The 62,520-nt window shown below is 41.4% G+C and overlaps 1 protein-coding gene and 1 long non-coding RNA gene across 2 annotated transcripts; both read right to left on the bottom strand.

Moving 5' to 3' along the window:
• Positions 1-2,915: 2,915 nt before the first annotated feature.
• Positions 2,916-51,181, bottom strand: LOC122778388 (GDNF family receptor alpha-4-like). Its single transcript, XM_044040240.1, has 8 exons — positions 50,720-51,181; positions 26,169-26,465; positions 22,845-22,916; positions 21,570-21,918; positions 19,975-20,084; positions 17,699-17,833; positions 13,765-13,901; positions 2,916-3,184 (listed from the first exon to the last, which is right to left on the bottom strand). The coding sequence occupies exons 1-8, from the start codon at positions 50,757-50,759 to the stop codon at positions 2,975-2,977; spliced, it is 1,350 nt and encodes a 449-aa protein (XP_043896175.1). The 5' UTR covers positions 50,760-51,181; the 3' UTR covers positions 2,916-2,974.
• On the bottom strand, positions 29,374-30,854 carry LOC122778389. The gene is made up of 2 exons (XR_006361430.1): positions 29,645-30,854; positions 29,374-29,491 (listed from the first exon to the last, which is right to left on the bottom strand). It is a non-coding gene; the product is annotated as an uncharacterized LOC122778389 (long non-coding RNA).
• Positions 51,182-62,520: the final 11,339 nt, after the last annotated feature.

Below are 62,520 nucleotides of genomic sequence, written 5' to 3'. Positions count from 1 at the left end.
AGTAAACAGCAAACCTGTCACCTCTCTCTCTCTCTCTCTCTCTCTCTCCGTCCTCTTCCATTCTTTTCTTTTGTACTTTATATTCCACACGTCTTCTTTCTCTTTGTGTCTTTCTCTGCTCTAACATTTCAATGCTTTCTCCTTTCTTTCCACCCCTGTCGTTTTTTCAGTGTCTGCTTCTTATTCACAACTTTCTCCCTCTTTTTTATTTTTCTCTTTATTTAACGTTTTCTTTCTTCGTTTTTGTTCTTTTTTCCTTCCCTCTCTGTGTTCTTCTATTTCCTGCATCCTGCCCATTCTCTTTTCTCAAATCCTTCATTTCCTTTTCTTCTTTCATACCTCTCTTCACTTATTTTTCCTATTATTTTCTATTTTTTCTTGTCCCCCCCTCACCCCTCTCCCCTCTTCCACCCCTGTTATTTCTTGTTGCCCTGCACCTGCAGATGGAAGTTAATTGTACACATTCCCCCAGAAATGGGAAAGAATGAGGGGAAAAAAAATTAGTGTCAGCAAAAGATTTATAAGACACAAAAAATCAAGAGGCGGCGATTCTGTGTTTGTGCTGCAGGGTTCCTTGTGTTCGCACTGTGCTGCACTATTTCTATCACACACACACACACACACACACACACACACACACACTACATGCCACACACACACGCACACACGCACACACACACCTCCCCTGAAGGAGACTGTCAGATGATAAAGAGATGTTGTGAGGGACTGATTATGAGCCCCCATCTACAAACAAGTAACACATCAAACACACAAAGACCACACAGGGACGTGGCCTTGTTCTTTTTTCATAAATCTTCCCTCCTCCTTTTCTAACTCTCTTCATTTTGTCAGACGTATCATGTGTTTTTCCGCCTGCTGGGGAGTTATTTGATTTGTTCTGCCATTTTAGAGCTCATATAGTTTCTGGTGTGTTGTTTTTATTATGACGGCTTTATTCATATCGCTGCCTGTGGCGGCTCTGGCCCTGGTGTCTGAGAGAGGGACAGGGATGGAGCAATAAAGCAAGAAAGAGCTGCATCGGCAGTGTGAATGCAAATGTACTGTATGTGTGTGTGTGTGTGTGTGTGTGTGTGTGTGTCTACATGTGTGTGTGTGTGCTGATGCGTGGGAACGATGAATGCATGACTTGAATTATTACAAAAAGCTTTACCCAATTTTCTTTTGCAATCTCTCTGGCACCACACACGCACACACGCACACACACACATACAGGCGCGCACACACACGCACACACACACACACAGTACTTGATGTTCATTAACCAATAAGAGACAAGTGTATAATTTGTCAGTCATGTGTCTGCAGAACAGCGACAGTGACAGGGAGAAGTGAATCATCCATTCATCACGGCGATGCGTCGTAAATCAGCTGTTGTTTCTATAACCCGTGCACAGGTAAGTCAACAGCAGCGGCGACGCATCATCATCCATCATTGGGTTTAAATCAATAAATACATAAATGAATAAATATATAAAAACAAGGTCTGACTGCAGGATCCACAGCCAAGCACAGGAACACACATCCTCCAACACGTGACCACAACAGCTACGTTTGACGGACATGTGTTGTTTTTATTGTGCGTTTGCCTGAAAAGTAGCATTTGCAGCATGTGCCTATGAACCAGGGCGGACAGGAAGTGGTTTAGAATAACAAGCGGGTGGGAAATATGAGGAATATGAGCTGAAAATGATGACACAATATTCAATAATTAAGATATTCATGATGATATTTCACAGCATTTCTAAGTAAAGGTGCTTGTTTAGATTTGCAATGATGCAGACTTCAAAATCAAATCAAATCAATTAATATTAATCAAGTCCATAATAATGTAGACAACTAAATCAAATACCTGTGTGTGTGTGTGTGTGATTTAATGTTATTAATGTGATAATTACACTTAACGATGAGCTCAAATGCTAGAAGAGAGAGAGCAGCTGTGCTCACATCATGACTTTGTTCCGGACTCTGACAACATGGCTGCAGCAGAGACACGAGGTCTCTACACTGCGTCTGTCCTGACCTCGACCCCAGTGACCTTTGTGTGTGTGTGTGTGTGTGTGTGTGTGATCTTAGAAATGCTCGACAACATGAAGCAAGTCCAACAAGAAGCTGTTCTCGCTGTAAAAGTGGAAGCAACTCCATGTTAAAGTAAATACGTTATTACATCAGTGTCAGTGCCTCATACCTGGATGATCATTATGATAAGAATGAACTGAGCAGATCATTATTTCTGACGCTGGATTGTATTTTTTTAGTTGTTTAATTCCAGACAACTTTATAACTGATGGTTTTCACGACATGAAGAAAATGTTCAAAGAATAAGACGAAAAAAAGTCTTTCAGAAAAAAGAAAACCGCAGACTCAAGCTTTAAATTGTATTCTACATTAAATGTTGATCAATGAAACACCAATAATCAAACGTCTTTATACATAACAAGCGTTTCCCACGATCACAGCGAGGTGATCACAGTTGACTCTTTTATTCTCGTTCATCACGTTAACGTGAGATATATTTATTCCAGTTTCCTGATGCAACAGTTGTGCAAACACTGAATCATTTCCATGAATGATCACCTGTCATCGTTGTTGTTAACTAGTATTTACTTGGTAACGACTGAACGAGTCACACAAAGAAAAACAATATTTCCATAACGCTGGACGGCAGCATGCAAACGTCCCGCTGCAGCTACAGTCACACCATGGTGGTCAAAGTGCCATTTCCAAAGGAGGGAAGGAAGCGAGGAGTGAACTGAAGCATGGGGGGGGGCAGGGGTGTTAGGATGCTACTGACAAAAGGCAAAGTCCATTTCTTCACTGTTTCTTACACTTTTACAGCAATCAGTTCAGGACTGTTTCAGGGTCCATTAAATGTGAGTGTATGTGTGTATGTGTGTGTGTGTGTGCTGCGGTGTGTGCGTGTGTGTGTGTGTGTGTGTTCTCTTGGTTTCACACTCTACCCCCAGCTGGCAGAGGCAGAGAGGACGAGCAGCAGCAGCAGCATGGGTTTAGCAGGACCAGTGTTCAGAGACGCTGCCTCGCCGGAGGAGCCCAGGTTAGAGACGGTCGCTCTCTCAGAGTAGAGCGGGATTACGTCGAACTGGCCTCCTTCATCACTCTCCTCCTCAATCTGTGTCATCTGCTCTTCTTCCTCACTCTCCACCACCTGAGAGGGAGAAGAACCAGTGAGTGAGGAAAACAGCGTGCTATAATAAAGATGATTTTCCTCAAATGTGTGGGTGGATACATGAAGATACATGAAGATACATGAAGATACATGAAGACACATGAAGATCCATGAAGATACATGAAGATACATGAAGACACATGAAGACACATGAAGATACATGAAGACACATGAAGATCCATGAAGATACATGAAGATACATGAAGATATGAAGATCCATGAAGATACATGAAGATCATGAAGATCCATGAAGATCCATGAAGATACATGAAGATACATGAAGATAGAAGATACATGAAGACACATGAAGATCCATGAAGATACATGAAGATACATGAAGACACATGAAGACACATGAAGATACATGAAGATACATGAAGACACATGAAGATCATGAAGATACATGAAGATACATGAAGACACATGAAGACACATGAAGATACATGAAGATACATGAAGACACATGAAGATCCATGAAGATACATGAAGATACATGAATGAAGATCATGAAGATACATGAAGATCCATGAAGATCATGAAGATCATGAAGATACATGAAGATACATGAAGATACATGAAGACATGAAGATCCATGAAGATACATGAAGATACATGAAGACACATGAAGAAACATGAAGATACATGAAGATACATGAAGACACCATGAAGATCCATGAAGATATGAAGATACATGAAGATCCATGAAGATCATGAAGATACATGAAGATCCATGAAGATCCATGAAGATACATGAAGATACATGAAGATCCATGAAGATCCATGAAGACACATGAAGATACATGAAGATCCATGAAGATCCATGAAGACACATGAAGACACATGAAGATACATGAAGACACATGAAGACACATGAAGACACATGAAGATACTGAAAAACAGTCTATAATTCCATTATTTCTGCCATGTTGTCTGATGGCTGTAGTTCCAACAGTATTTATATTCCAGATAGCTGCGACCTCCTCCTTCTACAGAACATTCCCGAGCAGACTGATGAATGTGTCCTTCTGTCTCACATCCAGGATCTCAGTGTTCACACACGGAGACCGCGCTCACTTATGTTTGAAATTTAAAAAAAGGCCTGATTTATAGTCTGATGCACTAAACAGTTCATGATGAAGTCAACTCTCACCTGCAGGTTTGAAACTGTCAGCTTGTTTTTTTATATCCATTTTTTACTTTTTCCTTGTTTTGATAATGTTTGGATTTGATTAAGATTGAGAAACACAACTGAGGAGGAAAAGAGGAGGCGAGTGTTTGGAAGTGGTGGCTTCATCACAGCATCTCTTCCTCCTCTTTCTGGGGCAAACGAGCACAAGGATGAGGGTGAACGTCAGACTCTGCTCCATCAGTGCTTCTCCACCTGCCTACAGGTCTGACTAATGGCGGAGCGCTATCTCTGGTCACATGACTTTTGTGCACAGTTGACTTAGTGACAGCTGCAAATGTTAAACATTGTAGCGACCCTGCGTCAGGTGTGGACCATGTGTCCATGGAGACAGTGAATACACACACACACACACACACACACGACAGGAAAGGTTTGAGCAGCACATTTCAGTGTGTCACATGACTTTACTATTCTGACAGCCAGACATTGTAACGGCTGCTGCACAGCAGGACTTCAAGTGGAGTTTTCTCACACCTGGAGTCAAACCTCCAAAAATGTATTATGCTGCTTGATGGCTCTGCGTCTTCAGGAGCTTCATAGAACTTGCATTTTATATCATTTACCCTCTAAATTATAGAATACGCTCAACAGCGGCTGCTGCTTCCCAGCGCAGCTGCCAGTCTCTGTCCTCAGTCTCTGTCCTCATGTCTCATGTCAGTCAGTTCCATGTGAATGGAGTGAATGTCTGTGATGTTGTGTATTAATATAAAATGTGACTGTGCTGTCACACATGGCCTCCACCTGTGGAGTCAGTCAGCTGAGAAGTGAGACAGGAGGAAACAGCGCTCCTGGAGTCTCGACTGTCGCTGCACACCGTGACCGTCCATTTAACTAATGCTGTTCATGATTAGGGCTGTCGCGCTTAAAGGACTTTTCATGTTACAGCACGGTGAGGGTGAGGGCTGTTATGAAGCTGTTATGAATTAGCAAATAAAACTGTATATCAAGTGTTCTGAGAGTTTAAACAGTTACTGTCAACTCAGACAGATTATTATTATTATGAGTCATGTAATCTCACAGATTCTCACACTATCTACATATCCTTGTTGTCAGGAAACACCTGGTTATTATTATTATTATTACTATTATTATATATATAATTATTATTATATTATTATTATAATTAATACTAACAATAATAATAACATATACATATTATTATGTATATATTAATTATACCTAAATAATCCTTGGTTCCTACTGCTGTGTTTCATTTCTGCTGTTACCACATCAGCCACTGCATTAATGCATTCATCTAAAATCTAAAATCACGTACATGTGATGTGCATCACTCAGAAAACCAAAATAAATGATAAAGATGTAAAAGTACAAGAATGAATATTTTGAATGTAAAAACTTGAAACACTGGAGAACTGTCAAACGTGTCACATCCTGTGGAACAAACACTTTGATCAACAGACGACTTTATTTAAAACTTTATAGCTGTTGATGAATATAATTCAGTGCTGAGTTTTAAGGACGCCCAGCTGTTCATCTTCAGTTTAGGCTGCAACATCTGGAGGAGCCCAAGGCTCACGCTGGCCTACTGTGTACAAATTGTTCTTTTACTGATGATAATAACAATAATAATAATAATAATAATAATAATAATAATAATAATACGTCATAGAAATATTGCCTGTGATGGTTTTATGAGCTTTATATTTTGGACTGGGACGAGTTTGAATCCTTCATGCTGGAGTGTGACAGCTGCTGTAAACAAGGCCGTTAGCCTGATTTCCTTCAGGGTGCAGAGATGCATCATGGTTAACTCCTCACTTTTGCACTGATGTGAAAATAATTGACTTTTATTATTCGTAAGATAGTAACTGCAGAGAGTATGTTTTAAATATGAAGAGCTCCACTTGTTCTTAGTATCTCTGCTTTATTAAGAGTCATGTGACTTTTTCTTTGATCGACTTATTTGAGAGACTGAAAAATCCTAATGAACAATGATAATATTTTATTGACGATAACTGGTGTGAAAATGAAGAGACTGTAAACTCATGTCAAAGAAAATTTACAGTATATTGAATAAAATCCTCATCTTTCAATCTGACAGGAAAATGTAATAAATAATCCCAGTGATAATTATAATTATGTGTAATTATGATGATCATAAGAAACCAGAGAATATAATGAGGTCTTGTTCTTTTATGATAAATGATAATGATGATGATGACTGCAGGTTAAAAGTGATTAACGTAATGACCATGAAGTGTCATTTAGGACTGACGACACGTGTTCGCTGACACGTCACTTTATTAAAAACAAATGTTTTAGTTGCTGTTGAACGTAACTGTGGATCACATTAATGCTAAATATCAGAAAATAAGCTATAATAAGGTCCAGTTTACAGTCGTACACTTAGTACAACAGTGTGTCAGTGGAGTCGGAACCTTGAGGGTAAGAAAGAACATCCTCTGGATTCTCTTTTGGTTCTGTTGTACACATTAAAACTATGTTATAAATAGATTTATAATAGGTTTATTATGATAATCATCAACTTAATGGACATTTTTGTTTCTGTTTACGGACAAAGGAAAACAAATATTTGAAGGTGCAGCGTGTAAGGATCCAGAAAGGATGTCTTTCTTTTTCGATTGGTTAGTAAGATTCCAAACGCACACTGGAAACTTCTTATGGAAATCTCATCGTGTAGAGATTTGTCTTCAGAGTCTGAGGAGGAAAACCTTTTCAGACAATAGTTCAGGTTTTAGGAGCTCGTTGACACACTATGGATTTTTTATAAGGCAACTTAGACCTGAGTTTTATTTGTGAAGTCAGGGAGAAATATACGACTCTTCTCACAAACATCAGGTGATTGGCAGAGTTCACTGTTACCATGGAAATATTCACCATAACTGTGAAACTGATGTGGGCCACGGTTACATCCCATTTACACAAGAGCACTGGAGTTTTGAGGAGGTCATCAAGAATAGAAAAGAGCTTCAGTGTGGAAATACACACCATTTACACAGTCACACAGTGGATCAGTGGTAGAGTGAGTTGTCTTTGTACTGTACACAAATGTAAGGTTAGGGGTTCCATTGCTGTGTGTCCTTGGGCAAGACACTTAACCCTGATGAGTGTGAATGTGTGAGTGGTGTTAACAGCTCTGAGAGAAAAGTGTGATATAAATACAGATCATTACAATATTACAATGTCAATATTTACAATATTACAATGTCAACACAAACATGAAAACATTTTCCGTGATGACAAATGTGTAAAAATGGAACATTTAAAACAAAGAGCATGAAACTCTGACAAACAAGACAGATGAAGACATGTGGAGCAGGTGAGTGAAAGAGGAAGAGGGAGGAGGGAGGAATCGAGGAAAGGATGAGGGGAACAGTGTAAGGAGGAAAAAGTGGGAGACATATGGGCATGAATAAATTCATACTAATGTTGCCTGACTGATGCACTGCGTCCAACCAGCACCTTGTCTAATCCATTCAGTGGGAGAGAGACACAGATGGACACAGAGGGAGAGAGAGTGAGAGAGTTGGATTCTCCTCTTGTCTGGAGGCCCAGATTATCTCTGGCAGTGAGGCATGCTGGGAACCGGGGAGTGTGGCCAGGGTTACAGGAGCCAGGACCGCAGTTTGAATGGGAGCATATTTACCGGTCAGTGCTGGACGGGGGCAGTCGGCATATGTGGTGACATCTCTGTGGGTTTGTTAATGTCTGCACATTAGTGAGCTGGCAGACGCACACGCGCTCCAACACGAGTCAGAACCCTCACCAGATCCTTCTGTGACCCCACGGACACTGCCTTCCAGGTGACACACACACAGGTCCTGAAGGCTCTGAAGAAGGTGAACCCCCACAAAGCGGTGGGACCCGACGGAGTGCCTCCCAGAGTACTGAAGGCCTGTGGAGAACAACTGGCCGGTGTGTATACTGATATCTTCAACACATCACTATCTCAGGCTGTAGTCCCCCGTATATTCAAAACCTCCACCATCATACCAGTCCCTAAAAGACCAGACACACCCACCCTAAATGACTTCAGGCCAGTGGCACTCACACCAGTCGCCATGAAGTGCCTGGAAAAATTAGTCCTCACCCACATCAACAACATGGTTCCAGACACTGTGGACCCCCTCAAGTTCGCCTACCGCCCCAACCGATCAGTGGACGACGCGGTAGCATTAGCTCTTCACCACATCCTGCAACACCTGGAGAGCAGCAGAGCGTATGCCAGGATGCTCTTCCTGGACTACAGCTCTGCATTTAACACCATCCACCCAGGCAGACTGATCGTAAAGCTGGCAGACCTTGGAGTCCCTACTCCCACCTGCAACTGGATCCTGGACTTCCTGACCGAAAGGCCCCAGGCGGTGAAGATGGGAGGACGAGTGTCTGCTGAAATCAGAGTCAGCACTGGATCACCACAGGGCTGCTGCCTCAGCCCCAAACTCTTCACCCTGTACACACATGACTGTGTCTCCACCCAGGACAGCTCCATCATCATTAAATACGCTGATGACACCACCATCCTGGGGCTCATCAAGGGGGGAGACGAGTCAGGATACAGGGCCCTGGTAAATAACATCACGGTCTACGGAGAGGAGAACGACCTCCTCCTCAACACAGACAAGACCAGGGAATTAATCCTGGACTTCAGGAAGAAACCCCCCCCTCTACAGCCTCTATTCATTAGCGGGACTGAGGTGGAGAGGACAGACAGCTACAGGTTCCTGGGACTGCAGGTAACATCTGACCTGAGCTGGGCTTGTAACACCACAGCCACAGTGAAAAAAGCCCAGCAAAGAATGTACTTCATCAGGCTGCTCAGGAAAGCTGGACTGAACCACCGCCCTCTCACCCTGGCCTACAGAGGACTGATAGAGAGCATCCTCACCGCAGGCATCACTGTCTGGTACGGGAACACCACACAGGCAGAGAGGAAGGCCCTGCAGAGAGTCATAAAGACTGGGGAAAGGATTATTGGGACAAAACTTCCTACCATGGACTCCATGTATACGCAGCGTTGTAGGAAAAGAGCAGAGGGAATCATTAGAGACTCACTCCACCCCGCTCACACTCTGCTCAAACACAAACGCTGCAAGTACAACCTGAGGCACAGCAGAGCGGACAGCATCAAAACACACAGAACTCGCTTTTTTAACAGTTTTTTCCCGGCCACAGTCAGACTGATGGCAAATCAAAACCACTGAACTCTCTGTAAATTACCAGACACTACCTCACCTAACCATGTGTAACATTATGTGCAATATTCCCTCCCTGATAAATGTGCAATGTCAGAAATGTGCAATACACCCCATAATCTGCTGTATAACTGTATATTTCTTTATTTTTATTTCCCCACATCTTCAACATTTTTTTTTATTTTATTTTATTATTACTTTTATACTTATATTTATATTTATCCTTAAGTGTGTTTATGTTTCGTACTACTGACTCGTAGAACCCGCACAAGATTTCCAATGTGCCTGGACTTTCTGTTTAAGCACAAATGGCAAATAAAAACCTTGAACCTTGAACCTTGAACCTTCTGTGGATCAGGACTGGGACCGAGCAGCATGTGCTCTCTTCACACTAACTTCAGTAACTTCATCATTCGTCAATTATCTCTGCACAGAATTCTGATTTCTTTTCAACAACAAGTCAAATAAACCTGGTTAGGGTTGTTCTTGCACATTTTTAATTGCAGCCTTGACTATGGGGACACAAGTGTTTTGTATCTTTATAAAAACTAGCACAAAAGTCTCTCACCTGCAGCTCACCTGCAGCTCACCTGCAGCTCACCTGCAGCTCACCTGCAGCTCACCTGCAGCTCACCTGCAGCTCACCTGCAGCTCACCTGCAGCTCACCTGCAGCTCACCTGCAGCTCATTAGGTTTTCTGCATATATACCGGCTCACATTCACCTCTGAAGGTTCAAGCTCTGCAGCATTTCCTTCCTTTATTAGTCTGATCTGATCTGATGTGATCTTTTTGATTTTTTTACAAAGTTGGGTTCGAACAGGTTCATCTCTACATAATCAGAAAACATATTATTTAAGAATTATTCAAATGATCAAATGTGCTCAGTAAGGGCTGATTCCAAATAAACCGGACCTTCCTTAAATCTGCAAACCATCTGACAGATCCTCCTAAAGTCTGTCCTGAAGCTGTGAAGTTTAAGCTCCTGAACCAAGCAAGAATCTTTCTTCTTCAGTGTTTGATGTGGCCATGGTCTTCTTTTACTTATTGTTAAAGGTGTAAAAACTGTTTTATATGAAGACACAAACTGACCATGATGAGCTATCAAAGATTCAAGAAACACGTTTAATTGATGATAATAGGCTGCAAACTGTGACAATGCCTTGCTTTGGTGTTTTTCTCTGTTGCATCACCCACCAACCATCCCATAATACAGTTAGTAATACACCAACACACTGGAAGCAGAGGAGCGAGCAGAGAGCAGCTATGATGCTTTTCCTTTATACACTTCTACTCGACTCCACTCACTTTGGGTATCAGGCTCGTCGCAGTTCAAACTGCCTTGGCGTTGTTTTATATGCAACACACACACACACACACACACACACACACACAGCACACACACACACACAACACACACACACAGTAATACACACACACACACACACACACACACACACACACAGCAACACACACACACAGCAACACACACACACACACACACACACACACACACACACACACACACACACACACACACACACACACACACACACAACACACAGCAACACACACACACACACACACACACACACACACACACACACACACACACACACACACACACACACACACACAACACAACACACACACAACACACACACATACACAACACACATACAGTAACACACACACACAGCAACACACACACACACACACACACAACACACACACACACACACACACACACACACACACACATACAGTAACACACACACACACACACAACACACACACATAGCAACACAGACACACAGCAACACAACACACACACACACAACACACACACACACACACACAAACACACACACACACACACACACCACACACACACACACACACACACACACAACACACACACACACACACACACACACACACACACACACACACACACACACACACACACACACACACACACACACACACACACACACACACACACACACACACAGCACACACAAACACACACACACACACACAACACACACACACACACACACATACACACACACACACACACACACACACACACACACAGCAACACACACATACAGTAACACACACACACAACACACACACACACAACACACACATACAGTAACACACACACACACACACAACAAACACACACATAGCAACACAGACAGCACACACACACAGCAACACACACAACACACACATACAGTGTGCACAAACAGCAACACATACAGTAAAACACACACAGCAACACACACACAGTGTGAGTGGTCTTTTAACTCGAGGGTTGTGGGTTTGGTTCCCGCTCTGCTGGTCTCCATGACGATGTGTAAAAGTAAAATGATTGAATACGTGCTAAGCATCGCTGGATAATAACTGCACCTTTGTGGTCCTAACAGATGATTCCCGTGTTTGTCAAATTAAGAGATTAAATCTTCACTGTGCTTTCCTTTGGAATAATTATTGAATTAATAAAAGTCAAATTGGTATGATTTCTAATTGTTTCACAGTGAGAGAATCTTCCACACAGAATCTGATTAATACCCATGTTTGTCCAAACTCCTCAGAGTAAAAGCACAAACACACAAAAATAAACAAGAAGAAACAGCATTAAGTTTCTATGACACACGTATCTTTTTTTAGCCCAGCCTGTTGTGTTTGCACTTTTATTGCTTATTTCTCCCTCCTCTCTTTCTAAATGCCTCTTTGTGTCACATGTTGTTTTTGCAGTTTTTATATTTTCAACAAAAGCACATTAAATCACTTTAGAAATGTGCTATAAAAATAAATGTGCCTTGCATCTCCCCATCGCAGCATTCCAATCATGTTTGGCTGTGAAGAACTGAACCTGAACTCATGAGGTCTCGTCCAGCATCTGGACCTCAGCAGCTCCTGCAACACTGAACGTTTGCCAAACTGATCATTATCTGAAAATCAAATGCTGATGCTCTGTTTGTCCTTGTCCTGACGATGGAAGTGACGATCATGATGAATGTAAATCATATGAAGACAAGATGATGAGTCTTGTGTAAAATTGCAGGCATTAGTACATAATTACAATAGGTGCTGCTAATAATGCTATTGTATTATTATAATAACAAGTACTTTTACAGAACAACAACTAACTACTCCTGCTGTGTCTCTCATTGTCTTCTACCTCTTAGTAAGTATAGTATATGTACATATATATATATATATATATATATATATAATTATATATATATACATATGTATGTCTGTATTTTTATCCTCGTGTATGTGAATAAACTGAACCCAAAGAACAGTCATTTAAATCTGTCGTCCCTGGGCAGGTGAACAGTACAAGTACACAAATATACATAGGTAAAATACACGTAGATAAATAATAAAATAATACATCAAAAGCCAAAAGAGACTCGCTGCTTTTTATGTGACAGAAATATTTCACTTGAGTAAAAGTCACATCTATGAAAGCAGACTGTCAATATGCAGTGATTTAATATTCAGATTTCAGAGTTTCTACTTTTATTGTCACAGTGACATAAGAAATGAAACTCTGTGTTTTTAACTTTTGAAAATGGTGAAGTTGGTTTATCTGTTGTTTCACCAGTGAACAAACTCACCTAATCTATGAAATAGATTAGATGAGATTAGATTAGATCAGATGAGATTAGATTAGAACAGAATGGGCTTTCGTGTCATTATATTATACAAAGAAAATGTGTTACTTTCAAGAGAAGCAAGATAAAAGCAAATCATTCTAATGATAATACTAATACAAATATTAAATAAGATGGAAGAAGAAAAGATATGTACACAAAGTTAAAAAGTTGTTCAGACATTCCATAATAATAATCCCCGAAGGCAATTTGTGATCAAATAATGTGAAGCTTCTCACTTTCCCATCAGCCTCAGCTGTACTTTGTGTTTGATATAAATGATAATAAATAATGACAAACACAGAGTCTGAGTCTAACACGGTCTGAAAGTGTTGTTTCTCATGAAACTGAAAACAATGAAAATATTAAAAATGTTAGATTTATGGTATTTTCCTGGGTATCGATACTGAGTTTGAAATTATAAAATTGTGACAAACGACAAATGTGTTTTTGACATTTTACTAATTAAAATGATTCCATTATAGTTCCAACAGCAGATGTTTGTGACGTGTACTCACGACGTTGTTGTGCTCGGGCAGGTGGTTGTTGCTCAGGAGAACGTCCTGCTGCACCAACGCTGACGGTCTGGGAGCAGGAGGGGGGGTGAAGTCTGCAGGCAGGGAGCCGGGACTGCCCATCCAGCTGATGGAGTTACCTGCACGGAAACACAGTGCTGTCACTCACAGTGCGTGTGTGCGTGCGTGTGTGTGAGAGTGAGTGAGTGGGCGTGAACCTTCATATCTATTTGGCAGCTTTATTGCCGGAGCTGTCGGCCGCTTGATGAATCGCTGAGCTTTATGGGAAGTGCATTGATGCATTGATCCAGATTTTAGTGTTTGGACATAACAGGCTCAGTGTGTATCGACAGCTTGATTGACAGCTGCTGTGATTGAGTGGCAGTGGGGGCTTTGCCCTCTTAACTCCTCCCCTCCCACCTCTCGAGCCTCTTGCATTTGCCTCATGCTGCTGTCACACAGCGTCACACCTGGTTCAAACAGTGAGTGATGACTTCAGATGGGAGCTCACTTACCACCTCGGTATTTGACCAAGATGTTTATCACATTGTTTTTAATCAGACAAAAGGCAGCAATGCACTCGCTGTGTCGTCTGCCAGAAGATAATGGGATAGCTCAGGATGTGTGAACTTCTTTATTACTTATAGTTACTTATACAAAGAGTGAAATCATGGGACATGACATGACATCATCTCCAGGGACAACACTTTATAAAACGCAGCTACAAATATCCATCTGTTCATTCACACACAATCATGGGTTTTTGGACATAATGGGAGGAGACTGGAGGACCTGGACCGGGAAGGGAACCAGCAACCTTCTTGCTGTGAGGCAACAGCGCTAGTCACTGTGTGGCCCATCCCATGAATATGGATCTTCCTCCACAGTCGTGGTTCCTGATCTTATTGAGCTTGACATAGTCGCAGATTTATAAATGAAAATGTACAATTCTTGACCTTTTATCTGCATGTTGATAAAACAACAGTGTTACAACAAAGATAATTCTCCCACACTACACCCCTCCTCCGCTCCCTTCACTGGCTTCCTGTAGCTGCTCGCATCCGCTTCAAGACTCTAGTGCTTGCGTTCCATGCTACAAACGGATCCGGTCCAGCCTACATCCAGGACATGATCAAAACCTAGACCCCAGCCCGCCCACTCCGCTCTGCATCGACAAACCGGCTCGCTGCCCCCTCACTGAGAGGATCGCAGAGGCACTCGCAGAACTCGAGACTGTTCACTGTCCTCGCTCCCAAATGGTGGAACGATCTCGCCATCGACATCCGGACAGCTGAAAGCCTCCACATCTTCCGACGCCGACTAAAAACACATTTCTTCCGACTCTACCTCGACTAAGACGACAAAAAAAAAAACAAAAAAAAAAAAACTTGTACATCGCACTTATGACTAGCACTTCATAGTTTGTTCTACTTGAAGCTCTTACTTACTTCTAGCTCTTATTTGTACCCAAATGTTTAAATGCACTTTTGTAAGTCGCTTTGGATAAAAGCGTCTGCTAAATGACATGTAATGTAATGTAATGTGCTTCCCTTTAAACACACACACAGTTTACTCACTGGTAAAACAATTTAAACTGGTTTATCAAGCAACTCCCACTCCAGTCCACAGTCATGAACCTCTTGTTTCGGGTGACTGGGTGAGTGGGCGGTCCCACTGGCTTTGCACACGTCTACTCATCAGCACTTAAGTGCAGAACACCTTTGATCAGATGACGTATGGTGATGCCAGTTATGAACCAGGTCTAAGAATCTCATGAATAGTTGATGAGTTCAGAAGATGCTGTGAACATCACGGCAGGAGCCAGCCTCCCAGAAAGACTCCGCAGTCAAAGTCATTCCACTGATTTATTCCCTTTGAGCGTTTCCTCAGTGTGTCTTCAGTGGTGACACATTAATGCCAATTTAATCATTCTTTTCCTCCGAAAGGTTTCTAAATGAGGCCTAATGCAAAACAAAAGACGGATAACAATAGTTTTGGTAAGTTCTTCTTTTACATCTAACTTTTTATATTCAAAACAATCCCCAGTTCACATGATAAAAGCATTTACCACAGATTTACCAGGAAGTTCTGTAGGTCTCCAGCTGCGCTCTAGAACCCTACATGATATAAAAGCACCGTCCAGAGATCTTCAGAATCCTCCGGAAGATAAAGAAGCTCTTTCCAACACACACGGCATCAAAATCCAGCGGTGAGGAACAACTGGCTTTCAAATGTGAGATTTCCATCTCGTTCATCTGCCATTAGCCCAGATATGTCTGCAGCAGACAATAAGTTAACAATAAACCAACTGCAGCTAACCAAATTATAAGAGCATGAGTAATGATTCAAATGAGCCATTAGCCAACTGATTGAGTTTGAGAACTCATCCATAACCATCAGAAACATTAAGAGCATAAATCTTTACTCGTCCCTGGGAGAACATGACCTCTAGGGCCACGGGGGTAAATGGGGCAATGTTTCTCTTGTTTTTGGATCGCACAGCAGTTCCATCCAACTGTGTGTGTGTGAGCAGGTTTCAACACAACTATTCTCACATCTTCAACTTCAAGTGAACGTTCCAGATCACATGAGGACAACATTGTGCCATTCTTAGACCTGGTTCATAAGTGGTTTAAGAACCTGGAGCTGGGGAGGCAGTGCCACATCAGGAGCAGTCATCTGCTGGGACAAAGCCAGGATTTTGTTGAACCTGGCTGGAGTCAACTGAGATGTATCTTTGGATCAATCAGTCAATCCACCAACTACCCTTTCAGATTAAGGGTAGTTTGCTGTTCACATAAGATCAACACAGCAGGAAACTGTCTGATGCTTTCATTAATGCCAGAACATGTGGATGAGGTGTGGCCCACTCGTTATTGTGTTCTTGTGAATAAAAGTATCTTATTGTGTTTTAAATGAACCCACTTCGACAGGAGGTCGAGTAGAAGTTCTCAATCCCTTTCCATCCACACAAAAACAGGTTTTATTTATTCTATCACAGTGTCGGGGTGGGAATCTTTCGGTGTCTCATGATTCAATTACCATTCAGGACAAATCTCTCTCCTACACGCTTTCACCAGTGAGGCTGTGACGTCTGTGTCTCGGCTCCACCCTTCTATGTTATGTGCTCCCCATAAAGTGTCCGCCATTTTGTTTTGTCCATTTTACGTCATTCAGTTCTTTACATCTGTTCATTTTTCCCATTCATCAAAGTGACTTTAGTAACCAGTTGTTCACTTATGTAATATTTCTTAGACCATCACAAAGTAATACTGTCATTTGCTCCATATTTTAATCTTTACTATGTTTTGGCTCATCGCTGGACATCTAAATATTAAACAGTCTTAACTAGATTGTTCATAAGTGGTTAATCAACATGAGGCTCCAGGTGAAGCTGTGATTTAATGGTTCACACAGTAATCCAGGGATGAACTCCTTGTTGCTTGTTTTCCCATTCTTGACAATAACAGAAGTCCAGCAGGGCTGAGACTAACATTTAATAATGATAAGAATATTATTATTATTATTATTATTAATATAATAATAATAAAGTAATATGACTGAATTATTCAAGTTATTCAATGGTTAGATGAGACAAACATGTCTTGCCTCTGCCTGCCCCCTGTGCTGCTGCTGCTGCTGCTGTATACACACAAACGCTCCCTCAGTCAGGTCTAATTGGTGCGTTCCATTTGCAGTTGGAACTTGGAATTTCCAACTTACATGTCAACATACAAATAATACTGTTCTTTCCATGCAGACCAAACTCACTCACTCACTCACTCACTCACTCACTCACTCCTTTATCCTCCACATGAGGGTCACGGGGGCCGCTGGTGCCCAACAACAACATCAACAACAACAACAACAACAACAGTACAAACTTACACACTGCAGCTTTAATAAACAATAATAATAATAATAAAGGTGAACTCACGCAGGCAGCTGTTGTGGGTGAACATCCGCTGCAGTCTCAGACAGTCCTGCCACTGGTTGCCGCTGCCTTCACAGTTGCACCACAGTGACACGTCAGCAGAGCTGTTACTGATGTAGTTTGGTGTCATGATGGTACCTGGAAGACAACAGGGTCAAAATCAACCCTTTTATCTCAGTGAGACAGAATCAAATGACCACATGGTACAAAAAGAAAAGACTGGCAGCCTCTATTAGCTTCTACACTTCATTTCACAGCGTTTTGGCAGCAAAACACAAATGGCTTCTCGTGTCATTTCTTTATGTATGTGTATAATATTTATTGCAAGCAAAGCTAAACTGCTGCCTGCAGAAAAAACCAAAAACCAAAAAAGAGATCTAGAGTCTGTGACTGGACTGAAGGGACATTTTAAGCCTTAAAAACTGGTTTTCTGCTGATATAGTCTGTCAGCTCAATATTTGAAAATAAGTCTAATACCACATTTAAATGTAAAATCATTGATTCAACACTAAAGTAAAAAAGGAAAAGCTCATTTGCAACATTTTGTATTAAATATACAAACTCCCATTGCTTTAAAACCAATTGTTTTCGGTATTTGAGTATGGTGAACACTCTTGTAAATGTGTCAGAGTTAGCATCTGTCGTCCCTGGACAGATGGTACGTGACACTGAGAACAACAACAGACAGAAAAGTTACGGGTTAGTGCATTTTTATATATTTGTTGTTGTCTCTTTAAACTTTAAGCACCTTTACACTCACAATCGTTCTGCCATGCTTCTCTATCACGACAAGTCAAACTTGAATTAAATGACCATTAAGATTGTGGTTATTTATTTGAACTTAAGCTCAGGCCTTTATGATGTGCCAATTATTTGCAGAATTATGTCAACTAAAGATTTTTTTGCATTTTGCATTTAACACAAGAATGTCCATCAATTGTGATTTTAAAAAATAAAAATAAAATAAAACATCACTTTGCAAGAGAAAGAACAATAATTAAAACACCTTAAACTGCCAACGTAGAAGCATAAATTACAATGATTAAGTTGTTATGTGTACAGTTATTTTCAACATGTTTGCAATTTTTATCTTGTATTTTAATTAAAAATGTTTTAAAAAGGTACAGTATCTATATTGAGCTAACATAAAACGTGTGTGTGTGTGTGTGCGAGCAGTATATATATATCTATAGATATATATATATTATATTTCCATTGTTTGCTAATCTGTGTAAATATGTGGATTATGCAGGTTGTGCCTTTAAAATAGCTGCGGCTTAAGAAAAGTCATCCATCATTGTCAGAGCATTTCTTGTCAGCTGTCACAGCTTCTCATTTTCTATCTTGCTGCTTTTTCTCCTCTGTCAGAACACTTTGTTCACACACTCCGGCTCAGAGCCTCTATCCTTCCTCTCATCTCCTCATTGTGTTCCTATTCATATTTCAGGATTGTTCTCAAGTTTTTATCCAGTCTCAGAAAAAATGGATTGGGCCAAACATTTAGGTTTTGCTGTCATGGTGACGTTTTTCTGCTTTAAAAGCAACTTTTTAAGCTATTTCTGCAGCTGATGTGTAAATCAGTGGCGGCAGGATTTAGGATTTTGTGTCATTTGTATCTCAGCTGTTTCACAGTGAACGTGTTCATTTAATGCTTCTCATTTTATGTTTCTGCAAACCATGGGAAACATTTTACACAGAGAAAAAAACAAAGCTTGTCAAATTTCTCTAAATTGATGTGTAATGGGCGTGAATGGGTGAATGGGTGAGTGTGAAATACATTTGGTCATAAATATGAGAAAAGCTCTATATAAAGACAGAGCATTCAACTCTGTTTTAAGATAATAAAAAGACGTTAACACGTTAATATTCACATCTATAATCAGGTAAATAAGTAACAACATTCATTCCTCATGCTTTGCAGACACGTAGAATCCTGGAGACTCTGTTGCATCATGCAGTGGAAGTAGTTTGATGTTCACTTCCTGTGTCGCTCTTTCCTTCTGACCATGAAAGCTGTGAATCCTTGGATGAGTTAACATTGTTTTCTTTTTCTATCTAATTAAATTGTCTGTGTCATCATTGGATTCCTTGTAATGTAATGTGTATTTATTCTCTGTTGCAGAGTAGAAGCGTTTCACTTCCCATCACAGTCACAGTGACCGCGAACAAACCCCGACACGGTGTCAAAGCAGGTAAAATGCATCCTTTTACTTGATGTAATTAAACGCCTCGCTTATCCTCCTCCTTCCTCAACTTTGCCCCCACACACACTTGCGTACCGATGAGTCCGGCATATGCTCGGAGGCAGAGACCCGCTGAGTCTTTCAGGCAGCCGCTGGCTGTCAGCGGTGACGGCTGGCAGTTACTTAGGAAATCAGCCAGTCTGGACCTGTCAGCAGAAATGGTGTGTGTGTGTGTGTGCAGTGGTTTCCAGTCTGTATTTATTTTACTATCGTAGAATCATTGGCACATTTCACTGCAGGACGATTTGTCCCTTCTCCATCTTTTCTTAATTACCTCTTCAAACTTTGGGGCCAGTGTTCCCCAAGTCTTTAGGTCTGAGGGGGATTTATGTGGATTTTTGAAGCCAATTCTTAAACCCCCCCCACCCCAAGTTTAAATTATAGATTAGAGTTTTTCTGTCAGACCCAAAAAAACTAAACTGAATTGATTATATATTAAAACTAACAATTACGACTATTGCCGTCATAAAATCTTCGTCACACATCAATCATGTTTGTTGAGCTCGTGACACATTGAATATCAATAGCAAACCATCGTCACTGAGCAGAGAGAGCACAGGATAAGTTACAGTTATCAGTCGTGAGTCTTCAATCATTTATTTGAGCTTGATAATTGTTTGCTGTGGAAGAAACGAGGAGGGGGTTTTGGGTGGGGGGGTTCGGGGGTTTGTCAGAACAGCTTGAGCCACATGAGCCCGTCTTAACTGCCGGGACTTTAAATTCAATTTAACTGAACTTTAATTCCGTTCATTTTGGGCATCTGAGAGTTTCTCCACACATATGGAACTACTCTCTGATTCCACCAGCACTTGATTGAAAAATGTGGCAACAAACTGTGTTGACGTGAACGTGTGGTCTGAGGCATTCAGAGTCTAACTTCTCATTTTCAACTAAATATTATCTTAGTTAGTGAGTTCTCTCTCTCTCTCTAATCAAAACAACACAGAGACTGAGTTTGATGAGTCTGTGAGCAGCGTGGGATCATGAGCGTCCACTCACTTCCTGATGAAGTGACTGATCCTCTCTGTATGTTTCTAGAATAATAGATTATTAATCGATTACTTAGTGAATTGTCTGTATAACTATAGTTTGATATATTATCTGATTTCTTTGCTCCATAGAACAAAGAAATCATTCAAACTGATTCATTATGGTTTGTGGACAAAAACAAGACATACGAGAATATGATGTCGAGGTTTGGGAAACACAGATCAACATTTTTCAATCTTCTGACGAGAAAACGAGAACTAAATGAATCGAGAAAATAATCGACGCATTAACTGATGTAAAAATAATCATCAGACGAGCGTTTGGATTATTTATGGCGATTCTATTTAAAGCATTCATGTCAATAAAAGGCGAATAATGAAACAGGTGTCACCAGCAAACTGATCTCACAACAGCAAACACCTTTGTTTTCATATGTTAAACAACATTTTGAACCAGTATTGATTCACTTTAAACAAGTTCATCAGTGGTGAGCTTGAATTGATTGTGAAGGATTTAAGGACAATACGATAAGTGCGTGTGAATGAGACAGCGGTTTGTGTCGTCATCAAGTTCACAACAGTGCCACATAAAAACAGCTGATTTACAGAATGAAGTCCGTGTGTCAGGCGTGTGCGTCTGACCTGCAGAGGTCGTCACGGCGACAGAAGCTCTGCTGATGGAGGCAGTTGGGTTGTTGCCCCTCCATATCCTGGTAGGAGCAGGACGGTACGATGGTTTTCCTCCTCCTCTCTCCACACAGTGTGTTGGTGCAGGGGCAGAACAGAACACCCAGACTGTACTCCTCAGGAACCCGCTCCAGGAAGCGCCGCAGTGCCCGGTGGCACTTGTGCTGGTTGCACCGGCTGGAGCCGGGAATCCGTTTGGTGCAGGCCAGGACGTACTCCGATCGCAGGGAGCCACACTTCTCGTACAAGCCACAGTCCTGTGCTGCCTTCAGGCACTGGTTCTCACCGTCCAGGAAAGATGAGGCTGAGCGGAGACCAAAGGATTGTGATGTATGTGTGAGTGCATCATGCAGCAGGACTCAAGACTCTCAGGATATATTTTACACAGGGTTTATGAGGAAATACACTTAAGATTATAAATGAAATAGACACGGAACCCACATCATTTATATTATATTAACACATCTTTAATTTTAACTAATTGTAAGGTTATAAGGTAATAAATGTGTTTTAAGATCATAAATGTGTCACTCTCACTCTTTGAGAAGCATTAACATCTTATATCTTGTATATTTGGACACAGACAAAAACTATCCTGATATTATTGATAGGCCATATGGTTCAGCCTTACCTTGTGATATATATATATATCCAACGATATAAAAAGTTATATTTATATATAATGATGATATTTTTTCCATATCATCCAGCCCATAATATAAACAGTTTCAAAACTATCCTCTTGGCTGTATTTCTGTATTTTAGGTCGAGAAGCTTGTGAACATACGTAAACTGTAAACTGAGCTGAACGTACGCTTTTACGTGCCCGGTGTCCCAGCATTGACCCTGAACACATCACGCCTTCCCTCCAGAGAGAAAAGAGAGGCGGGTCCACATGTGACAGCTGCTCACTATCAGGATTATTTATTGATTGCTACATATTGATTGATTGAGTCACTTTGCTTGTGTGTATTTGTATGAGTGCTGAGACAGATATTAAACACTGCATGTGTGACAGTGATGGACGCTGATGTAAATCACATGGACGCTCTCTCTGTCTGTGTCTTCATATTCATTACATCTTTAGGACCTTTGTCAGGACCAGTAGTCCTCATGGAGGCCAAAACCTGGTCCTAATAAGTTAGAACCTCATTTGTGATGAACTGGTTAAGTTAAGGGTTAGACATGTGTGTGTGTGTGTGTGTGTGTGTGTGTGTGTGTGTGTTGTACCTGCCACTAAAGAGGCCATGCGAGTGTCCATCAGTGTGTCATCATAGGGAGACATTTCAAGCTCATCTTCCCCTGGAGACGAAGAACAAACACAAACATTAGCAAACGTCTGACGTATCGATGTCAACGTGACCACAGCAGCGTGAGAGGAACACAAGACAAATGCTGAACCACCAAGACCCTGAAGACAGAGACCCTGAAGACGGAGACCCTGAAGACCCCCGGAGACCCTGAAAGGGGAGAAAGAGAGCCTGAAAGACCTAAAAGACGGAGACCCTAAAGAGGGAGACCCTGAAGACGGAGACCCTGAAGACGGAGACCCTGAATACAACACACAACAATGGAGGTCTCACCATGATACTCTGGTACCCCAAGGAAAGGGAGGGGCCAGTTATTATTCTTAATGGAAAGCAGGAGACCAGGCTGCACTCGTGGAGCATGAACTCTTAACGACAGCAGTGTTTGGATCTAAATGACTGACTATATAAAAGCACAGTTCAGTGTCTGAATGACAATATTGAAGCTCATTAAAAACTTTATATAAATTATATATAAATTATTTATATAATTATATAAAACCACTCCAGAGCCATTTTAGTTGCTTTTTTAATGACTTAATGGTTTGGACAGATGTTGTAATACATGCGTGTGTTGCTGCTAAACATACCTGAATCTGATCTGTGTCAATGAAAGGTCATGTGTGGACAAATGAAGGCTGAAATAAAGCAGGTGCATCATCGTCACCGTCAGCTCAAGCTACTGAAAGTTGCTTTTGTCCAGTTTTAAAAACCATCAGCTGAGCCTTGATGGACGAGTGGACAGACCATTTGTTCCTGCAAATTATTTCAACGTTTTTCAAAGTACTAACCCAATCAAGAATGTAATGGCATGTAAAGTGTTTATGTATGTAAATCCTATTGCAGGCTATATATTTATGGTAATGACACGCTCGAGCAGCCTTGCAGGGTTAGGAACTGAAGAGTGTGTAATTACACTAATGCTCCGCTGGCTAATAGGCCACAGGGGAGACAGAGTCTGAGAGTCTGAGGGCTAGTGTTAGCTCACTTACTAATGCACTCTGGATATACACTCAGTGTGTGTGTGTGTGTGTGTGTGTAAATATCACTGAAAACTGTTTATATTATAAAGATATTTTGTTGTTTAGAGGGAGTGAGAGGTTAGGACAGGACGTTCTGCAGCTTCCTCTCACTGCAGAGTGGAGTGTACAGTTAACTGGTGAATCATTATTGATGATGTAAGTGTGAATGGTTGTTTCTTCTCTGTTAAATCTGAATAACATACTGTTGTGACCATCATGAGTCAGTCACGTTCACACTGTTACGTCTGGTGGGCTCACGCTGATCTGAATGATCTGAAAACCATCAAGTGAGTGATCTGGACTGATCATCTCCAGAAGCTCTAAAAGCAGCTTCAGTGTTCGCCTGTCCAGTGTTGTTTCTCAAACATAATCCAACTTAAAGGATAAACTCTATAGATAATAATATATTAAATGATATCTCAACATGAGAACAGTTCAGCATTTCTACATGTTGATGTTTTTGTAGACGTCACCTTCTGTGTTCTTCAGTGTTACTGTAGAGTAGTAACTGTGAAGTTGAACGGGCAGCCTGTGGCCAAGTGGAAAGGGAACTTGACTTGTAACCAGAAGGTCGCCGGTTCAAATACCCAGCCCACTGCTCTTAATTCTAGGATGGGTCAAAATGCAGAGGAATACTTTCCCTAAGGGGATTAATGAAAACTAACTTTAAACATACACAATAATTGTCCATAATATGTTCATTCTTGTAGTATTATCATATCAGAGACACTGAACTCCAGATTACCCCTGACAGCTTTGCTGCCAGTGAGTGTGTGTGTGTTGAACGGTGTGACACAGAGTTGAAGTTTTATGTGATGATACTATATTTATTTATTATTTGTTTATTATCTTGTCAACAAATCCCATGTGCTCTGCTTACGACCAGTAATGAGTGTGTGTGTGGCCTGGTATATGTCATCCAACAACAACGACATGTTCCTTCATCACAATGAAACACATGCGCTCGCTAAACGGAGCCAAAGCAGCTGCGTCTTTGTTGCCATTTACATCCCATGGTATCTGAAGCTACAGCAGATACGAGGCTAGTTCCAGTTCCCTCTGCAGAACGAGTGTGTTGAATATTGTTCATGTGTTTCTTACATTTGCTGAATCATCACTCATGTACTCTGCAAACCGGGCGTTAAGGTGGGTGAAGTTACGACTTGGTGCCACAATGACTTCCTTTCCTTTCACCTTCTCCTCCTCTGAGAGTCACCGCAGCAGAACTTCTGCTCAGTGACCCACGTATTTCATTTAATGCATTTTTCTTCCTATTCATCTGAACTTGGGACCAGTATACTGGATGTGATTGATGATTAACCCGATCAATGGGGAGCAATGGTGACTGTGTATCTTGCTCAGAGGTATCTCCAGATTTGAACTGGCAACCCTGTGGTTACAAGCCAAGTTCCCTTCCCTGGACGACTCTGAGCCAAACACATGAAACAAATTCAGGAGCAAGAACTGAACAAAGAGGCTGTTTGTGGGCGTCATCATCGAGAAAGCTGCTGGTGATTAGTTTGTGTTTCCTGTTTTATTTTCAAATGTCTCTCTTCTCTCGTTTCAGGTAACTTGCTCCTCCCCCTTGTGTTTTCCTGCCAGTGTGATTGTCTGCCCCGCCCTGATTGTGTCCACCTGTTCCTCATTACCATGTGTATATTATGGTCTGCCTGCTGCCAGCTGGTCCTCTCGTGTCTTTGTCTCGTCAGGAATGATCAGGATTTGCTCCGTGTCACTGTCTCCTCAGGTTTTAATACTTTTCTTTGTCACTTTGTCAAAACTTTGTGTTTTGTTTGTAATTTTTTTAGTTGCACTTTGAAAATAAAAGTTTGTTTATTTTTCACTTTGTCTCCCGAGTCGTGCAACCGGGTCCAAGTCCTGGTCCCGGGGTGACAGTGGGCCTCTGTGGTGATCCCCACCAAACCGAACCATAGTCTTCAGCTTCATTTATTGTGATAAGCTGGTTATTTGTCCATCATACAGTTTACTGCACACTCTGGTGTCGCTGTAGCCCCAACTCATCTCTAGTTTCTGAATAAATAAACATTAAAAAATCAATGGAACGACTTGAAAGATTAAATTCTGATGGGAATCTCATGGTCTTGATTAAACAAAGCAAAAACCATGATTCATGAACAATAACACAATGTTTTATGACCTTTTTAAATTCAGTACATTCACACAGTGAAGCAGAGAACCTCCTCCCCAGCAGCTCGCTCACTGACCTGGCAGCAGGCGAACCCTCCAGTAGATGCGCAGACACTGCTCCTCCTTGCGAAAGCCACGCTGGCACTTGCAGGCCACCAGAGCCGGGTGTTTGGCCAGCAGGACGTCCTGTCTCTCCAGGCACTCGGCTGCCGCCTGCTCCCCGAGCGGGGAAACCGCCGCATCGGCCGCACACAGCTCCAAGCCCCGGTACAGAGCCTCGCACTGGAGATCAGCTGAGCACACACGATGGGCTTCCACACAGTCAGTGGGGGCGGAGGCCAAGGGGAAGACGGGTGATGATATTGACCACGCATCTGAAAGGACAAAAGACAAGGAAGTTTTAAAAAGACAAGGAAGTTCACATTTTAAAAAGACAGACACAACATTATTGCAGCGTTAATGCTAAAGACAACGCCTGTTGTCCGTTGTGAAAGGTGTGGTCAGTTAATGTTCACAGATGATTTCATACACTAATACTGATTTCACTTGACTGTACGGTTGCACTGCAGGTGCTAACTGTAGCTTCTCCTGATTATTTGAGCTTGCAGTTTACCTTAAAGCCTGGTTCTGTGTTTCCATCACGGTATAAAACCCTCGGTGTGGGCGGTGCCCGACATCGCACCGTACAACAACAACAACATCCAACGGCTCTTTTTTCTGCTCGGTTTGTCTCAAAAACACGTCAAGTTTTGTATGAGAGTCGACTGCAGCAGAACTTTCTCTGGCTTTTCTTCTGTGACTCGCTTGATAACTTCTGGCTATTGTCTCGGCTTCAGTGGACTCAGACTTGACTTGTAGAGCAGTGTGCACACAGGACAGTCGTGTAAGACCTACAGAAAAACATACTTATTAATGTTCTATGAGGATGACATTATAGCACAGCCTCCTGTAATGTAACATATGCTCGCCACCACGTCCATGTTCAACACATAATTATTTCTCTGAAGTGGTAGAATGTTGCAGCCTGAAAAAGAGGTGGCAGGCTTCACAGAGAGGCAGAGCCTTGTGATAAAGGGATGTTTCTAACCTGGCACTGATTGTGTGAAATGTGCTCGAGCACAGCCACAGAGACATTTCCATGCTGGATTTGTGATTCCAGTGGAGAACTCGACTCAAATCAAGAAGTGAGGACAAGTGAGGTTTCTGCACTGCAACCCAAAAGTGACAGTGAACGTTAGTGCACATGAGTAACAACACACTGGAGCTGAAAATGTGCAAGGCCCACCTCGAAAGAAAACTGTTTGTTCTATTTTACAAAGCTGTCAGGTCCACTTCTCATATTCCAAAGGACATCAGCACCAAAGACTCTGTGTTTTATATTCCTTCATCTCCCTCTTCCATCAGACAGCACAGTGTGTGATGTCTGCTCTACATACTGACTACAGTATAATGCATAAGAACCTCATAAACACCCATTTTAAAGTAAATATTTTAATGACAACTACGCAAACATCCATCCTACATCGTCCCTGTTTTATCCTCCGCGTAGCAACAACTCACCACTGACAGCCATTTAACCATCACACTGACTTCAACCTGTGAAATTACAGGTTTAACACACTGGACCTTTGAAGTTGCCTGTATAATGGGCAATATGATAGTGAATGTAAATAAATGATGTGAAAATAATTTACTGTAGCTGCGCACAAAACATTCACACACACACACACACACACACATTAGCTTGATGTTGTTTAGATTCACTCGTCAACACAAACTGAAGCAGCTTTTGTTTGTTTCTGAAATATTTACACACCTCAGCACTTCAGTCTTCACAGAGCGAGTGCTGAGTGTTTTCCAAATCATCACCACAGCGTTTCAAATGGTTTGCAGCACAGCAGGAAACATCCACACAACACTGCACTGTGTATTCAATTGGAGACGTTACAGAATATTGTCACATCGCTCTATTCTCTGTTCACTTCAGTGTTTCGCCACCGGTTAAACAACAGTTCTGTCCTCAGATGTCGAGCAGTATGTGACTGAATAAAAAGTCATATCATTTTCCAACACAATACGTCCGTTAAATTAAAAACGCGACTTCTAATCTATTGTTATTTGACTTGATGCTGATTTATTGCAGAGTTTTCTGATGGTTTAGACTCAGTTTTGGACGTTGTTTATGAAAACAGTTCAGTGACTTGGTTTATTTTCTTTGCAGTCACTTAGGTTCACGTTTGAATTATCTGATGATCACCACAGTCGACGCCTCAACTTAACTGAAGCACAGGACGGCATTTATTATTCGTGTTAACACAATTTTTATGATTCCTATTCTGCGTCATGTCTGCATTTCTTTTCTGTTTGAAAGTTATTTAACCAAAACAATGCTGATAATGTCAGCCCACATATGACTGGTATTATGTATTAAAACAGTCATGGGGAAGACAAGGACAAACACTGGAGACTAAAATACTTCACAAGAGGTTAAAGTTAAACATGCAAATAGTAACAGATTAAATGAAATAAGTCAATCAGAACATAAAATGATTAAATATTATAGGTAACAAAGGACATGATGAACTATAACATGACAAAATAATAGTTGGTGTAAAATAGAAAATAAAAATTCAGTAAAAGGAGACTAAAAAGTAAAATAAAATGTTTTGTGTTGGATCCTAAACAAAAGTAAAAAGAGTTCAAATAAAAAATAAAGATCTTAGGTTTGGAAAGCAGTTTTGTGTGCTGAATGCAGAGGAATGATAAATACTGAGGTTACATTCAAGGACAAATGCTTAACGCATCATCGGTCCAATGCAACTGAATCATCAAGAAACCAATCAAAATAAATTGATTGTGGTCTTAGTTAATCAGTCGAAACAAAACAAAAGATGGGTTCCTATTTCCTGCCATAACAAAGACGGATAATGATCCTTGTTTGCAGTTTCAAGTGTCCTCTGAGTCAACGTTTTACAAATGCTGACTTTTCTGTCAAGTCCTCAGGACAAAAGTAGCAAAACTTCATTCACTCATTCACTCATTCATTCATTCATTGTTGACCACTTTATTCTCCACATGAAGGTCACAGGGAGCTGGAGCCAATCACAGAGGGCCAAAGCTGGGGTCACACCCTGGACAGACGACCAGTCCATCACAGGAACACGGAAACAAACATTCACTCTCACACTACGGTCAAACTCTCAGTGAGACCGGGTCTCTGGACCCAGATCTTTGTGTTTCTGATAAAAGATCTGCTGAAACAAAGAGACCGTCATCACTGGGGATTTTTAACATATTTAATATTAATATGCACTTTATTGCAGGTTTGCACATTTTCTATAAAACATGTGTTAGAATAGTTTGTGTTGAGGCAGGTGATGTGTTGGTCGCTCAGCTCCTCCTGGAAACAAAGAAGAAATCAAAGTCAAGTCAGGAAGTTCATATGTGTGAGCGGCGCTACAGTGAACACACACACACACACACACACACACACACACACACACACACACACACACACACACACACACACACACACACACACACACACACTCACCTTCTTGTTTTGTTGCAGCACGGTGTTCGGGTAAAAGAGTCCCACGTCCAGCAGGAACTTATTTATGGTTCCGGGTCAAACCAAGTGAGGAGAAAGGAGAGGGGAACTTGTGGAAGATGGATAGGATTTTTGGAATCTTAATGTTGATTGTAGAGTTTGTTTTTAATAAAATAATTACAAAAAAACATTATTAAAAATGTGTAAAAACTTGTTCAAAATATTAAGTTAAAAATACATAGTTTGTTGATAGTAATGATGTTGATGGGAAACCTGCACATGGTAGCACCAGAGCTGACAATCAGGGCCACAGTATAAAGGCAGCCATTTTACATGCGTGTGTGTGTTGCTGAGACGTGTGTGTTTATCCTCGTCCATCATCAGTGTCACTGTAATATGTCATTCTAACAGGTGGTGTCAGAGAGTGTCACTGTCATGTCACTGCAGTGACATGACCACGAGACATGGAAAGAAAAATGGACGTGAGGAACCAGACGAAGGAACCGGCTCAGCAGTGGAACCAGGTCCAGGGACGAGAAGCTGGAGGAACCTGCAGGTCTGGTGAAAACTCTTATTCCAGCTCGAGCAGTTAAAGATCAACAGATGGAAACAGATGGAAACAACAGCAAGTGCTCAAACAGAGACAACGGCGACCTGAGCCTGACCCTCTCGGGGAGAGATGATGGTGATGACGGTTACAATGATCCAGATGAGTTTTGGTTCTATCCCAAACTACAGCCATTAGCAGCAGAAGATGACATCGAGCACTTCCTGACCACATGTGAAAGAATGGCTCATGTCTGTCGCTGACCTAAAGATGGATTGTTTATGTTTCAATGGACATCAAGACTCAAAATTACACCTGAAACCTATAGAAGACAGTTCTGGTCCTTGAAGACGGAGCCTGAGCTGTATGTAAGACCAGAGAAGTCAACAGTAAAAGACTGAGACTATTATCCTGGAACAGTACTTGAGAATGGTTCAATCCAAACCTGGAGATCTGGGTCAAAGAGCATGACCCCAAGACGGCAGAGGAAGTGGCTCGCCTGGCAAAGGTCTTCACATCGGCCCGGAAAGGCAGACGAAAACCACCACGCCCACCCAAGTAAGTAAAAATCAGTTCAATCCCCAAACCCCGGCCTACGCTCTAAAGCCTCCACCTACGCCCACCACACAATTATGATTGTAATGTTACTGCTACTGCTTATCAATACACCTACAATACTTCAAACCAATGGTCTCCAGTCTAACTTAACACTAAGGACCGGGTCATGTGTGCACAGACTCGACCTGCTCCAGTTCCAGCACAGTTGTTGGTGCATGTTAGTTTTGTCAAAATAGAACAAAGATTGAGATTATATGAGGTCTGCTTCTTCTCTACAGTCTCAGGATACACCGCCCAAAACATCCATCCATGCACTAATGTTGTTCTAAACGTTTTTTACTCATGTGTGGCCCCTCCCTCCCTCCCTCCCTCCCTCCCTCGCTCGCTCAGTCAGTCAGTCATATGCCGGTTCTTCTCTTCCTCTTACAACAGTGAGACACTGTGTGTGTATGTAGTGCCATAAACCAGTACCTGACTCTGAGGACTCCGGGTTGGTGAACCTGATCCTGCAAGGTTGATTTCCCACAAACAGCCAGTAGGGGGAGTGGAGACAGCCACCAATCTCCCCACAACAAGACATTTAACCATCACACACATTTGACTATTTCTGTTTTTGACTATATTCTCTTTAGGTCGGTTAAAGAAAAAGGTTCTGTAATTAGTGATAAAACTGAAACAACTGAACAAGGTCTCGTGATGAAGCCGACAGCAGAGCGCAAATGTACGACACGGTAACCGTGACCATTGATATTAATGTAGCGTCTGAGGTGAACACACACTGACTTTCATGCTGAATATTATCATATCATCCAACACTGAAAGACTGATGAAAGCATGAAATTCATTTAACCCTCAGTCTCATCCAAGAGGTGAAACGTCGTCCAGTAAAACTTCCAGTTCCAACTCAGTCATTAGCTGGTTGTTGGCTAATGGTTAGCTCTGGTGAATAAATGCCAGTTGTGTTTACTTGTGTGTGCAAATAAAAATGATCCAGTGACGCAAAAAGCTCAAGTAACACAATGCAAAAAAAAGATATCTTGGAGCAGAATTGGAGCTTATGTAAGTTCCACTGAGGAACAAGCACTTTCTCTGGCTCTGTCTCTCCAACAGTCGCCTCTTTTGTGTCAGACAAGAGTATATGGTCTCCAGCCAAGCTCGTCACAGCTGTCTGGGATGAATGAAGTTCTGGGCTTGTTTTCATTTATTTATTTAGAACACACAGTGTTTGGATTGTGGGGAAGTCAAAAGTTTTTCCAGGAGGAACATCTGTTTTTGGATGTGTGGCTGCTTCATTTCACAAGTGAAGAGGAAAAATCAGAGCGCATGAAGGAAAATAAAGGGATGGACGGTAAAGGGGGGAGGAGGGAGAGAGCGAGGACCTTGATGGGTTAGACACGCGCACAGTGTGAGGCACAATCGGCATGCACCTCCGAAAATGATGTTCTCACAATCGCACACGCACAACCTGGAAAGATAGACATACAGAAGCATCCTGTGAAGCAGCATTTTATGTGTGTGTGTGTGTGTGTGTCCTGCTGGGAGAGCGACAAAGCCGTCGTTACCACCCACAATAAGCACGCACGGGGCAGGGGCAGGACGTGGGCAGGACGGGGGCAGGACGTGGGCAGGACGGGGGCAGGACGTGGGCAGGACGGGGGCAGGACGTGGGCGGAGGGGTGAAGCACAAACACAGTTTCACACGCACATCTCAGTGTCACAGTAAAGTGGCTGAGATAGCATAAACAGCTTCACATTCAGTGCCGGATCAGTACACACTATGTAAATTGAATACTGAGTGTGCTGATGAAAGACGAACCACATACATAAAACATTGTTGGGGGAACAAACGGCCTTTGTGGAGCACCGCATCCCATTACTCTGCCACCGCTCTCACTTTGTCCACACATGGGGCTCGCCGCTCCGTCCTCGGCCTCCTGATCCTGACCAGAGCCCGGCCCGTCGCCTGCCAGCAGACTCACAACATTTCCCACTCACGTCGCACAATGACTGTCTGACGGCTGCATTCTTACTGAGGACACTCACAGTAATCCTAACTGTAACCTAAACCCAGTTTTTACCCTTAACCACCAAGAAGCCCTTTAAAGTTGTAAGCACCAGACGAAATGTCCTCACAAAGATACACACACACGCACACACACACACACAACCATTGATTTTCCCGTACTTAGAACTGAGCAAAGCAGCAAAAGTTCAGAATCCAGTGACAAACACGTCATTATTTCTGTGAACTGGTGAAATGTGGTGGAAACAGCAAATGAATCAGTCTTTGACTTTAACACGAGCAAAGCAGACGGGTCACATGATGCCACGCCGTCATTTTAGTGACCAAAAGGAAGCAAATTTATTATGTTGAAGCTTTAAAACAAGCTCATGAAGAAAATAGTTTATCTGATCACTTTCAAAGTATTTCTATCTATTCATATAATAAACGCATTTTGTTTTGTTGGATTAGACCGTATATGGCAGTGGTGATTGCTCTAAAACAACAAAGGAAGCTCAGCTTCCTCTTAAATGTTGTCTAATATGTGTTGTATGTGTTATATTTTCGTTTTAATACTAAACATGATTAGAACGTGTCACTAGTTCATTCAGAATCAGCTGATTATCGTATTCCTGTAGCAGCATTAAAACCACTTGAAGATCAGCTTCAGCTCTTCTCCATAGGACGACAAAGAGCTTGACAGTGATTGGAAAAAATCTTCACTTCCAGGGAAGCTCAGCTTCTCTGTGACTTCTGCGTGATGATTGGAGGAATTGTCTGAAAGGTGGAACCAGTTTTTGATTGACAGCGTTGCAGAAACAAACTGGTCGTTGTGTGTTATTTGCTCAGCAATATAACACATGTTTGTGTGTACATATAAACTATAAATGAAAACACTATTGTAGCATTTCAGTTTTACATAATTGTCCAGTGACCCGCGACCCTCACATGGAGGATAACGAGGTAGACGATAGATGGATGAATGGATGAATGGATGGATCTGAGCGTGTGAGCACAGTCATGTCAAACTCATTCATGCTGGTGTTAAAATCATAGAAATGATCAAATGTATTAAACATTAATCTACATAGTTGGGTTAAATAAGGCTAATTATAATGAATCTGTCTTGAACTAATGCTGTAGTTGTGACTCCTCAGAGTTAACACAGTTCCTTAATAATAAAGGCTACTGTATTAACACACACACACACACACACACACACACAGAAACACTATTATAGCTATCAAGGTCAAGGGCAAATTTAAAATCCAGCACATTTAACATTTAAGATGAACCTCTGTTGTTCTGACTGTGTGTGTGTGTGTGTGTGTGTGTGTGTGTCACTCTTGATTTGTTGAAGACTTTCTGTCACCACTATGAAAGAATGTAATCCTGTAGCTTTACACTAACATTAGCCTTCCAGCAAATGCTAACGTTGTCACTCATAGACGCTGTGGAGTTTGGCGACTTGTGGCCCTAAGCCTGAGATCTGCACTCACTCATCAAGTGTGAAATATTCAAAGACACACTCTGCAGAAAACCCGCCGATGCATCACAGACCCCAGTCTCATTTCCAGCATGATGCAAATGTGTCTGCACCCCAACAGAGATAAGAACGGCTAAAACCCAAACGCCCGGCCAATCAGAGAGCGGAGGTGAGGGAAGGAAAAAGAGAAATACAGCATCGGAGGAAAGAAACATGACCACAGACAGCACTGCTTCCATGAAGGTGCAGTGGTGAACAAGCTAAATTAAGCCTGATTTCCTCTTTCTCATGTCTCACTTCTCATCTCACGGCTCCTCCTGGTGAAAAACCCCATTCACTGGTCACTGATGCGGTGAGGACGAGGCATTTTGTGTAGTGAGGGGTTTATAGTAAGAGAGGCTTCTCTTCACACGTTACATTTCACAAAACAGTGGCTGACAACACGTGAAAAACATGTGAAAGACATTTATGTAATAAAGAAATAAGTTAAGAGTTAAGGGTATTATTTTAGTCAGTAGTGTTGAGGATAACGTGTTAAACGTGGATTCAAACCATCAAGTGATGTTGTAACATAATGAGTAATTCTAAGTAATATGTAACACATTTGAACACTTTTTTAATCATTCAAATTTGGTAAGGTGGTTAGTAGTTTATATTTTTTTAATAAAGTAGCATAAATCGTGTTTGTGTTGCATCAGAGTCTGTCTCTTTTTAAAAGTGGGTCCAAATGTAGAGCAAGTCTCACCGCAGCTATCATGTTCTATTCCCATCACTGTACGTTGTCCCACAGTGTTTAAGTGTTGCCTTTACACCTGCAGTCAGAGTGCATTCAGAGGGAAGATGATTCAGCGAGACAGTGGACAAAACTTTCAACAATAAGATACACAACACTGAAGTCAGTCATTTTCAGTCAGACCAAAACAAAAGTGACCGTGAGAGCTAATGCTAGTTAGCTGCCTATTCTGGAAGGACACCAGTGAAAACACAGTCTGTTCATTCAAGTTATTTAAGCACAACACACAATATAGGACATCATTTCCCACAAGTCAAGATAGTGTGTCTTCATCTTCTTCTTCATCAACAACTTATTAATAGAATAGAAAAAGCAACTGAATACACTTGTACATGTAAACATGGTCAAGCTGACCTGATGTAGTTAAACAGAGTCGGGCTCAAATTATACTTGAACTGTGGGGGTCGTTAAAATCTAAAATCTATATTTATAAATAACTAAAAACCAAGGGCGTAGGTTTGTGTATGGACATGTAATATAGAAATGAGAGAGAGAACCCTGTGCACATAAACAGTCCATTGTTTAACTAATACTTGTCATAATCCATGTTATTCTGTATTTTGTTCCATGAGCAACAGAACTGTTCCTTCATCAATGCTCATGTAATACTCTGATATTTATTTTTCCTCTGCTGTGACACTCGTCCAAACAGCTTTATTCCACGCTACAGAGCGAGCTGAAGCCAACAAAACAGACCACTGTGGCTCCGACTGTGGCTCCGACTGTGGCTCCGTGTCAAAGCCCCTGACAGGCTAATACCACATCAAAAACACTGCTGTGTGCTGGCCCTCACTAAGCTGTCTGTTGGAATAAACACAAGAAGGTACACAAGGTTTAAGAGGGCGCTGCTGAAAATGAAAGCCATGACTTTCCCCAGATCAAGAAAATAAGGCGCCGTCTACTATAATATTCATGATTCTATTGTCTTTATGGTGCAGTGTGTTGGATTTAGTGACATCTAGTGGTGAGAGTGCAGTTTGCAGCATTACCCTGCAGGTTTCTATGAGAATCTTGGTCTACTGTGGAAACATGGTAACACAATGTGTTGAAGTCAATCTATGAACATGATTATGTGACGTGTTTCTTGACAACGATGACAATGACAGTTCCCCACTTCAATCCCATGTACACTTGGTACACTTTTGTAAGACAGGTGCAAATTTCATTACCAGAAATTCTCTCTCTCTCTCTCTCTCTCTCTCTCTCTCTCTCTCTCTCTCTCTCTCTCTCTCTCTCACTCGGGTCTCAGCCCACTTCTTTGGCATTTTTCAAAATCAGGTATTGGGTGGAGGAAGTTTAGTTATACTTTACTGAAGCAAATCAAATGTAATGTCTCTTCTTTTTATGTTTTTCCTTTTTCCAAGTCCAAGTTTTTTTTTGTTAATTTTACAAGTAGAGAACAAGGAACACTCTAAGAACAACAGACGTCACTAATTTATCTTAAACAGAAAAGAACATACAGTGTAGTAAACGATGATAAATGTACACGACTCAAAGCCTGTTTGTCACGAGCAGAAGCAAAGATGAAACTCTTGTGCCTGCAGACATGAGGCAGAACTCTCCATCACTGGCAGTGGAGTTTATCATTGTTTTCCCACTGGATGGATGATGAACATCCACTTCAGCAGCTGTGTGAGAACACAACAGTCCACTGACTCGTAACATTCATGTATACTGAGCGCGTTTGTTTAACATTCATTCAATGTTGTGATAATTGATCATCACATTTCAGGTCTGGATGAAATGTGAAGCTCTATTTTCTGCACGTTTGATGATAAATTAGCATTTAAACAGATTTACGGACAAGGTTTAGCTGTTATATTGTTTACAATAAAACACAGTACAGATGTTAGAGCCATCTATGTTTGTAGTTTAGCACCTCAGGGTATGTCAGGGTATATGTATGATTAGATTCATGAGAATATATAAAAAAAAAAACACAAAACACTGAACTGAACACACTACACTGACTATCTCCTGTGTGGTGCATCTTTTACCACACGGTGATGAAATGTATGATTTGAAGCCTCTAAACGAAAAATTAAAAATGAATAATCTGATGAATAAATCTGATTTTAGGTTCTGCAGAGAAACAACATCCTGTCAAATGTGTAGAAGTTCTTGAACATTGACTTAGATCTATGTTAGCACCAAGTCACTGTTCCAATAGCCAGCGTGTCCCATAAGGTTTATATTCAGGCTGACAATGATGTGGGTCCCAAGTGGGTTTGTCCGTGGTTTCCATGGAGACCCACCTGTGTTAACTAAACTATTACCTGAACAATTTGTCCACTTCAAGCTCATGCCCACTTAGAACCCACTTCAGTACTCGGGTAGGCTGGAAAGTGGGGCCACTGTGGAAACCATGGACAAACTCGCTTGGGACCCATATTGTCAGCCCAAATATAAACCTTATGAGGCCACATGGACATGCTAGTTCCTTTATGATCGGTACCTACCCCACCTAATTAAAATGCTCATTTGGTTCAATGAGCTACTTTTGATCAGAGACCACTTCATCGTGTTTACAGCTCCACAGGTGCTGTAGCTCACTGAGATCTCCACCACTGCTGTGTGGTGATGGAGGTGAGCTAAAACACCAAGGACAGCATCTGTTCACCTGTGTCAGTCCTCCACATGTGTCTCACATCTGCACATAAGAAAAACAACGATATATTCACTTTCAACGTCTGTTCCCGCTCTGGTGTCAACAGATGTGACGCCAATGAACAAGTGATGCAGTTTGTTCCAAAGCTAAAATTATTACAAAACTGTTATTTAACGTAACATGGTTGTAATCAGATTATGTTTTATCAATTATGTGAATTATTGGAGTATTCCTTGTGAACATAGACTACTGTACAATTTTAAGTGTCAACAATTGAGTGAAAAACACATACACTAATACACAAGCTGCACTAATCATAATAAATCATTGCAGTTTGTTCCAATAACTGAGTTAATTGCCAGATTGTTCTTAGCTGTAAAACTCCAGGGTGTCTTTTCCTTTATTTTTCTTTTTTTCTTTATATGAAATATTTGTTAATGTTGTTTTACTTTCTTTGCCACTGGGTTCCCATTCTTTCTAATTACCGACACCATCCATTCCTATTGTTAGGTAGGGTGGGGGAGTGGCTCAGTGGTTAAGACCCTGTGTGCAAAGACTTCATGGTCGCAAGTTCAACTCCATCCCTGACAGGTTGTACTCAATTCCCTTGTAAGTCGCTTTGGATGAAAGTGTCTGCTAAATGACATGTAATGTGATGTGATGTGATGTAGGTACCCGTGTGTGTGTGTGTGTGTGTGTGTGTGTGTGTGTGTGTGTGTGTGTGTGTGTGTGTGTGTGTGTGTGTGTGTGTGTGTGTGTGTGTGTGTGTGTGTGTGTGTGTGTGTGTGTGTGTGTGTGTGTGTGTGTGTGTGTGTGTGTGTGTGTGTGTGTGTGTGTGTGTGTGTCTTCCCTGTCTTGTTGCTGCGTGTGTGCTTTCCTAACGTCGTGTCTCTGCTTGTAAGCCTGCCTGTTTCATAGAGCGTCTTCAGCACAGTGACTCCTGTCTTCATTGTTATAGTAACAAGAATTGACCCAGTGGACACTTCATTGACGGCACTCTTACACAAACGAATGCTCCTGTAAAGCTTTGCTGGGAATACGAAAAAGCAAGGTTTGCAGGGAAGTCTCCATGAAACCGTACGCTCAACGCCGAAGGTTTAAGGATTTTAGAAATATCCCTGATTTCCAGACAACATTCCAGTCTAGCATTAGCATTAGCCCTGTTAGTCTAGTGGCCTTCAAGCGTCCACTCTGCTCGTACAGTCATCTGCCATCTGTACTGGAGCTGCTGAGAACATGTTGTCAGTTCATCAACTGACCAAACAACGTCACATTGTCTCCATTCCTGTGAGCCAACGACGTCTGTTTTTCAGTTTGCTGTCAGCATCTTTTTTCCAGTCAACGTTTCAGTTCCTGAGCCTCGTCCTAATTCATACTTTCTGCGTCCTCTGGTCTGTGAGGGTCAGCGTTCGTGTGATGTTAGTCATGTGGGTTCACGGCTTCACTGTGACCCCAGACGGTTAAAGCTGCTCGCCAGAAAACACTGTGTCAATGACTGTAACGTTTCAAAGGAGTGTTTTCACATAAGCTCAAGTTAACATGGTGTCTACCTGTAATGACACCTGAAGGCCTTTAATGACAGCAGTCTGTCTGTCTGTCTGTCTGTCTGTGTGTGTGTGTGTGTGTGTGTGTGTGTGCGCGCGCGCGATCATTTTTACTTACATTCAGAACAAAAACCAGTTCCCCTGTTGATCAATAGTAGCTGCCAATCATACACTGTTCATACATCAAGCGCTTTATCATAAATTTGCCTCTAAACATTATTATAATTTGTTATTTAGAGTGAGAAGAAATGAAAGTGTCTATTGCTGCTATAATTCAAGTGAAACGACAAAAGAAAACCATGGCGGCGCCCCCTAATGATCATTCAATAGAATACAGATTTCACACATTTCCATGTTTACTTTCAAAACCCGTATAAATGGAAATATATGAGCATAGAAAAAAATATAAATACACATATAAAACACAAATACATGAACATTTTCACATTCATTTTATACGTGAGAATAATGAGGCAACATCACTCTTGTTATGGGACTATTCCATTTTTATAGTTCATCCATTTTTATAAACCTCTTCTTTTTGTCACCACCTGCTGACATCATCAGCTCACATGATGACAGACAAAGAACCTGAGGATTAAATCACCACAGAGACGGACTGTGATCACCTGTGGTGTCCAACTGCAGGAAATCTGAGGTTAAGGCTGAGAACTTTAAAGCACTAAAGACTGGCACGTCTGAGCCTGTGGTGTGATGTTGACACATTAGTCCAAACTTTCAAATAAACCTGCATAGATGTACAAGAGATTTGACAAGGCATGTATATACATATATATATAGATGTATATATGTATATATGTATATATATATATATATATATATATATATATATATATATATATATATATATATATAGATGTATGTATATACATCTATATATATATATATACACAGTATACATAAACTAGCAGCATGCAGTCATTTTCAGTCAGTCTCTGTGCATTTACATGCACATATTGTGTGTGAAGATTAAAGAATGCACATAAAAATAAATCTATCACTGGCTTCTATGCAGCAGTGAAGTGTGATAATAATAATAGATCAATACACTGTTACATGACCTGAAGCTAAACTTCTTGTCACAGCAACGCACATTAACATCAATAAATCAATACTACATTAATTCTGAGTCAATACTATAATATAATTATAAGAAAAAACATGGGTTCAGGCAGTGTAGTTTCCATCATGAGCCACAGGGTTGGATTTAATGTGAAAGCTGCTGGATTAGTTTCAAGCACAAAGCACATGTGCAGGTAATCCACAGAGCAATTCCACTGTTACTGCACAACCTGGTTACAGTGTACTGTACTGTATGGTCTAAGGGTGTGCTGACAGACACTGTGATGTGTGTCAGATTTTAGATTTGTTAGATTTGTTTAAGGCAAAGAGAAGAGGAAGTGCTCTGTGCAAACGTGAAGTGATAACGACTGAAGTGACTGAACTGATAATGAAAAGACAGTCGTCTATAAAAAAAACCAACACCATCGGGGGGAGAAAAGCCTTCACAAACACAACATGAATGTAATACACATGTAATCACATGGGAAATGCCCGGGAGTGAGTCATCGCAGTAATAATTCGCACCTCACTGCACCGTGAGGCTGTATCAACACCAGCGACATCAGATTTAATGAAAGACGCGTTATAATGTAACTGCATCAAGAGAAGTTGTGAAACTATGGCTACTCTCCGTAAACAACCATCCATCCATCGTCTACCACTTTGTCCTGTGTCCATGAAGCCTCGTGACACACCTGCAGCAACATGGGCCTTAACTTCCATCGTCCTGCTGTGAACCTGCACACTCAGCCTCGACGCTCTGTCTGCTCCTCACAAACACAGCTGCTCTTCTTATGTCTTTATTTCTACACTCACCATGTTGCTACAAGAATGCTCATGATGAGAAAAACACTCCCATCTTCCATCTTGTCATCAACAAATGCGGGTCTGAAGTTTTTCTCGGTCAAACAGTCACTTCCTCTTTGTCGTTTATTACCGTTTCATGTGAGACTAGCACTCTATGTAACCCTGGCATCGTCATATCTTTATTGTACACAAAGGATGAGACGATACTCAACTATGCCGCCGTCCTCCCCACGGTCGACTCTAGGTATCAGAGGAAGGCGCCAGACATCTTGACTTGACGTCTCTCCTCTCTTTCAATAGCATAAATAAATAACTCCAAACTAAAGGCAGAACGACAGAGGTCTCAGTTCTCCTCAGATCTGAGCTGTTTTCCAACGTCACTCGTCTCTGACTCCAGAAACATCTCACCTGATCAATACTGGAGATCAAATCTTTATCAATAATCTCTGTCCCCCATTTTTGCTTTCACCCCAACCGGTCGAGGCAGATTCTGCCCATGTTCTGGTTCTGTCAGAGATTTCTTCTTCTCTCCACTGACGCCTCGTGCATCAGTGTGTGAATGGCAGGTTTCTCTATAATGTTGTCTCTGTATAGAGACTTGAGATAATGAATGTTATACAAATACATTTGAATTGAATTGAACATCAAGGACTCAGACGCTTTGACATTATTTCTGCTTTAAACTTTCATTTTTAATTAAAATGTGAACAGTACAGATTCATCTGAAGTCCAACCTCAGCGATTATTACTAATTGAGGTGCCTCATTATTCAATTTGACTCCAGTTATGAAGGAAATGATTATGATTCTTTAACGATTGTGATTATATAATTGAATCTTAGCGCATTTTTAAAAAACAGTGTCTTTAAAGATTGTATTTACATTCATTGACATTTATGAATAGAATATAAATAGATTATTATTTTTATTATTCACTGGAAACCGAGGAAAGAAACAAAAACCTGAATCCTTTACTTTGTGGTTTCTGTCACGCTCACTTCTCCACAGACAGAAACCTAACATTTTTCACACGTCAGTTTTTAATCCAGATTATTCTGGTGGGATTTCACACTTTTTTATGTCATGTTCACATCCTAGTTTTCTCAGGAAGTCTGGTTTGTTTGTGTGAATGCACAACTGAACTCTGGTCTGCCTAAAACAAATGCAGGAAGCGGACTACAACGCAGGGCATTGTGGGTAAACACAAGCAGGACGTACGTGTGTGTAGAACGATAGCCGGGATTAGTGTGTGTGTGTGTGTGTGTGTGCGCGTCATATTTGATGCAGCTCCATGTTTTGCTCTGATGTCCTGCATTAAAACAACAGTGTTGGGCGTGTGAACACAAACTCGGAGCGGCTGAATGTCACAACACCCAGCAGAGTCTAGTGTGTGAATACTGAAGCTGCAGTGGACTTCCCTTCAACCCTTTGGTTCATTAGGAGGTCGTGAAAAGGGCGTCTCCTCACTCGTCGTGTCATACACTAAAAGCAGCAAAAACAAAGACTCTAAACCTGGAAAAGTGTTAAAAAGTCATCACGACCGTCAAAGACCAGGGTCTTTGCATCATCAAACATATTCTTTTCATTTAAACACACGTTTTATCAGATTAGCGCAGACAAAAACTGTCGCCTGTTTCCTCCCCACAGTTTCAGTCCAACACGTGACAATAACACAACACTTTCTCTTCCTGCTTCAAAGCAAAAACATTCCCCAATCGATTTATTTTGTCACAGGGCTTTTTATTGTGAAATATTTACAAAGCCGACAGATGCACTCTTTATACCCGAGAGTTCTGGCATTTAGTTGAGTACAGAGGCAAAAGAAAATAATCATATTCATGGAAATTTACAACGACAGTGTGTAAACACCGCAGGTGTGAGACGCAGTAGATCAATGATACAGCAGCGACGGCTTTTATGAAGTTAGTGTCACGACCCCTGGATTTGACGTTGTTCTGTTTTCTTTCCCTTTGGGTTTTTGGTTTTCTCTGTGTATGTGTAATTTAAATGAATATCTAGTTTTACTTCCTCTCTTGTCTTCCTTGTTGACTGTTGTTCTGTCCTCATGTGTTTCACCTTTGTCCTTGTTGTCTCTGTGTGTCTGATTTTCCCTGCTCTTGTTTTTTCCTTTTGCATTTTTGTTTGACTAAAGATTCTATTATTTTGTTACGTTGACATCCTGTATGCGGGTCCTCTGTTTTCCGCTCCGTGGCAGTGAGGGTGATTTACTGTAAGTGCTCAATAACTTAGTGTTCTTCAAAGGATGCTATAAAAATCTTTAATTGACTCTTTTACAAAAGAAATGTCAAACAGATCCTGAAGAGTAACGTGCACTCGTATAACGCTGTCATACTGTTCACCTTTATCACTTCCACTTTATATTTTAGACTCAGTCGTATTATTAGAAATAGATGAATTGACAGAATAAGACAGAAAACAAGATAAAGAAACATTTAGTTAGAATTAGAATGAAAGAGTTTGTTTAGTCCACTTTAACTGAAGAGGAGCTTCCATGATCACTGCCTAAAAAAGACGAAGACAGCAGCGTCTGATGGACACGTTCACTCTAACGTAGCATCACCATATTTCATGCTTCAGAATAAAGTTATTGTTTTTTTAGTGGAATGTGATTGAAAACTTTGATTGACTTTGATGATTTTTAGAGAAGTTTGTTCTACACGACTTTTCTCACTGTCAAATGTTGGGAGATGATTGTGATGCTGTTGGTTCAGATGGAAACAGTGACAGAAACCTTTAGTATCATATATTATTCTTGAATTCTTCACTGTGTGGTGTAGTTTACCCTGAAGTCTAAAGAAAGGTCTAATTATGGATGTGGTTTCACAGCCAGTGAAAGGAGGCTGGGTGTCATCTGAACACAATAATAACTTCATCATATTAGAAAAATAGGTTCTGCAGCACAAAGGAAGGTCGACCCGTCTAATAATACAAATGTGGGCGTTTCTATTGGCAGTTTGCAGAGAATCAAAGGTGCGGGTGTGTGTGTGTGCGTGTAATGCGTGTGTCGTGTGTGTGTGTGTGTGTGTGTGTGTGTGTGTGTGTGTGTGTGTGTGTGCGCGTGTCTTTGTGTGTGTATAGTGTGTCGCGTGTGTATGCGTGTGTGTGTGTCTGTGTGCGTGTCTGTGCATGTGTGTGTGTGTGTGTGTGTGTGTGCGTATGCGTGTCTGTGTCTGTGTCGTGTGTGTGTGTGTGCGCGTGCGTGCGTGTGTGTGTTAGTGTGTGTGTGCATGTCTGTGTGCGTGTGTGTGTGCGCGCTCCCCTCCCCATCCAAAATGAACCACAATGATTTCTACAAGACTTAGTGAGTCACCTGCAGCTCTCACCACGTTCACACACACCCGGAGATTTTCAATCATTAAGCCTTCGACATTCTCATTTTCCTCACTTCCTTGTTTATGAAAAAGTCGAGGTAGCAGAGAAGCTCTGTAATTAGTGCAATTATGATCAAAGAGCAAAATAATGGATAATGTCTGACTCGCTGCAAAGGTCTCTGACAGTGATGAGTTCCTCCCACTTTCCTGTTGTTCCATCTGTTCCTGCAACTTCGCTGCATTCTCACTTTTTAAGGAAGGTATTGTCGACATGATTATGTTCATGTTAGGAAAGACTGCTTTTAATATCAGTGCAGCAGCAGCAGCATCAGCAGCATAAAGTGGATCTAAAACTTACATTTATTCTGCTTTATTCTTTTAATGGCCTTCTGCTATCAATAAGCAGCCGTTTCTGTTGATTGTGTTTCTGTCTGTGCTGCTTAAAAGTGACTCGACGTCTTCATTTGTGTCCTGTATCGTTGGAAAAGGCGGAGATTTGAATCAAAGGTTTGAAGTGAAATTATATTTCAAAAAACAAGGGACGTGGCGTAGATAGTAGATTTGGTTCAGGTTGTTGTTTGGAGGAGCGTATTTTACTCCTGTATGAGGAAAAACATGATTTTTCTTGTTCATGGACTATTTGACTCTTAGCGATGGGTCATCCACAGAGGCAGCGATTCCCAAACTTAGTGGGTCATGACTTTGAATATAAATGAATGAATTCAGTTTTGCCATGTTTGCCATCGCTGTAAAATACAGTGTGTACGATATATTTTAAGGAATAAAACGAGGCGTATGAATCATGTGTTGTTTCTTATCTGACCTCGTGCAACAACTTCAATCTTAACTTAATCTTAATCTAAACATTACATGGAGCACTGGATTATTGTATCTCCATGTTCACATGTAAATGATCGATCCTGGTCTCGTGTCAGATCAGAGTCATGACTGCACTGAGGCGTTCGCACCAGGACGACATTACGCTGAGCAGCCGCCAGGCCCCGCCCACTCCTCCAAACCGCACCATGATAGTAAAGGTTTTTTATGTTTTTTACTTTGATGATAAAATGACTTCATGCCAATCACGGCCGCGATTGTGCAACAGTGTGATTTGTGATGAAACACCTGCGTGCACCAGTGCGACGCCCTCAGTTACAGAAATCTTGTCTCTATTTGTGTAATTCATACATTTGTTGTGAGTTTCGTCACATTTCGTGTCGTTGGGGGTGAACAGTGTGATGATGGAGCCAGAAAGTGTCTATGACAGCCGTCATTAACTCTTCTGCTTTCATACTTGAAACAACATACAAATATCATTCTTAAGTGCTTTGAACTCTTTGTTAAATAAAAAAATGGAATCTTTTAGTTCACATTTTTGAATTTTGGACATTTGTGTGAGTTTGGATTGTTTCATCTTTGTCATTTCTCCTCCACTGAAATAAGTCGAAACAAGTGTCCAGTATTTGGAGGTAAAGTAGTGAGGTGAATGTGTGGCAGAGGTTCTCGTGGTCTGTCACAGACTAACTGCAGGATGTGGCTCCAGGCTCAGATCTGAGGCCAGTTTCCAACACATCTGTCATGGTGATAGCAGATGGGCCTGAGGTCAGGCCACAGCTGACCTGGGATCAGCGCAGGCTGTGACCACACTGAGCTGTGCTACCTTCAGGGACTCATGTCTGACAACAAGATGGTGCATCCAAGAGTCACACAAGCACACACACACACACACACACACGGCAATGGAAGTGGAGGCACCATCTGCCACTTCTGTGTTTGAGTTCCAAATCCCAGTTATCAACAAAACACACAGAAGACCTCCAAACTTCCCCTTGGATACGTCATTCACTTTAAAACTGTATCTCACACACGCAACAGACACACACACACAGAGAGACACACACACACAGACACACACACACACACACACACAGATTAACGCAGGTAGATGGAGGTCACATAGTTGCAAATGTTCTGTTGAATGTGACAGAAGTAGAAGATTGATTTTTCTCTTCACTTCTTTCACTAAGTTCATTCACCTCACAGACTCGCCTCCTCGCCTCCTTGCCTCCTCGTCTCCTCTGACCCGGGATGATCGCTTCTCTTTTTCCCATTTTTTTACAATTATCATCAAAGCAGCTTTATGATGCTCATTTCTCTTCATAGACGTCAGTGTCCGTCACTGGAGGTCAATACAGATAATACATTTTCTCTCTCTGCCCACGGGATGGACTTTTATTCACAGCACACACACACACACACTCACACACACACACACACACACACACACACACACACACACACACACACACACACACACACACACACACACACACACACACACACACACACACACACACACACAGTGCTGTGGAAACATCAGTAATTTTAACTTTTCATTTCCCCGAGGGAAACTCCCAAAGGGATTAATAAAGTTGTCTGTCTGTCTGTCTGTCTGTCTAATAGGTGTGTGTTACAGTGGTGAGACAGACTACAGCTTCAAACACCTGACACCTGTGTGTGCTTCTGTATTACATATGTTGTGGGGACACAGCTGCAGTGCAGAGTCACACACACACACACACACACACACACAAAGACAGAGACACAACCGCCTGTGTCTGTGTGTGTGTTTGTGTGTTTGTCTGTGTGTGCCTGTGTGTGTGTCTGTGTGTGTGTGTGTGTGTGTCTGTGTCTGTGTGTGCCTGTGTGTGTGTGTCTGTGTGTGTGTGTGTGTGTGTGTGTCTGTGTCTGTGTGTGTCTGTGTGTGTCTGTGTGTGTCTGTGTGTGTGTGTCTGTGTGTGTCTGTGTGTGTCTGTGTGTGTGTGTGTGTGTGTGTGTGTGTTAGCACAAAGCATTTAAGCAGCTGCACGGTGACTAAACTGATAACTGTTTTCAGGTGAGACACATATTCAGTCACTCTGCAGTTCTAACATGGTTATTTAGTATCTAACATACATTAAAGGGCACAACTGAAACATCCAAGTCAATATGTTTTAGCTGTTAGCCTTTAGCTGTTAGCCTTTAGCCGGCTTCAGCTGACGGGTTTATCACAACTTCATCATGTGACTTCTGAAGCACGTTTAAAGTAAAGAGATGTCACAATGTCATTTTAACACTTTATAACTATGACGCTCAACAACACATGTGTTTCTATTTAAAATGTGTCCACCTGCTTCTATAAAGAAGAAAAACATGACTCATCTTTTACAGTAATGTATAGATTTTGGATGATATCAGATTTGATTTGATTGACAGCTCATCATACTCTAAAGTACACAAATCTGTAGAGACGCATCGAAAACACAGAAAGAAAATCATTACATTGTTTTTGAATCTAATGTTGTTGTTATGGCCGGAACTGTGTGTACTTACCTCACTAAAGTCACTAATATAGATTATTAATATTCATGAATAAATCAATGAAGAATCTATGAAAATGGTAATGGTTTGTATGTTTATATATTTCAGACTTAAGCACGTGCAGTGTTGGTGACGCCATACAAACTCTGGACATATTATAAGATAACAAAGTCATTTTAAAAGCACAAACAAGGTTCTCTACATTGTCCATGTGAGTTGGGCCTCAGACATGGATCTCATTATTCTACATGCTGTGTGTGTGTGTGTGTGTGTGTGTGGGGTAACTGTTGTAACTTTAGTGTAAAATAAAATTCATGTGTTTATTTAAAGCTCAGCCCTCTCACGAGGAGCTGGTTTTCCAGGAGAAATGTGATCCACAGACATGGTAAATATTCCCTGTGGGCAGCTTTTCTCTTAAAAGTACTGGTATCAGTGCAGGTCTTCATAAACCCACAAGTGTACGCAGAAGGAGCCGTGTCACACAAACACACCTGCCTGTGCACCGATAAGACGACAACCACCAGCGCTCCAAATGTGTTTGCACACCGGCGTCGGTTGACTGCACTTCCTCACGGAACGACCTGAACAATTTATTCTGACGCGCCGCTGAATCCGAGGGGGAATTTAGATTGAGACCAAGAAAAAAAGAAAAAAAGAAAAATCAGACGCTACCTGAAAGCCTTCAGGGAGAGAGAGGGAGAGAGAGAGAGAGGGGGGAGGGAGGGAGAAGGAGGAGGAGGCTGGGTGACGCAGAGACACAGACAGATTTACAAGTCTGTCACTCAACATTACAGTGTCACTACACACAGGACAATCATTAACATGGCTAATGAACACAGAGGCCAAACCCTCTGCAGGGGAATTTCTCGTCCGTCTTCAGCTCTGACTTCATCTGCTCGCTCTCCACCTGCAGCAGAGCTCATTTAACTCATGTTAAAATAAGAAATGATGATTTCTTAATGGGAAATAAAACCCTCAAATGCACTTGATTCAGTGATCATTAGTATGTTTACGTAGCAGTATATTATACCTTAGTTAATATCTTAGTATATTATACCTTAGTTAATATCTTAATACCTTAGTTAATATCTTAGTATATTATACCTTAGTTAATATCTTAGTATATTGTACCTGAGTTAATATCTTAGTATATTATACCTGAGTTAATATCTTAGTATATTATACCTTAGTTAATATCTTAGTATATTATACCTGAGTTAATATCTTAGTATATTATACCTTAGTATATTATACCTTATTTAATATCTTAGTATATTATACCTTAGTTAATATCTTAGTATATTATACCTTAGTTAATATCTTAGTATATTATATCTTAGTTAATATCTTAGTATATTATACCTTAGTTAATATCTTAGTATATTATACCTTAGTTAATATCTTAGTATATTATACCTTAGTTAATATCTTAGTATATTATACCTTTATCAGGTTTGACTTCCCAGTGTTTTTGGGTTTTGGGCCTTTTCTTGTTTGGGTCACGCGTCGTCACACTGAGCTCAGCAGAGAGTTTGTCCTTTAAGAAATGAAATCACTGCGTTTGAACCTGAACTCTGGTTCAGGTCCAGATAATCTTCACACAACCTTTGACCTTTCTCTTCTAACTTTGTTTTTGCTGCTCTGTTCAATTACAATCACAGAACTTTGGTCTCTCTCTGTGACCTGACTGATAACCACAGCCCATAATATGCTAGGACATGATAAAGAAGCACAAACCCTCTGACCTCTGACCTCTGCCGAGTCTAAAACTCGTCATGAGCCTGACCACAGCCACCACGGTGCCGCTGTCCACAACCTTCAGCCCCGCCCCCCAGACTCAGACTCACAAAGAGAAACGAGGAGGGAACTGGACAAGGTCGTCCTCAGCACAGACGACAGCAAGTCCGTTATTTCCACGACGAGCAGATACTGAAGATTTTTAAAAATCATTTTATTTTAAAAGCACATGCGCTGCAGTTTGAACACATGAGTCAATTAAACGTCTTAAAAACAGTCGACACTCGTCGTCGTCGTCAGTGAAATCCATAAATGAGAAAGAAGAATTGACGAGTGATGATGTTTATTAATAAACTTAAGAAATGACAGGTTGACAATGATGCTGTGACTTTGTGTTTCTAGTCCACAAATTGATTTTAAAAAATCTAATTAATTAATTTGTGTCTGGATAATTTCCTTTGTTCACAGAGCTGCGACATGAAGTGAATTATTGCTTCACACTGAGGAAACACTTCTTCATTTACTCTCCTCTTCATTCTGAAGTGGTGATGCATTCACAGACACTCAATATGCTTTTAAAATCAAGACATTTCATTGTTATATATGATGTCGTTATAATGCACCTATTATTAAAATGTATTTCCTTTTTTCATCGACAAATAATTTGAAAATGACAAACAAAGAACTGAGTTTCTGTTTCTTTGGTTTATTCACAAAATTAAAAATAATGGGATGGCACTCAGCTCCTGTGTGTGTGTGTGTGTGTGCGTGTCTGTGGGGGGGTAATAACGATATAAAGCAGCCATGTGACAACGTGTGTGTGTGTGTGTGTGTGTGGCTTCTTCATGTTAAACTTTGAGCTCAGGGCGTAGCCTGGTGACGTGTGCGTGGACAGTGTTAGTGTTTATTAACGTGTCTTGGTGGAATGAAGAGGAAATAAAACGGGGGGATGAAGGAATAACCAATAAATAAACCTTATTTTATGATTTGTATGTTTTTTTATGAAACGACAACTCTATTTTTACAAAGTTGTGAGGAAAGAGAAAAATCCCCGCGCGTCCACGAGCTCACGAGCTGCTCACACACTGATAGAGAGGTGTCACAAAAGTCACGGAGGAATCGCTCGCGTTCACAAACAGAAAGAAAATCACCATCAAAAGTGCAACTTGAGCTGTTTGACACACACACACACACGCACACACACACATACACACGCACGTACCTGAGGACAAAAGAAGCAGCAAAGTCCCGAAGACAATCATCTTTGTCCTGCTGGGGACACCGAGGACGGAAGACAAGGAGATGTGTGACGGCACTTGGTGCGTCCTCGGCCGGTCCAGCCGCTGTGCGCACCCGCAGACAGACACCCAGCCTGCCGCTACATTCACTGTCCCTGCGTCCCTCCGTCTGTCCGCCGTTTGCTCTCTGCCTGCGACCGTAAAGTCCCGCAAGTTTCAAATCCCCAAATGAAAAGAAGGAAGGAAGGAAGGAAGGAAGGAAGGAGCAGCCGTGGATAAACACGCAGCGCCTGCGAGTGTGGAACACTGACCGAGTGAGAGAGTGAGTGAGTGAGAGAGTGAGACCCAGACTTCACGCGGCGCTCCTGGAGGAATCACTGGATGTTAGAAATGTCAAGCCTCTCCGGGCTGCTGCTGCTGCTGATGATGATGCTGCTGCTGCTGCTGATGATGATGATGCTGCTGCTGATGCTGCTGCTGCTGCTGCTGCTGATGCTGCTGCTGCTGATGCTGCTGCACAGTCACCACGACGCAGCTCCGCTGGTGGAGAAATCCCGCACATTCTGCGATCATACTGCTGTCAGGCAGGCAGAGCAGCAGGGGTTATTAACTAGTGACATCCCTCCTCCTCCTCACATCATCATCATCATCATCAGCAGCAGCAGCAGCAGCAGCAGCATCATCATCATCATCAGCAGCAGCAGCAGCTTCACCACCACACTGGGGACATTCATTATAAGTGACATAATCACCATGATGCACTTTCTTCTTCTTAGACTTTGCCAAAAGTCCAGTTATGGCGAAACAATTGTGTCTTGTTCCGAGTGCTATTGTGTGCATGTGTTTTGATTGTTGGTGTTTATAAAAAGAATAAAAGTTTCAAACAATCATCCTAAAATCTCCAGAACTCTCCAAACATTTATCCAAAGCTTTATCAACCAGACACTCAAAGTGTTCACTCCTCACCACATTCTGCAACCTTAGGAGGAAAAGAGTCGTTTTTGTCGACTCTCCACCCAAATAAAATGAATGTGGAGCCGCAATGAAGATAATAACACGTGTGAAGGTTTTTATACAGATTGCATTTATGAAATTTAAGAATTACAAAAAGAAAACTGTTGTCATTGCTGTTTAGAGGTAACACTGTCACGCTGTCAAGTTTTCTCCTGTAAATGAAGCAATATTTGGATTGTCTGTAGTTCATGCTGGAGTTTGTCCTGTTGCCTGTTTTATTGTTTTGTCTCTGTAAAGTCTCCAGAAGGTGCTTAGAAATAAAATGCATAATTATTGTTGTTGTTGTTGTTGTTGTTGTTGTTAACTCTAAATGTTGACTTGAGTCATCCATTGTGTTTCTCTCAGCATCTGCTGAGATTTCAGCGTGTAATAAAAGAGCAGCACAGACAGAGACGGCAAAAGAATCAATGAATTTAAAAAACCACAAGAATCATAAAAGACATCAGATAATGAAGAGTCTAGTGTGAGTGGAACACGTCTCGTCAAACATGTTAATGTTGTCATGTAATCATTTATCATTTAGTAGCGTTTCATGTTTTCATGTCATGTCTCTTTATGTTTAGTTAAAGTCACTCACGTCCACTTCCTGTTTTATTTTGAACTCATCTTTTCCGTCTGTTTTCAGACCCTGACTTCCTCCCTCCGTTGAGATTGCTAGCCCCGCCCCTCATTGGTTTCACCTGTGCTCCTCTACCTCATGCATAAATGGTCTCGTGTCAGTTGGTCTTTGTCTGTCCAAGAACACGTCACCAAGTCAAAGTTAAGTTTTATAGATTTAGATCCTATAGATCCTCCCCGAGAGTGTTTTTGTTTGTAGAATAAATCATTTTGTGTTCAAAGGCCTGACTGAAAGCTGTTTGTCTCAACAACACGTCAAGTCTGAGAATATTACATTACATTACATTACATGTCATTTAGCAGACGCTTTTATCCAAAGCGACTTACAAGGGAATCAAGTACACTTAGCCAGGGGTGGAATCGAACTTGCGACCATGATGTCTTTGGTACACAAGGTAGGGTCTTAACCACTGAGCCACTCCACCCCAGAATACCACTCAGTTGGCTGTTGTGGCTCCGCCCCGACCGTACCATTTAAAGAAAGGTTGTCAAAAGCCGCTGTTCCACTAGCGCGGCACGTCCAGAGTGTTTCTTAACTCGATATCATCTTGCATAATTCATGTTTGGATTAAGAGAACAGTTGTTTTTCTTCCTTTGGAAAATGATCTGTTATTGTTTATTCAATATTTATGTTTGTAATGGTCTTTAACAGTCTTTAAAGGTCATTTCCCATCAGCCCCTGCACCTTCACGCGTCTGTAATAACAGGAGAAAGAGAAGTGAACGCTGTAGACGTCCTCAAAGGTGCAACTTCAGCAGCTTTAGTAGATGACTCATCCTCCCATCATGTCTTTCTCTTTTTTCTGCTGCACAACCTTCATTTAAAGTTTGTTCCAGGGTAAATACTCTCATCAGTCTGGTTTAAGTTACACCTCATTGCTCTGCTAAATATTTACAATCTTTGACGCAGGGGAACGTGAGGTGCACATCAGGACCTACAGACCGAGCTTCAGGGTGGTTTGTGCGCTGTATGAGAGCGAGTGAATGGGTGAATGACCGTGTAAAGCAGCTTGAAAAGAAAAGCTCAATGTTTCAATTCAGGTCAAAATGTAAATATGAGCTTCTATTTTGGGTTCATATATTTGTACCTTGGTCACTGTTGTTGTGAATGAAATCAGCGCATGAGCTCTTGTAACTTGCAGTAAGGATTCACAGCTGCTGATGCACTTCTGTTCTGTTACGCCACAGTACAAACACATGTGTCTGTTTCTCCTCAGTGTTCACATGCAACAACAAAGACGAGACTCCAGGACAGTTCGTGGCACTTTAATGAACACAGGCTTTAACATCCTGAAGGTGCCACGTGAGCTGAATAGATGGAGAACAGGTTACAGACCATGATAATCCAAACTCTCAGTGAAACAGAGGTGACTTCCTGTCCTGTGAGACGAAACAGGAAGTAACGAGACAAAGTGAAACTGGAGCAACAGACACTTTCATTGACTCAAATTAAAATAGATGTAAACACTAAAAGCAGAGGCCAGTGACAGTTTTACTTTAACTATAATGAACAAATAAGATGCATCACCCTCAGACTGAGCCAAGCTCGCTGTCTCCACCAACTCCAGCTTTTATGCTAAGATAAATGAGCCACATGCAAACTTCTAATCAATAAAAAGTGTTGTCATTTTAACCTGACACTTTTTTCTCCTTGTCGCTGCACAGACCTGAGTCTCCTGGACCAAGTCATGCAGCTAAAGGTTCATGTGCTCACACACAAGAGACCAGGACGCAGAAGGAGACACTGTGTCTCAAAGATGAAGAAGAGGAAGTGCTCTAATGTTTGGTTCAATTCTCACATTCTACTTTTCCCTTGACTTCTAAGTTCTTGTTTTATTTTATTATAACATTAAACTTCACATAACTGGTTTGAAAAAGCAGTTTTTTTATAACAAAATCATCAGCATGAGAACGTAATGAAAAAGAGCCAATAACAGTGTAATAGTGCCGCTGAAGTACCGAGTCCATCCTCAGTATCGATAAAAGCAGCAGTATCATTAATGACACGGATGAAATGTCACCAAACAACAGAGCTCCTCCGTTTGGTCACACGTTACTTTATCACCTGTCAGAATCTTTTGAATTCGATTCCATGTTGCCCTTCACTGCAGCGGTGTCTCCATCCAGGAACTCCTGCATCTTTCATGACCTTCTGTGGAGTTGACTTTACCTTTAAACATCTGACAGCTGTCTACTGAAGATACTTTTAAACATGGTTTAACACACCGGATTCACGGAGATGAGCCATGATCAGGATTCTACAGAGCCTGCTGATGAGCGGCTTCTATTTGACTTCATCTTTTGTTAAGTTGTGTGTTTCTCTGGTGTTTTAGGACGAGTGTCCGTGTGGAAGTGTGTCCTGTGTCCTGTGTGCAGAGCACATGCAGCTGTGTGTTGCTGTGGCGTGTGTGTGTGTGTGTGTGTGTGTGTGTGTGTGTGTGTGTGGGCCGTCAGGTGCACTGCTGGACTGGATAATTGTATAAATGGAAGAGCGAGGAGCTGGAGGAGACACTTTTATGGGCGGCCGACCATAAACAGCAGTAACTCCAACAACACTCACGCAGTTACACATGCTCACAGACAATTCCCCCCATCGTCATGCGTGTGCTTACATTTCATCACCTGCAATCCCTGTAATTGGCACGTGTGTTTTGTGAGAGTGCATCCACTAAATGTTAAAGTTGTCACCGATTAGAAAAACAAGATAATAGAATTAGACTCTGGGATGTGTCGGCTCTGTTTGCTGCACTGGAGACAAACACAGACAAAGCACCTTTTGTTCTTGTATTAACAGCGTGACTTTCAAATTAAAAAGTATCATCAGGGAGTCCATTTTAATCATGCTACCGACATAAGCACTCACACTCACGTCAAGCATTAGCACCTCTCCCCATCAAGCAGATTACACGGCTCTCTGTTCAGCCCCAGAGGTCGTCACCCTCACGGCCTGTTGGGCAACAAGCTGTTCAGCTAATCAACAGAGAGCCTCGGCTCTCCAGGGAAAGCCATATGGTGAGCAGCAGTGTGACATCACAACAAATAACAGCCACAGTGACATCATAATAAAGGCTCAGCAGTGGCATCATAAATTGCTTTGTGACCACATCTGGCTCCACCGTGGAGGTCTGCTGCCAACGCGCCTGTAAATCTTATTCATCTACACACCAGCAGCTAAGCTAAGCTGAGCCTGCATCGTCAAGACAAACGTGTAGCTGTGGTCACATGACCACACATTGTTAAGCAGGTGTAACTCAGACGTCTACACTGGGATGTAACCCCTGTGACTTGGGTTCTTTGCTCAGTCCCATATGTATTTTACCACCGTTGTATTTTCTCTTACATCATTGGGGACAGAGGCCGTGGAACGACAGCTGCAAATCTCTGAATTCTCACTCACTCACATTCATGCGTTCTACAAACTGAAGCCTGTTTGCAGGTGAGATGCTCCTGGTCTGGAAAGTAAAGCTCGTGTGGACACTGTGAGAAGAAACATATGGACTCATTCACTACTTTATGTCTCGTTCAGGACACAGTGATGTTTGCTGACGCCGTGTCCGTCCGTGCGTCACCACCAACAAGGTTAATAAAGTCAAGTAAAAAAAACATACAGGGAGAAAATGAGCTATTATTCTCGGAGGATGAATTCCTCTGACTCTGGTGCTGCTCTGATGTTTCCTCTGAAGCAACCACTGAGTTGACATTGGTGTTAAATTAAACACCAGTTGATGCTAAATTTATATTTGCTTCCCTCAGAGCAAACTTTAATAACTCTGATAATTCTCCAACTTCTGAATTTCCACCTGGTGCTTGTGTGTAACAGGTATTCCTGGTGTTGTGGGGACACAGTCACAAAAATCAAGTCCCCGTAACGTACAATCTAACATTTTAAACATTTTAAGTGAAGGCATGTATGTATAGGACGAGGTTAGGGTTAGGCCAGTGTTATTTATGTCTCCAGGAAAAGAATGTAAGTGGATGTAATCTCCTCTGAAGTCATGGAAACATTGGTGACTGCTGTTATTATTTTGATGATCAGTTGATTCTGTGATTCATCGTCTTGATCGTAGACAGTTGTGTTTCGTTGCTCGTCTATGACAGAAAACTAAAAACGTCCATTCACAAATAACATTGTTATTCTGAGGTTTGGTTTTCTGACAAAGCACAGAATTGTTTTCAAGTGGAAATAAGTTGTTGCACTTCTTCTGGGACACAAACACTCACCTGTTATTTTATTACCAACACAAGAGACAGGAGTCGTGGTGTCATTGGTGGAGGTGTGTCTTTAAAAAGCATCATGAATACATCGCCTGTGTCCACTTTTAATCAAGTTTCATCTCCTCGCTCTATATGCAAATTCTCATGGAAGCTATTTCTGCTCACAAAGACCAAATCATGTTGTTTTTAACTGTGTGTTATCAGTGTGTCTGTCAGTGCAGTCAGTCCAGAGTAACCTGGAGGACCCCACATCAGACCCCACATCAGACTCCCTGAAGCATTGTAGAAATGTAGCCTCATTAGCTTTTTCACTGCAGTGTTTTGCTCAGAGTCAATCACAGAATGTAAAGGTGATCTTAACAATGTATGACCCACAGCTGCAGATTTTCCTTTTTTAAGCAGGTTTGTGAAAGATCTTGATTTTATTTGATGAATAAGTGAAGTCATGGAATCTTCCTCTTTTCTTCTCCACAGTGGCTCATCTGCCTCCATCATGTCCTCTCCACACGGCTGGCCTGACGTAGATGGAATGAACAACACATTGTTAAAGTGACCAGAAACATCTAAAACATGTCAAAATGGCTGCTGTGCAAAGATGGATGGATGGATGCTGGATGGATGGATGGCAGTTTCCTTTGGTGAGTAAATCCCTGGGTTTCTAATGGAGAGAATGAACCTGTTTCCAAATCCAACAAAGTAAACCTTCTCTGGGGAAAATCAGCTGGGTCACTGAAACCCTCAGAGTTCTATAACTAGTGCGTTCACATTCAGTGATTTCACGTGGTTCATCTAAAAAACATGCAGCTGTCAAAACATCGAAACAAATGTAATCTCCCGATAGGAATCCTCGTCCTGCAATGTGTTGTTGACTCTTCTCTTAGATGACACGAATCAAAAACATCAAAAACATGATGCTTCTGCCTCAGAATCAGCCCAGAAACGTCACTGACATGAAATACACATATTTGCTGCTTCAACACCACAACTTTGACGGAACAAACACTGAGTACAGAACACAAACACTGAGTATAGAACAAAAAACACTGAGTATAGAACAAAAACACTGAGTATGGAACACAAACACTGAGTATAGAACAAAACACTGAGTATAGAACAAAAACACTGAGTATAGAACAAAAACACTGAGTATAGAACACAAACACAAAAACACTGAGTATAGAACACAAACACTGAGTACAGAACACAAACACTGAGTACAGAACACAAACACTGAGTATAGAATACAAACACTGAGTATAGAACATAAACACTGAGTATAGAACACAAACACTGAGTATAGAACACAAACACTGAGTATGGAACACAAACACGAAGTTAGAACACAAACACTGAGTACAGAACACAAACACTGAGTATAGGACACAAACACTGAGTATAGAACACAAACACTGAGTATAGAACACAAACACTGAGTATAGAACACAAACACTGAGTATAGAACACAAACACTGAGTATAGAACACAAACACTGAGTATAGAACACAAACACTGGTTATAGGACACAAACACTGAGTATAGAACACAAACACTGGTTATAGAACACAAACACCAGTATAGAACACAAACACTGAGTATAGAACACAAACAAGTATAGAACACAAACACTGGTTATAGGACACAAACACTGAGTATAGAACACAAACACTGGTTATAGAACACAAACACAGTATAGAACACAAACACTGAGTATAGAACACAAACACTGAGTATAGAACACAAACACTGAGTATAGAACACAAACACTGAGTATAGAACACAAACACTGAGTATAGAACACAAACACTAAGTATGGAACACAAACACTGAGTATAGAACACAACACTGAGTATAGAACTCAAACACTGAGTATGGAACACAAACACTGAGTATGGAACACAAACACAGTATAGAACACAAACACTGAGTATAGAACACAAACACTGAGTATAGAACACAAACACTGAGTATAGAACACACACACTGAGTATGGAACACAAACACTGAGTATGGAACACAAACACTGAGTATGGGAACACAAACACTGAGTATAGAACACAAACACTGAGTATAGAACACAAACAAGTATAGAACACAAACACCAGTATAGAACACAAACACTGGTTATAGAACACAAACACTGAGTATGGAACACAAACACTGAGTATGGAACACAAACACTGAGTATGGAACACAAACACTGAGTATAGAACACAAACACTGAGTATAGAACACAAACACTGAGTATAGAACACAAACACTGAGTATAGAACACAAACACTGAGTACAGGATTTTTAAGTCTTTTTAACTTTGATCCACAGTTCATCATTGTTTTGATTTGATTCTTGTGTCAGACGTCGCACTAATGACTCTTCCACTGACATTTTAGTAAAAAAAATGTAGAGTGTAAAAATGTAAAGTTCTATGACAGACGTATGAAAGACACTGGCCTTATGTAGCGGCTGAGTTTTACTTTCTTTGCTGACTTTAAAGCAGTCGCTCCATCGTATAATTAAAAAAGAGAAATAGTCAGAGAACAGTGGAGGAGTGGAGGTGATGAAGATGAAGATCCACATGAGTGGAAAACACCAAATCTTCCAATAAAACAATTTCACATGAAAGTCCTCCCACCCAGCCTCTTCTGTCTCTCACACCTCCAGCTCTAATTGTCTCTCGTCTCCCTCTCATTAACTCAGCCATCCCTTTTTCATTGCCTCATGTCATCTCCCACCCTTGCTCTATCTCCTTCAGCCCCCCCACACATGCCCCGCCCTCTCTCTCCTCTTTAGGTCGCCCTCGGTCTCCAGTCTTTTTCCTCTCGTTACCATTTTATAGGCTTGTTAGTTCCACTTGAAACACCAAACGACAAACAATCTCAGCCCAATGAGCTGCTGCAGTTCTTCGCTGCACAGTCTAAACAAACTGAACACTCGTGCCGTCCACCTCTGCCTCCCCTCCATAAATCCTCCTCCAGGATTGAGGCTCACACAAGAAGTGTAATGACAAGCACTCATTTGTCTCCCTTTGATTTCAGAGTGTGGTGAAGCACAGGTTTAAAGCAGTCACAGAGACTGTAATCTACTCTGCCTTTCATGTTTGCCTCACCACTGTCTATGGGGCAATTAGTTTTTGTTTATTTGCTTTCATTTACAGTTTTTATTGGATTTAATGCTCCTGTTTTTATTTGCATGGTTTATAGATCTGTTTTGGCCTCATTCTGTTGGGGTCAAGAGTTTCTTAAATCAGCAGGTTCTGGTTTAGGGTTCCTGCCTCTGTAATTATGTGTCTCGTTACCTAATCTCCTGTTTAGTATAAATACTCTCCTTTTCAGTTCGTCTGTGCGGACAGGCTGCAGACTTGTGTGTCTGTTCACTGACCCTGAGGACGCCACCATGTGCTGACCTTGTTTTGTCTAGAATGAAGATACTGTCTTCACTTTAAGGCCCTTTTTCTCTATGTTTTCTGACAGTTGAGAGTTTTTCATCGTCAAACTCTCTCACAAGTTTATTTGGTAAAACTTGAATCAAAAGCAGTCACTGTTCGTCCTCATTACACTTTACATCAGGAGGTGTTGTCTGTGATCAGACAGCACCTCCTCCCCTTCTTCAGCAGCAGACTACAGCATCACAGCCTGTGTGCACCCATATTAGTATGGACATGAGGTGAGGCTGCTGTAGTCATCGCTGTTATTTCAGTTTGTTGCTAGCCCGCGAATCGTTGTTGTACGTAACATATTATTATTACTATTATTTAACATTTCTATCTCCTGCATTACTTATCATTATATTTGTGTAAATAAACTTTGAGTGGTTCAAACGAGAAAATGTGGGTCCCAACGATGGATCGTCGCTTTCCAATTCAACATGTCTGCCGACACCTCTATCACATCCACTTCACACCCTGTGACTACGAGTCATTGTGTGGCGCTGCAGCTGCAGTGGGCGGAGCTAATGCTGAGGCTAGTTTACATATTCATAAATCAGACACAAGACTTACATCAAAACTATCTCATGTGTTTTGAAAACGTATCATTTCATGAAGCAGCAGTAGATTATGAAGTTATCAAAATCAAACTTTAATGTCATTCACATTGAATAATAGACTGAAGTAATTATTGAGAGAGAGAGAGACTTTTATTCCACAGATCGCTGAATTCCCTGCGTCATAAGTACTAACACAAAATCTGTTCTCTGTTTACTTCTTTAAGGGCCATATGTCCTGTGTGATGTTACCTCACATTTGCTCGTTGGTTATTTTGTTTGATGGAAACAATCGTAAGAATAAAAAGTGGAGTTAGTGTTCAGTCCACAGGGGAGGCCTGGCATAAAATAAATCTATGGAAACATAATAAAAACATAAGCAGCCAGGTGACTCATGTGCCTCAGCTCCAAACATCTGCTGCCACTGTGTTTTTGTCTTTGCTCGAGGCCGCGGTGGCGAGTGACTGTTCCACGCTGCTATCAGCGCTATCGCCACTCTGTCTGTCACTGTGTGTGTGTGTGTGTGGGGGGTGACACGGAGTGAACAAACACGTCCTTTTGAGTCAGTGGCTGCCGAGCTAATATTGACCAGCGCTCTCTCTCTGTGACATGCAGCAGGTCACATTAGGCACAGTAGCGACTGCGAGCGAGGAGCCAATGACGCGGCTTATCACCTGGATGAATTAGCCTTCGTCTGTCAGACTGATCAACAACACACGGCGGGAGGGGGGAACACCAGCTTCACATGTACACCACATGCTGCACGGCACATGTTTTATATGTTTATATATATCTGGCTTGTGTCAGCCGAGGATGGGATTTTCTGGACTAGAGTCTGGAAGCTCTCACCTGAGAGGAAACACAAGCTTACGCACGTGTGTCTTATTTAAAAGGATTTTTATTTTATTTCTTTCTTTATTTTTGGATGTTAAAAGGTCTGGGACAGATTATGAGCCAGTGGGCCCCCAGGCACAGACTTGAAAAGGGCCCTCTACACACACACACACAAGCCAGATTCTCCTCCTCCCATTAGCTAAATGTGCTTTTTATCAAGCAACGCCTGCATGGCTAATAATTATAATGATTCGAATAATCCAAGAATCATTAGCCATAGCACAGAGGTTAACCTTTGTTAGCTGACTGAGAGAGGATAACAGCTTTATAAAGACATCACATATTTAACCGTGGGCCTCTTTCAGAGATAAGAGGTGAGGAACATAAACTGTGTTATATGACTGAGGGGCCCTGCTGAGAAACTGTACATCACATATGTGATAACCAGTGGTATTTGCCTTCAGGGGCCCTTTAAATAGGGTAGAGTAGGATTTGTGTGTTTGTGTGTTTGTTTATTGATCAATAATTCCATAATATAATTTCAGCACAATGTAAATCAAGTGATGCGAGAGAGACTGACACTCCTGCACCTCCTCTGGTCTCAGTTTCCAGCATCACTTCTAAATCTGCAGCATCAGTGCAGACACTGGGGTCAGATTCCTCGTCCAGCACAGTAACAACTTCCAATGATACAAACAAGCCAAAATAACGAAGTCTAAAAGAGAGTCAAACAATAAATTAAAACTGTGTAAATAGATCTGAAAGGTCTGTCCAGCTCCATCTCATGAGAGCTGTTGTTCCAAAACATGAGTAAACCCTAACCCACTGTCTGATCCTGCATATACTCTCCAAACCTCATACCATATTTTGAGTTTTGGGAGATATTTCTTTACAGTTTTGCCCATTATAAGTGATTGGGATTTCTTGAACATGTAATCAGTTTTTGTGAAGTCATCCATGTTTTAAAATCTTACCAAAATTGAATATGAACAATTGAACAATTCAGATTGATCCTTGAAAATAAAAACTGTTGAGAGGAAGTTGCCAAAAGGAAGACAAACTCTTTGCTAGACGTAAAAAAGGTTACTTCATACTTGGTTACAGTGCCATCCACACGATGGAGGCTT

Source organism: Solea senegalensis, linkage group LG12, assembly GCF_019176455.1.
Source record: "Solea senegalensis isolate Sse05_10M linkage group LG12, IFAPA_SoseM_1, whole genome shotgun sequence".
Taxonomy (NCBI): Eukaryota; Metazoa; Chordata; class Actinopteri; order Pleuronectiformes; family Soleidae; genus Solea; species Solea senegalensis.
This window is presented reverse-complemented; position numbering and strand designations above follow the sequence as displayed.

Coding starts and splice junctions, on each gene's coding strand:
- LOC122778388 (XM_044040240.1), bottom strand. CDS start 50,759: ATGATTGTCTTCGGGACTTTGCTGCTTCTTTTGTCCTCAG. Junction 26,466..50,719: donor GCTGCTTCTTTTGTCCTCAG/GTACGTGCGTGT, acceptor TTGTCCTTTCAG/ATGCGTGGTCAATATCATCA. Junction 21,919..22,844: donor CATGGCCTCTTTAGTGGCAG/GTACAACACACA, acceptor GTCTCCGCTCAG/CCTCATCTTTCCTGGACGGT.